The sequence below is a fragment of the Amphiura filiformis genome, chromosome 4, assembly GCF_039555335.1.
Source record: "Amphiura filiformis chromosome 4, Afil_fr2py, whole genome shotgun sequence".
In the NCBI taxonomy this organism is placed as follows: domain Eukaryota; kingdom Metazoa; phylum Echinodermata; class Ophiuroidea; order Amphilepidida; family Amphiuridae; genus Amphiura; species Amphiura filiformis.
Window position 1 is genome coordinate 53,712,845 of NC_092631.1, and position 66,264 is coordinate 53,779,108.

General features: G+C 37.5%; 1 protein-coding gene across 3 annotated transcripts; it reads right to left on the reverse strand.

Moving 5' to 3' along the window:
• Nucleotides 1–5,422: 5,422 nt before the first annotated feature.
• On the reverse strand, nt 5,423–59,067 carry LOC140151067 (uncharacterized). Of its 3 annotated transcripts, XR_011858893.1 has the most exons (16): nt 58,896–59,067; nt 44,049–44,154; nt 41,593–41,762; nt 39,218–39,317; nt 37,302–37,765; nt 32,764–32,841; nt 28,171–28,264; nt 27,416–27,588; nt 25,639–25,769; nt 24,466–24,636; nt 19,900–20,245; nt 18,728–18,874; nt 14,440–14,538; nt 8,211–8,323; nt 6,628–7,509; nt 5,423–6,588 (listed from the first exon to the last, which is right to left on the reverse strand). XR_011858893.1 is itself a non-coding variant. In XM_072173265.1 (15 exons), the coding sequence occupies exons 3-15, from the start codon at nt 41,722–41,724 to the stop codon at nt 7,431–7,433; spliced, it is 2,127 nt and encodes a 708-aa protein (XP_072029366.1). In that variant the 5' UTR covers nt 41,725–41,762; nt 44,049–44,154; nt 58,896–59,067; the 3' UTR covers nt 5,423–7,430. The 3 variants fall into 3 exon arrangements, 2 of the variants coding, with proteins under 2 accessions (XP_072029366.1, XP_072029367.1); XM_072173265.1 differs by having other exon boundaries at nt 5,423–7,509; XM_072173266.1 differs by lacking the exon at nt 32,764–32,841 and having other exon boundaries at nt 5,423–7,509.
• Nucleotides 59,068–66,264: the final 7,197 nt, after the last annotated feature.

The window sequence follows — 66,264 nt, forward strand, 5'->3', positions numbered from 1 at the left end:
GACAAGAAGTTTCTGCAATTTATAGGGAAGTATCTTTACCTCATAGACAAGAGGTTTCTTCACCTCATAGGCAAGAAGTTTCTTCACCTCATATGCAAGAAGTTTCTTCACCTCATAGGCAAGAGGTTTCTTTACATCATAGGGAGATATATTCACCTCATAGGTAAGAGGTTTCTTCACATCAAAGTATATTCACCTAATAGACAAGAGGTTTCTTCATATCATAGGCAAGAAGCTTCTTAACCTCATGTGGAAGTATCTTCCCCTCACAGCCAAGAGGTTTCTTCACCTCATAGGCAAGAAGTTTCTTCACCTCATATGCAAGAAGTTTCTTTACATCATAGAGAAGTATATTCACCTCATAGGCAAGAAGTTTCTTCATATCACAAGACAAGAGGTTTCTTCACCTCATAGGCAAGAGGTTTCTTTACATCATAGGGAGTATATTCACCTCATAGGCAAGAGGTTTCTTCACATCGAAATGTATTCACCTAATAGACAAGAGGTTTCTTCATATCATAGGCAAGAAGCTTCTTCACCTCATGTGGAAGCATCTTCCCCTCACAGACAAGAGGTTTCTTCACCTCATAGGCAAGAGGTTTCTTTACATCATAGGCAATAAGCTTCATCTCATGGGGAAGTTTCTTCACCTCATGGGGAAGTGTCTTTCCCTCACAGGCAAGAGGTTTCTTCACATCATAGGCAAGAATCTGCCCCTCATATGCAAGAGATTTCTTCACCTCATTATAGTTCAGACATTTCTTCACCACACAGGCAAGAAATTTCTTCAAACTCGTAGGCATGACGGCAGGCTCTGATGAATATTCCACAGTTGTTGGCGCATCAATACATTTTCATCTTCACTTTGACTAGGGTATACATCATCTTTGCACAACATTTTATGCTCAATAAACCTTTCATATTGATAAATGGATGTGGGTATTTTGGAAGGACACTGGATGGCCTGTATAAAATCATACATAATTTTTAAATTATAAGTAACTAAATATATATTGTATATTACACCTGATGTTAATCATATAATTGTTTACCACCATTTATATATCATTTAGGTAAGACAAAATAAGATATTTTATGTGAAATGATAATATAATGAGTCATGTGATGCTACTCCATTCCGAGATGCAGCTGACAGAAATATTGAACTTCTTTTGAAACATGACAATATCTATTGACTCTTTACACCGCCATCTCAAAAACAAGGTCTACCCCTCAAAGTGTGTGTTGTGTGTACGTATTTTCATATGCATGCTTTTACAACATATGGTTTGCAAAGACTTTCTGCCACATTGCTAGGACAGTGCAAAAAATAAAAATGCATGTTTTGCCCATGTGTTTGCAGGGGGAACCTCGTTATAGGGAGCAAAATGGTGGATGTGTCAAGGTTCAATAGGTCACATGTTACAGAATTTTACAAATCCTTCCCTTTACACAATTACTTTTTTTTACGATGACCATGAATTTCCTGAACACAGGAAGCGGGTTGAACCATGCTTTACCTTTACAGAAAACTTGAAGAAATATCATATTTCACATTGGTATATATAGGAAGCATATGTGAATGATCAATATATTCCAGTCTGGTTTTATCCTATAATAAAAACATCACGGAGGAGGGAGTGCATTACATTTAGTAAGGTGCATTACATAGTGATGGATGTCAAACCTGGGGTGTTTTACATAGGGACGGATGTTGATTGCAATTTTATCAATGGAGATCCGGAAAACGTTGAGTAGGTGAATTGTATTAGGCATAGATTATATAAACTTGCCATTAATGTTCAGCAATTCATGTGTCTACTAAAAAGCAGACATTTGAAAGTTATTTTCAAAATGTTAAAATGTTTCAAAATCATACATCTCACACATGTAAGATTGCCAAAGTTATCCACCACTGTGGAAATCACAATTTTTGTGAAAAATTTCAACATCAGTCACTATGGATTTTACCGTATTGTGCAGACCAGTCAGTACGTAATACACCTGACGATTTCTGATGCATCTTTTTGTTTGGCTAATTCTTTACTTGCTTAGGTAAAGGATACACCCTATTCAAGAATATGTCACTTTTATTATGAACTGATTGTTAGTGAAGTTGGAAGTGCTCAATCTCACATAATATTGTTCTGCTGACTTGTACATCTATTGTGCTATTCCAGTTGACATCCATACACCCCCTATGGAAGACATGACCTTAAATCTCTCACACAGGGGGTGTATATTTTAAATGGAGTTACCTACATGTATTTAGGTGGCCCAATTTGAAATTCACACTCCCTGTGTGGGAGATTAAGGCCATATCTTCCACCGGGGGTGTAAGGATTTCAACTGGAGTAGCCCATTAATGTAACTGATTTTTACATCACAAAACATAAACTTTAGTCTGCAACAATAAAGCATTCCAAAAAAGAATCAAAACATGCCCTTACTTGAATAAAACAACCTATGTTACATAGCATACTGCACACAAAAAAGTATCGACACAATGAAACAAACGCAATATCTTAAAATCACTAAATCTAAACTGCAAAATAAAGTAGTCAATAGATGTAGAATTTTGTTCTGCATACTTTGATATCTTATTCAGCATAATACGATTTTATACCGCTAATCTCTATTCATATACAAATTCTATACAAATAGTCAAGTTTCAAAAGTGACAAATTTAGATGTTTCCTCCTTCAAGGCAATTTCTGCTAGCTTTTATTATGGGTTCCAAAAAGCCTAACGGATGAACGCTTACTCTGCTGTGATCAATATCTACATGCTTTGACGGAAAGGTCAATGCAAATTTTTATCACTTTGAAAAGCTCTCAAAATTCTCTATCTATCGACTACTTTATTTTGCAATTTAGTTTTTATGTCTTCAAGAAATGGCTTTTGTTTAAAGTGTTCAGATACTTTTGGGGCGCAGTATATTTGCCAATATTACATCTGTTTCTCTGAAAAACTGAAGACACACGCATTGGATATAATCAAATAATTTGCAGGAATCATTCCTACAATATAAATCAAGTAATCACAATTGGCTATGATAAATCAAACAATGCAAAACTACATTCACATCTTGGTAATAAAAACCCAAACTTCAAACTATTCATATCGTGGCTTGAATTTGTTACTTGTCCATATGCAATTGAAGAGTGGTTTTCCCAATCTACTCAGTCCATCCACTTTTACCCATTATGAGAAAATCACCTTTTTGATTGAGCGAGTTTTGCAATACTAATATAATGCACTACCAGGGCATGGTGAGGACTGAGTGAGTTTTGCAATACTAGTGTAATGCACTACCAGGGCATGGTGAGGACTGAGTGAGTTTTCCAATACTAGTGTAATGCACTACCAGGGCATGGTGAGGACTGAGTGAGTTTTCCAATACTAGTGTAATGCACTACCAGGGCATGGTGAGGACTGAGTGAGTTTTCCAATACTAGTGTAATGCACTACCAGGGCATGGTGAGGACTGAGTGAGTTTTCCAATACTAGTGTAATGCACTACCAGGGCATGGTGAGGACTGAGTGAGTTTTGCAATACTAGTGTAATGCACTACCAGGGCATGGTGAGGACTGAGTGAGTTTTCCAATACTAGTGTAATGCACTACCAGGGCATGGTGAGGACTGAGTGAGTTTTCCAATACTAGTGTAATGCACTACCAGGGCATGGTGAGGACTGGTCTGAGTGAGTTTTGAGAAACCCCACTCTTCACTTGGAAAATTGCAACTTCTTACTTGCCTAAATCTGATTATTATACCTTTTGACATACCACTTGGACTGGGCAAGTTTTGAGTAAACCACTCTTCAATGTTGGGCAAATTGCAACTTTTTACTTGCCCAAGTGTAAAATTCTAAATCTGAGCCTAACTGAACTGAACTCACCTAACAGCCATTATCCATGATTATGCACTTGGCAATTTATTAGGTAGGTTGAATGGCCAGTTGAACACCAAAGCAGGGGGCTCTATCTGGGCTAACAGGTTGAAGATTTAAGCATGAGCTGTGTGGAGAGTGCGTGCAAGTTAGCTTAACTATAGGATGAAAATTAAATACCCCTTACATACATTTACTGTTGGTATACTGTGCACCATTTCAGTTGTTATTTTACAATTAAGTTATTTACTTAATATTCTGTTGCTGTATACTTAAGTCATATAAACAATATTTTTGTAAGTGCTCTTAGCCATACGGGAGTGGCGCATAAATACTTAATGTAATGTAATACAAATCATTAATGTTGAGGGGGATACACACAAAGTAATTGAAGTAGCGGTTTGACACAAGGATATGAGGAAGCCAAACGAACCATTTACTTCTAAAATCAATACTACTAGGATGGATGTCCCCTGTTAAATCATTTTTGTTGAGGAGAAAGTCATCTTACTGTATACACACAAAGTATGGTTTGACACATTGATTTCAGGAATCCAAATGAACTATTTACTTCTTAAACCAATACTATTAGGAAGGATGTCCTTGTTAAATCATTGTTGTTGAGGACAAAATCATCTTACTGTATACACACAAAGTATGGTTTGACGCATTGATTTCAGGAATCCAAATGAACTATTTACCAAAGATATTGTACTCAAAGATTACTGACTCAAAATTGCTCCATGCATAACGCTATGGTAAATCCGCCATCTTGGTTTGACGCTCATGGAGACCACTTAATGTACCTGCAGCATTCATCCGCAAGGGTCACGATCCAAGCAATAACTTGCATCTTTAGCTGAGCGTTTACAAAGGTTTGCGCATGTAGTGCTTTGCGAGCATTTTGGCGCAACATGCTACATGCAGAACGCAAACCATCACACCATTTTGAATGATAGTTTGTCGAATGCATAGCGGAATGATCCAGAGGTACATTAACATGCAAACATGGCGGGTCGGTACTCTTAACTCCTTGGTTGGAACTCAAATGTCCCCTGTTAAATCATTTTTGTTGAGGAGAAAAATATCTTACTGTATACACACAAAGTACGGTTTGACTAATTGATTTGAGGAAGCCAAAATTAACCATAATAAGTCTTTACAATGTCAGATAAGGATGAAGCCACACATGTGTGATCTTCCAGTATATATTCTAAGTCTGAACCAACAGTTGATATCATGCCACAATAAAGTGTACAGATGGTTTGACACATTTGTGACTCCTCGCCACAACTGAGCCCGGATGTCGCCAGTGCCACTATTGAGATATGCTCCATCAAACTTAACAATAAACAATAGGAAAGAAAGGATTTATTGACTGTTTTATTGATTTTCACTACTTAAATGTCAAGTACTATAGACATGATATACATCATTTTAAAGCTAATTTCAAGCAGAATATTTTGGTTGAATATCTCAAAAATGATGATTGGCGACATCCGGGCTCAGTTGTGGCGAGGAGTCACATTTGATATGAGGAAGCCAACAACTTGGAAGTCATATGTGTGATGATCCACTCAAGTAAATTTCCTAATTGTTCAGAGTGGGTTGTGGCGGTAATCGTGTGCGTTGAAGATGCAATCTCCCCTTTTACACTTTTCATGACCAATGAGTCAATACTGTCAGGATTGTTAATCAGCCAATCAGCGTGATTGTTTATCACTTCTGAGTGTATGCTTGTATAAGTTCGATGCACGGTACATAATTTGATCTGAACTATTAGATATTTACTTCAGTATACGCCACATCTTGAGACAAGAGTTTATACTCTCCCTCAGTTCATAATAAGCTACCAATAAATGCCTGTATATTGTACATATGGCTTAACACATTGATCTCAGGAAGTAACTGCAACACCACAAAACTGAAAATATATCACAGTACAGGTAGCAAAAGCTACCACTGCTTGCATGTAGTGTAGGGATGCTTGGACACACTTGATTTGTGGAAGCCAAAATGAGCTCAATTCCAGTATGTCTACAATACTGTAAAAGTGGAATTTTAAGCTCTTCATATATTTTGCGCTTTTATGTTCCCTACTGCTGCCGTGAAATTTACAACGTGTGAATATATTCCTTTTGTGTATATGGAAACTTAGAAACGCAAATTTCATAACAAGGGAAATCAAAATTGGCAAAGCGCAAAAAAAAACCCAATTGTGCGAAAATTTTCAATTTTTCAGTACCATGCAGACACTTATGATGTGTGATTAACAGTATTACAGCCATCAATTTATATCAAAACACAGGTAGTACTTTAAGCTACCACTTAGCGTAGGGATGAAGTGACACACTGATTCGAGGAAGCATAATGAGTGAGTAAGTGATTTACAACACCGGACATGTTGGATGTTTCACCAATATCTGCCCAGAATGAGGTAATTGATTCTCCACCTCAGGTAGTAGATACTAACATTTACCTGTATTGTAATGTATAGGGCTGATTTGACACGTTGATTTAACAAAGCCAAATGATCAACCAAATCTTTGCAATACTAGCAAACTTAGTTATAGTAGTTGATATGCAAATTACTGCCAATATTGAGCCTATGGTCTATACTCCATCACGGGCTACTAAATCTTACTTGAATGATTGAGGGTTGGTTTGATACAGCTATATGAGGAAATCAAATCAACTTTAAAATCACTGTTACATGAGTGAACGCATAAGTCACACCTAACATGACCTAATTACATCGGCCAAATTCAGAACAAGAGGTTATTACTAATCGGGTACCACTGCTCACTTGAATTTTTGGGATGAAAATTAACCATATAATAGTCAATGCACGACCCCACAACCTAGAGGTAGTACCAGTGTGATCTGTCAATGCCTGTTATTAGAATAACAGGTGTTTTTAGGCAGGGCAGCTTATGAATAACAGGTGTTTGTTTTTTTAGGCAGGGCAGCGTATGTGATCTATCAATAAAAATGCAGAGCTTTCGTTTGTTTTAATTGTTCTTCACTTGTACTCCCACTCCTTTGTGCAGCTTATGTGTCCAATTACCCCATGTGATCTATCAATAAATATGCAGAGCTTTGTCTTGTTTAATGTGTTCCTTATTTTGTATTCCACTCCTTGGTGCAGCTTATGTATCCAATTACTCCATGTGAACTATCAATACAAATGCAGAGCTATAAAATAAGCTTGAACTTCAAAACCATTCCTCCACTTGTATTCCACTTACGTTTGCACTCATACGGTCTATAAAGCAGGCCGTCTATTCCTCCTTACTGCCTCTGATCTCAGACACTGTTAGTCATCTTTTACGCTGTTTAGTCCACTAGTTATCTTGGGAGTCGACTTTATAAAGTTCAACAAATCCAAGGTAACAGTATAACGTTACACTCCTGCTGTATAAACCATTCCATGATCCCTAAATGTTGGGATTAAGGACTACACTGGCAACTTGCTAACCAGTCTAACTCTGCAGTACAGTCATACACATGTGATAACATACATGTGTTCCTTTGCTACTATACTAGCAGACACAAGTCATTTATTGTGGCAACTGCATCTTCATCGTACATAATGATCTCTACTTGGGCATCCTCTCTGAAAGTACACAAGATTAAAAATGTAATGGTGTTAATATTCTACCATCTACATTAATGGCATTAATGATCAGGTTAACATGATAGCCAAGGCTTTAAAACCAGAATCGGCTATGTCCGAAAGTATTCCTTTCAATATTTGATTCTTTGATTCTCAAATTCTTCATGATATGTGATTTGATCAAGCAAAATCTGTCTAAAGTAAGCATCCCCTCAGAGGGCGCGAGATGGAACAGCCAAATCCCGGCAAAACAACCAATGTGATACAGCGATCTATCGCAAGTGATGTTATAAGGCTTTTTGAAGTATGTCGGGCACAAAAGGAGAGGGCATACATTGATTTGGGCAATCTTTCGTATGTATACTTTCTTACTTGTCAAAAGATTACCCAAATCACACCCTCTCCTTTTCTGCCCACCATACTTCAAAAAGGCTTACGCCGACTGACAGGTTTTGCAGTCAATTGGTTACCCCCTGAGAACTACTGCATCTCTTACAGTGTTTCTGTTTGGTTAATTATGTAATATCATCTGAGAGACCAATTAAAATACAGCTTTCAAATATTTAAGCTCAATCCTCTTCAGCTGTGCAATTGATTCTTACCAAGTTGCTGATTGGCTTATTAAATCACATTTAGGCTTCTTGTAGCCAATCAGCACATAGTATTCATTAAGGAACTAATCCATTACAGATTCAACTTACTTTGATACAGATTCTGCATATAGCACTTGACCTAGGGCTACTTCACAGAATTTCTGCACTGCTTCTGCATTTTCTGGGTCATCTTCTGTGCCTTCTAACTTACAAGGAATGGCCTGCAACAGAGAGTACAGAACATTTTAATGAAACACTTCTATCAAATTAAGTTTTCAATACATAATAACATTACAAATTGGTGTCATGATTTGGTCCATCATGTCCATCAGACATCAGCAATGAGATGAATAATTACCACATACTTTTAACTACACTTCAAGACTCCTATTGGGGCCGACTGCACTGATTACCTACAGTACCAATGCTGCTACTGCACAGGACCCACCAGCAGTGGTACTGCACTGGTACTACACTGGTACTCTCCTGCACTGCTCAGTACCAGCCAAGTACCTTGGCGATGGTGTACCTGTGCAGGGGGCCCCAATAGGAATCTGGCAGTGTACTTAACACACTCTGCTGTGCTGAAGAAATAATCAATGAAGAATTCTGTCCAAAAATGTGCAGCAACTTGATTTCCCCCTTAGTTTTACCATCACATTAACAAATCATAGCAATGCCATTGCAAAATCATAATTTACAATTACTTGTATTATATTTTTATTCTCAACACGGAACAGCCAACGATAATAATCAGTCCATAACAATGATATTCATCATATTGTGCATTGCTCTTGCATGCTTAGTCAGAAAAGTTAATTGAGTGAATTATAACCATTGATTTTCAAATTCAAAGTGGTGGTTCATTTGATTTCACAGGACATTACTCCAGGAACTGGGATATCTGAAGAAAACAGGTTTTTCTCAATGGCCGACATAACAATGTGGGTGGTATATTACAATAGGGGAACCTTTTTGTTCAAACATACCTCCACTCATGAGAAACAATATAATTTTGAAGGAGTAAAGTTGGGGATGATGCTGTTAAATGGGTCACCCAGCTTAAAATCTTGTGTGACCAGGCCCGTACACAGGATTATTATGAGGAACGGGGCTTCCAAAAATGTGACCTTTTTCAAACAAAAAGTCCACCTTCGCAGATTTTTTTTGTGAAAGTATACCTAAACTAAGTTACCCCCATTTGTAAAACTATTTGAACCCCTTACAGAACATTTTAATGAAACACTTCTATCGAATTAAGTGTTCAATACATAATAACATTACAAATTGGTGTCATGATTTGGTCCATCATATCCATCAGACATCAGCAATGAGATGAATAATTACCACATACTTTCAACTACACTTCAGACCTCTATTTGGGCTGACTGCACAGGTACACCATTGCCAAGGTACCTGACTGGTACACACTGATTACCAACAGTACCAATGCTGCTACTGCACAGGACCCACCAGCAGTGGTACTGCACTGGTACTCCCCTGCACTGCACAGTACCAGCCAAGTACCTTGGCGATGGTGTACCTGTGCAGGGGGCCCCAATAGGAATCTGGCAGTGTACTTAACACACTCTGCTGTGCTGAAGAAATAATCAACTAGACATAGCTGTGGTCTAAGACCACAAACACAGCCGAAGGGTGACCCCTTAATGACCTTTGACCCCAAAATTTATTAACCCTCCATAGACATTGGCTAATGTCAATGCGTGTGTGCATGTAGCATCACTCTGCTATGTTATTTGTGGCAGAAGAGGTATTTTGAAGGTTTCTCGTCTCGGACCGGCAGTTACCCCTTAATGACCTTTGACCCCAAATAAAAATACCACTTATATAAAAAAAAAAGGGTTCATAGCACTAAATCCGCCTGTGAAGCGGTTTCCGGTAAAAGTTTATCACGACTATAGTCCCAACTTTGCATAAAAAATGTGCAAAATCGGTACAATATTAACAATTTTAGTGTTGCAAATCGTGTTTTGCTAGCACTTGTGAATGTGATCTCTACTAATTTGAACAGAAAACGCGAACATTTGAGTGATGTTTACGATGATGAGTGCATGAACACACGAGGTCAAAACGCGGTTAGCAGTCGGACGTAAACACGGGAAAATCGGGTCTTTTTTATATAGCGCTATTTTTCTCAAAAAGTAGACCTAAAATTTGGTGTCATTTTCAGATATGTTATGCAGAATTTTGTTCTGATTAAGATGATATCAAATATATATTTCAAAGTAAGACGTAACTCGACTTAAAGCCTACAACGTGACCCCTATTTTGCACGTAAAGTCTATGGAAAGCTATTTTGTGGTATGTACCCTTTACGATGAAGAGCCCAGTGAAGAGGCGGCGATAAAGGAGTCCCGGGGAAGTAGTTAATCACCATAACCTTCCGAGTCCAAAATGTGTAACCCGTAACATAGTTCTTTTTAAAAGAAGACACTGAGCTAAATTGTTACAATTTATACGGATCTTTGAAAGTATTCGGTCAGACATCGAAAGTGACCCCTTAATGATCTTTGAAAAAAAAAAAAAAAATAGCACGTGTACACTAGGTGACATCAATTCATGTGTGAATATACCGTCAGTGTGCTATGTTTTTCTTGGCCGATAAAATTTTTTGAAGATATTTTGTTTTATACAGGAAGTGACCCCTTAATAACCTTTGACCCCAAATAAAAAAATACCACATATACATTGGGTAAACACAATTCATGTGTGAACATACCATCACTCTCCTATGTTTTTCTTAGCTAATAAAATTTTTTGAAGATATTTCGATTTATACCGAAGTGACCCCTTAATGACCTTTGACCCCAAATCTGTGTACACCCCATAGACACTGGGTAATAACAATGCATGTGTGCAAGTGGCGTCACTGTACTACGTAATTTGTGGGAGAAGATGCATTTTAGCTGAAATCACTTTTTGACCCCTATGACCCCTGCGTGACCTTTGACCCCACAATTTTCATGTGACATGTAGGGGCATGGTCAATGATGGTTGTGACCAAGTTAGGTCAAATCGGTACAAGCATGTCAGTGCTAGAGCAAATGTAAAGGTTGACAGAAGAAAGGTAGACGATCTCGTAAGAAACAAAACACAGTTCTCGGCTGTGTAATAAAAGCCCTCGACCATTGCGCAATACCACGTGTAGGCTTGTCGGCTGCTATGCCGTGCATACATGTCGAATTTGAAGGATATAAGTCTTTTAATTAAAATGACCTCTAAATGACCTTTGATCCCAATTATTTTTACACCACATAGACACTGGCTATAGCCAATGTATATGCACCAGGCACATATCCCTGCGCCGTGTAATTTGAGAAAAGAAGCATTTTGAAAGTATTCGGTCAGACATCGAAAGTGACCCCTTAATGACCTTTGACCCACTTGAAAAAAAATAGCACGTGTACACTAGGTGACATCAATTCATGTGTGAATATACCGTCAGTGTGCTATGTTTTTCTTGGCCGATAAAATTTTTGAAGATATTTTGTTTTATACAGGAAGTGACCCTTAATAACCTTTGACCCCAAATAAAAAATACCACATATACATTGGGTAAACACAATTCATGTGTGAACATACCATCACTCTCCTATGTTTTTCTTAGCTAATAAATTTTTTTGAAGATATTTCGATTTATACGGAAGTGACCCCTTAATGACCTTTGACCCCAAATCTGTGTACACCCCATAGACACTGGGTAATAACAATGCATGTGTGCAAGTGGCGTCACTGTCCTCACGTAATTTGTGGGAGAAGATGCATTTTAGCTGAAATCACTTTTTGACCCCTATGACCCCTCGTGACCTTTGACCCCACAATTTTCATGTGACATGTAGGGGCATGGTCAATGATGGTTGTGACCAAGTTAGGTCAAAATCGGTACAAGCATGTCAGTGCTAGAGCAAATGTAAAGGTTGACAGAAGAAAGGTAGACGATCTCGTAAGAAACAAAACACAGCTCTCGGCTGTGTAATAAAAACCCTCGACCATTGCGCAATACCACGTGTAGGCTTGTCGGCTGCTATGCCGTGCATACATGTCGAAGTTGAAGGATATAAGTCTTTTAATTAAAATGACCTCTAAATGACCTTTGATCCCAATTATTTTTACACCACATAGACACTGGCTATAGCCAATGTATATGCACCAGGCACATATCCCTGCGCCGTGTAATTTGAGAAAAGAAGCATTTTGAAAGTATTCGGTCAGACATCGAAAGTGACCCCTTAATGACCTTTGAACACAAAAAAAAAAATAGCACGTGTACACTAGGTGACATCAATTCATGTGTGAATATACCGTCAGTGTGCTATGTTTTTCTTGGCCAATAAAAATTTTTGAAGATATTTTGTTTTATACAGGAAGTGACCCCTTAATAACCTTTGACCCCAAATAAAAAAATACCACATATACATTGGGTAAACACAATTCATGTGTGAACATACCATCACTCTCCTATGTTTTTCTTAGCTAATAAAATTTTTTGAAGATATTTGATTTATACCGGAAGTGACCCCTTAATGACCTTTGACCCCAAATCTGTGTACACCCCATAGACACTGGGTAATAACAATGCATGTGTGCAAGTGGCGTCACTGTCCCTCGTAATTTGTGGGAGAAGATGCATTTTTAGCTGAAATCACTTTTTGACCCCTATGACCCCTCGTGACCTTTGACCCCACAATTTTCATGTGACATGTAGGGGCATGGTCAATGATGGTTGTGACCAAGTTAGGTCAAAATCGGTACAAGCATGTCAGTGCTAGAGCAAATGTAAAGGTTGACAGAAGAAAGGTAGACGATCTCGTAAGAAACAAAACACAGCTCTCGGCTGTGTAATAAAAGCCCTCGACCATTGCGCAATACCACGTGTAGGCTTGTCGGCTGCTATGCCGTGCATACATGTCAATTTGAAGGATATAAGTCTTTTAATTAAAATGACCTCTAAATGACCTTTGATCCCAATTATTTTTACACCACATAGACACTGGCTATAGCCAATGTATATGCACCAGGCACATATCCCTGCGCCGTGTAATTTGAGAAAAGAAGCATTTTGAAAGTATTCGGTCAGACATCGAAAGTGACCCCTTAATGACCTTTGACCCGCCGAAAAAAATAGCACGTGTACACTAGGTGACATCAATTCATGTGTGAATATACCGTCAGTGTGCTATGTTTTTCTTAACCGATAAAATTTTTGAAGATATTTTGTTTTATACAGGAAGTGACCCTTAATAACCTTTGACCCCAAATAAAAAAATACCACATATACATTGGGTAAACACAATTCATGTGTGAACATACCATCACTCTCCTATGTTTTTCTTAGCTAATAAAATTTTTTGAAGATATTTGATTTATACCGGAAGTGACCCCTTAATGACCTTTGACCCCAAATCTGTGTACACCCCATAGACACTGGGTAATAACAATGCATGTGTGCAAGTGGCGTCACTGTACTACGTAATTTGTGGGAGAAGATGCATTTTTAGCTGAAATCACTTTTTGACCCCTATGACCCCTGCGTGACCTTTGACCCCACAATTTTCATGTGACATGTAGGGGCATGGTCAATGATGGTTGTGACCAAGTTAGGTCAAAATCGGTACAAGCATGTCAGTGCTAGAGCAAATGTAAAGGTTGACAGAAGAAAGGTAGACGATCTCGTAAGAAACAAAACACAGCTCTCGGCTGTGTAATGAAGAATTCTGTCCAAAAATGTGCAACAACTTGGTTTCACCATCACATTCACAGATATTAGCTGCTTATTTTATTGTTGACACATTTTTCTTTATTTATAAGACACAGGGGTGAACATAACTGGTACCTTAATTTTTTTGGCTTACTGTATTACAATAGAGGATGATGCTATCACCTTTTTGTTCAAACATACCTCCGCTCATGAGAATCAATATACTTTTGAAGGAGTAAAGTTGGGGATGATGCTGTTAAATGGGTCACCCAGCTTTAAATCTTGTGTGACCAGGCCCGTACACAGGATTATTATGAGGAACAGGGCTTCCAAAAATGTGACCTTTTTCAAACAAAAAGTGCACCTTCGCAGATTTTTTTTGTGAAAGTATACCTAAACTAAGTTACCCCCATTTGTAAAACTATTTGAACCCCTTATCATCAAAACATGGACCTTTTGTCAATTTTCTCCCACTTTTAGACACTTTTATTGCAAAAAAAAAATAAAAAGTAGTAAAAATAGTAAAAAAGTTGTGCAACGTACCTCTGTGTACAGGCCTGTATGTGACTATTTTATTTTAAAGATTTTTAAATACCTGTAAATTGGACAAATGCTTACCTGGAATGGTGTGTGTAAGAACTGAGGTGCTAGTGGCTGTAATTTACCGATTTCTACTCTTTCTGTATCACCATGGTCAACCAAGAAACAATCTACATGCTGGAAAGTCAAACAAAATTCATATCATTATACAGGGTGTCCCTAAAAGATCTGTAGTGTTGGATACTTTCATTTTGGGATTTTTTCAATACCTGAGCCAAACAGAACTAAATAGTTGTTGTTGTTGGATGTTAATGACTGCCCATCAGATTTTTAAATCTAAACATTCTGCTTTTGGAAACAGGGCATTCTTAAACACTTGAGAACGTTCCTGCAATCTTATTGGTTCTTACCCGTATCACAAAGGTCAGCATGTGTGCGTTGACGCGATACACATACTCGCTATTTGAACCAATCGGAGGCGCACTGCAACAACGGGACTGATCGATTTTAAGACCTAGGTAATTCCTTGTAAAATGTAGAATTTAATTTGATTAAAATTTGTAATACTTATGATATTTGAATTTGAATTGAAGTGTTTAAGAATGAGAATAAAGGTATTTTTTATAGCCATCGTCGTGCATCTATCATCTCATATAACACGGGCGACATCATTATTTTTGGCGTAAAACAACGAGGCGGATAATGATGTCGCCCGTGTTATATGAGACGATAGATGCACTCCAGCGGCTAAAAAAACAATACCTTTATTCTCTAAATATCATGTGGAGCTTGTTGGAACCAAACGCATAACACTTACACATCATACAACACAAATCAATGTAATGCATACTTATATACTACATCACAAGACACAAGTCATTATACTCTCTCAGTAACCCGCAATATGACTTATTAAATCATATCACGTCTATTCATAAGATATAATGAATGAGAAATAACACAGCTGTAAAAGAATTGACTGCTCAGTTCTTGAATTATAATAACAATTTTTAGAAATTACCCCCACCTCCTCCTCATTTTCAATCCATTCCAGTGAGTTAACAGAATCTATATTGAACAATACATGCTTCAAACATAGTCCAGATACAGATCACTGATAGATTTTTGAATCCGAGGAGTGGATTGAAAATGAGGTATTTTTGTTCAATTGTTAGAGACAGTTCACAAACACTTGTTGGGGGGGCTGATGCAAAAAGGGGGGGGGGGCCCTGACAATTTATGACCCTCCTAAGGGGGGCCCTGAAAAAATTACCACAAATTTTACTGGGAAAATTGAGTTTATATGCTTTTCTATGGGGTTGACCAATAATTTTCATGTCAAAAAGGGGGCCCTGAAATTTTTGAGTACTCTAAAGGGGGGCTGAAACATTTTCGTGCTGAATTTTTTTGCATCAGGCCCCCCCCCTTACAAGTGTTTGTGAACGGTCCCTTACATTTCAAGAATGAACGTGTCAATTTACAAAATTCAAAGAGAATACTAAAGCTGTTTTGTTGTGCATATGGTTAGGGCATTAAAACATCCAAAAATAAAAGTGTTAAACAATAAAAGACATGATTTGACCCTAATGAAGATACAGATATCAATTAGAAAACAGGAAAATGACAAAATGGAATTGAACATTACAAAACGAATAACTATAGTACAGTGGTTCCTAACCAATTGCTCTAAGCATGGGGTTACAATAGTCTATTCAGGAATAAGGTTTCTAATGTGACACAATTTCAAACTGGGGTCCAGAGTGATCTGACATGGGGTCATAAACGGTTTGGAACCCCTATCATAGCAGCTGTTATATTTAAAAAGTAATATTGTAACATTGCTTAGGAGGATGCCCTCAATGTTTGTCAAAATTCTGATTTTCACACAATTGTAATGTACTAATATACACTCCAAATATCAAGGTAGATGTGACAAAATCTAAGGTTTTTAATAAAACGTCTTAAAGGGGGGTAACCCTATTGGTTTTGGATATGGATTGTCTTTAAAATTACATAATAATATCAAATATCTCCCCTTTATGCTGCTTTGTGAAAAAAAAGCGAGAGCATTTTCAGCGTAAATGTGAATAAATAGCCAAATTTGCAATCCAATACCTTGTATCGTGAATTGCATTCTGGGTAGGCATGCAACAACAACAATTCCCGTTCAGTATGATTTAATGCTGACATGCTGCAATGCCGGCCCGTATTGAGCGGAAAATATTTGGGTTTTTTTGGTTTTTTCGTACCGTTTCAGAAAAAAAGGAAACAAAATATATTTCCCCTTGCAATATGTACATTTCAAATGAATATAAAAAGTTTGGGTTAAAAATGGAGAGGAAAAAAACCTTCCGATACGGGTTTTGAACCGGGTACCTCTAGGGTAAAAGAACGGTAGCGCTAGCCAATTGAGCTATTTCACCAACTGAAAAATCAAGGAATTGTTTTAATTATATCTGACGGACCGTCTCCTCAGCACTTAAGCGTAGTCTCGAGCCAGACTGTATGTGGCTATCGGCGAGGATCGGCGAGTGTCAGACCGACGCAAACTGGCTGTGTAGGAGACTACACTTAGCGTGGTTCGCTTTTTCTCTTCCCATGATCCGAGTAATTTTTATTGTTTACAAACTGGTATACCTGTAAAACCGCTGTGATTCATGATTTCTCGAAATACATCGACTTGGAGCGTCAAATTTCAGGATAGTAATGAGAAAAATAGTATCTATTATGTGATACCAAAACCTCATCAACAATGAAAAAAAATCGGGGATGATGCTGTCGATCGGGTTACGGACCTTTAATAAGGCGTTTAATTATTATGATCGAAATACTAGTCTAACGTTATGCCGGTGTTCATAACACTCTATGTACATTGCGTATGGAATGGTCAAAAGGACCGACTACAGTCACGACCGTCAGAGTGATACGCATTGGTGACATAGGTGTTAAAATTAAATGGCATTTTTTTCATTTTTTTTTTGCCTTATTTGTTCAGGTCAAAATTAAAATGAGGCATATCTGACGGTGAAAATTAACATTTTGGGGAAAAGAAATACAAATTGATTTCTTATGGAAATGTTACAATATTGCCTTAATGGTCACCCATAAGTAAAAAGACAAATGTATGTGAATAAGAAACAACCCAGCAAACAAAGAATGCTTCATAACATTTCCAAAATGTCACATAAAATGTTAACACAGAATATTTGTAACATAATGTAATTTGAATGCTGACAACACATAACACAAAAGTTTGTGGTATACATAATGCCCAATGTTTTTCTCATAATCAAGCATGATACAAAGGGTACAGAAAAAGAGTAAGGTGATGTGGGGAAACAAGAAAAATACCCAATTTGCAGAGGGTTACAAAAGCAACAAATGTAGGCACACAAGTAGGTAAAGTTTGGTAGCCAAAAATTACTTACAAGGCACACAAATGTGTTAAATATCGTTGTTGTGTTCGTGACCCCTGAACATGTTTAAAACAAAACTGCCAACCGGTTACATAGGAGGTTTTGCTTTAAACAGGGGGAAATGACACATAGGAGGTTTTTCCTGCCCAACGACAACATGCAAAAACAACAGGGATCAACATAAATACAAAAGTGCACTGGACTAAGTGATGAAAATCACTGTTCACACATTACGTTGTAGCAGACAAACTAAACCAAACAAGAAACAACAAATGTAGGCACGAAATTTAGGTAAAAACCAATTCCAGAGCACACAAAAGTGTCAGGTAAACACCCCCTCTTGTAGATGCTGCCAAGTGTGGAGGTGGAGGTGTGTGTGTTTTCCAACTGGGGAGATTCACACACCCACATTCAAACTGGGGAGATTTTTTTACACAAATCTCACAGCAACCGCCATACTGTGGAGGTTGCTCTAATCAGAAAATGACAGGTGGTATACCCCCTCTATGGCTCAAAAACCCCATTTTTGAGGTTATCTCCAACTGTGGAGCTCCATGGTTGTTAGCAGACTCCACAGTGTGAATGTGACAAAACACACACACCTCCACAGTTAGAACCATTTACAAACGCAATACAAACATACACTGGAACAAATGATGAAAATTACTGCACGTAAGACGTAAGCTGACAAATTCAACCAAACAAACAGATTCTGTCACAAACAACAGACTTAAAGTATCATGGACTTTATCCACCATAACTCTTAACCATTCTTTATTAAGCTCTGCTGCGTAAATACAATCCTCTGCAGGGGGTCCTAACAACCGCCTTCTGCTATACTTATAGTAATGCCCCATTTCCTCTTCAAGGGTAAATAATCTATCCTGGATATCAAAAAAAAACCAAATGATTTGGTTGTTAATATTTGGTACTTCTCTAACATGACTTACGGTATCATGAACTTTAACCACCATTACTCGACACCAATTCTTGAGTTCTGCTGCATAGATACAGTTTTCTGCCGGTTGACCTAGGAGATGTCTTCTGCTGTACTTATAATAATGACCCATTTCGTCTTCCAGGTTAGACAATTTAGCCTGGATACGAACAAATTATGTACATGATTTGGTTGTTAACTTATATGTTAAGATATATCCAAGGATAAGAGTTAAGGGTAGATGAGGTATTGTTGGTGAAGCAACCTAAAAATCGATTTCCATTATCTAGATCAATATATTATTGAAAATTAACACCTTGATGTTTTGCAAAAGTTCATTCTACAAATCGTATACTTTGCAAACTTGCTTAAATTATTGTTGTTAATGAGTTATGTACGTTTTACAAAAGTGTTGTTGTTTCAGCCCTCTTTACAGCGGAACTCAAGAACCACAGCACCTATAAAAGTACATCTGTGATGCAGTTTTTGCCAAAGCTCACTACCATTCGTAAGATGCTGTGAACTATCAAATCACAACAGTTTAAAATAATTAATAACCTTAAAGTTCCATGAATGCTACTTATCAAGCATGTAGATTTCAAACCAAAATGTGCGAAATATTAGGATTATGTCACCTGTACCAAAAATTAACAAAACATCATTACCAGGAAACATAAGTGTTCAGGTCGAAATATATCAATAATTGTGGGTTACAATTCTGTAATTAAAAACATTCCAAAGAAGTTTGGTTAAAAATCAACAACCTCTGGCAAAACCATCTTGTCACTGGTCAATGACTAATTGCTGCCAGATCAACAGACAGCCTAAAGATGCACCTACCTAGGATATGGTGCAATACCGTAGCCTCTCAAAAACCCGAGTCCAGTTGAATGGTTTTAAAAGCTCAATTTTACATTCTGTGGTTTACATGCAGAGTTAGCGCTACAAATCCAGGGGTCCATGACACTTTCTTTACAGCAGGGACCCCGAAAGTGTGTCCTTTGTGTAGCTTTTTGCACGTCCGAAATGCACTCTATTTATTGCTTTATGGAGCAAAATGGCCGTTCCGGCACCTGAGATTTTAGACTCACCACTATCCCTGCTGTGTAAATGTGTTAACATCACAGGCGGTATTTATGTGGGAAAAGGTCCATCAAACTATATACATAACTCAAAATCACTTACAGTATACTCTTCGTCAACTATCAGCACATAAAAATCTTGTAGATGCTTGATATACGACACATAAACCTCCCAAACCTCTTCCTCTGGTAATGGTACAGCCAGATGGCTGTAATCTGGAGCTGAATCATCCCTTCTGGGTTTCACCATCATCGTTGGAGAGGAACTACTCGGCAAGGGACTACTCGGTGTTGGTGATGGCAGTGGCGATTGCCTTGATTGTGTTAATGTTGGAGTTGTGCGATTTGTTGATGACGATGTGTCCGATGAGACGGAACTGGACCTATGGAGTGCCGTGGAGTTTGTGATTGTTTGGTCTGGTGATGCAGAACCACTGTCACTATGATGTCTGCGAATAACAATACAATAATTGGAAAATGAGTTGATTTTATATTTGGCATTTATTTGCATGCTAACAATAGAATTGATGGGGATCATCTAAAAGAACTGATGGCAAAATCTAGAATTTACGTTTATCTATCAATTAATTATAATTATATTCTTTTGAATAAAATTGTTCCAGAATGAGAAAGAAGTATTGATTTTTCATACTTTTTCAGTACAGGCTTCATCATTTGAGAAGTATGCTGTCACACACACCATGTTAATAAACGATTGAAAACAAGTTACAGTAGAATGATTTTGATTTAAGGGTACAGACTATAGGAATAAAGACCAATCGAACATATTCTTATTTATGCCATAATATTATAGTCTTTCAACCCTTTCATAACTTCAGCTGTGTAACTTACGAAAATTCCCGCTAAAAAGTGGTTCTTTTAATTTTTGAAAATCTGGATTTTTCGTACTGATCATACTATAATGATCACCAGACAATAATGTTCTAATCACACTATAGACTGTGTTGACATGAGGCGTCAATTGCCAGGCAATTTCGGTCATATGCCCACGGATATGTTATGTTCAGTCACGGTTGTACCATGAGGAACATGCTAACTTAAAATAATTTTTGCAAACTTTGATAATTTTTACAAACTCAAATGATTTTTACAAACTCAAATAATTATTACAAACTATTTTTTTGCAAACTTTAATATAATGTATTGTGCATGTAGAGGCCCATTTATTGTCGGATTTCTGTATTTAGATCACGCAGGGGGCGCACCATTAGATTCTCAGGGGTGCATGGGAGTTTGGGTCAGGCAGAATTTTTTTGTTTTTGGCGGCAAATTTTGTATTTTTTATCGCCTCCAAAGGGAGGATTTATTTTCCATCTCACTAGTGGGCGAAGTTGTTTTTTCGTCTCACTAGTGGGCGAAGTTTTTTTTTTCAAAAAACTCCCATGCCCCCTGGAAATCAAATGGTGCGCCTCTTAACAACAATTGAGCGCTATTAATACACATTAATGTTTTTAAGCAAATAAAATTCCAAAATATGGTACGTTTTCTGTCTTTGCTTGTCACGTGGTAAGCCTATGTTGAGGTTGCGACTATATGTACAAAAAAATTCAAGATGGATACCAACAAGTCATGTGGCCGAGTGGTCTAAGACCCTTCTTTTAAATAAAAAAATCATATTATCGCATCGCGCATAGACTCAATCTCGATAGCCTGAGTCTCGCTGGGAGTCTTGCTCTCTCGTGAAAGTCGAAAGTTTGCAAAAATATTTCAAGTTTGTAAAAATTATTTGAGTTTGTAAAAAACTATTTGAGTTGTAGAAAATCATTTCAGTTTGTAAAAAATATTTGAGTTTGTGAAAAATTATTTTAAGTTTGCATGTCCCTCATGGTACAATCGTAGTTCAGGGACCGTGCTTTTAAAAACCCGCCAGATCGCAATCAGGCCATTGACCTGTGTAGTGGTCATCGTTGCTCGCTCAACCATAACAGCATGACTGTCCCTAATAGCTACTCATTAATAATGCGTTGCATCAGGTCATGGACTCTATTCAATAATTTTAATCCTTTCTTTGAGGTCAGAAAGATGAAAGGGAGACCTTGAAAAACAGATGTGTGGTTCTAGATAATATTTTATCATCCAAGCTGGTTATCTAGGATATTTCTAGGAGGCGACACTTATTAATTCATAACGCTCACATCTTTCTTCATCCAATGGACTTTGGAGAACTGCAGAGATAATAAGTGGATGTTACAATCTAATCGGCTACAATCGGCATAGTTGATGATATCTGATTCTGATAATTCACTAGTAGCAGCAAAATTACAGCGCTTTGTATCCTCTGCTGCGCTATATAAATCTTATATGGATTAATGTTATTTATTTATTTTATAAATATTTCTTTTAAACACAATCTAATGTGATGCTCACTACATGTAGAAGGCCTGGTCTGCAAACGTTCATTTCATAAATCTAGTAAAGATAAAGCTTCATGTTTAGTGTAATCAAATGAAATACCAAAGCTGGATATTATACAATCGTGATGCATTCCTTCTTGTTATGGACGACAAGTATTAACTTTGATATTATTATGGCAATATCCATTCCCTTCTCAATTGATTATGCTTTCTTTTCGAAAAATAAACCATGAGGCCTAGAGGCCATGATATAAACCTATATTCGGTATGCGGAAACCTTCCACGGTTAGGGCGGCGCTTGCACTCGCATATTCACTAAACTGCCGCCTCCTTCATTTGCCAACCTTTATCGAGGGGCGAGTTTGAGGTTTTATAGTCATACATGTAGGCCTACCATTTTTCACCCTTATGGCAGTCAACGTCAGCGCGTTGAAGCAGCTGTTTCGCTCACAGCGCATCTATGTGGCGTCGTAAGCGTGTGCATGTGTACACCAGCGCTGCAGCGCTTTGACCGAAAGCTAGTAATTATTTGGCTGTGCCCAATTAAATGCTCACTGTACTGACATCACTACCACATCAGGATGAAAAATCGCATATCGCAAACCAGCCAAATTTGTCATAGGTTTGAATGCTAGTAGGAAAACCGTGAATATAGGGTCTCAAACTCTGAAACATCTGAGCAGAAACGTGTCCTTTTTACTAGTTTAAAGTGAGTCTGTAGCTGTCGCCATCTTTGGAATATAATAATACAACATTCTCTGGCCAAACATCGGGTTAAATGTAAGTAAATAGTTAAAATCGTCTAAATTCAATAATATCAAACAGCCACGGACATGAGAAGTTTGGTGTAGGTCACGCATTTCCTTGGTATAAAAAACAGCCAAAAGGATTCCAAAAATTCCCTCTTTTTCATCACAACGCGATTTATTACTGAAACAGCATTTTCATAGGGCCTACGCTGGTTCTGTCAATTCTAGTTTAAAATCTGTTCGTCACATGCAGTCTGATTTGGTATCTATGTTATCATCAAAGTCTTGGGAACTAATGTGGACAGTTGTTTTGTTTAAAAAACGGATACTGTTTTAAATATCAGTATTTACGCGAGCGACATTTTGAGTGTGTAAAATGCATTGAAAATTGTCGGCTAAAGAGTGCATAAATTAAAATCGCGAACAGTAATAGCAACAATAACTATCTACATTCCAAGCGGAAACGCTTTTCATAAGCATACCCAACTTTTTTCAGCAATCGCTGAAACCTAAATATGCAATTCCAGGTGATTTGTAAAAAATAGCGTCAGCATATTTTACTATGAATTTGGGACACCAAAACAAATGCTTGCATTGGTGCCAGACCTATTATAATGATACGATAATTAGGCCCCCAATAATGGCTTTCATTTTAACCGTTATTTATTAAACTGAGATTTTTACTTTTTGAGAAATTAATGAATTTATCGAAAAACTTTTCGGAGAACGCTACTTTAATGAACCCATGCCTTAACTGGTTTACATGTTGGCTAAAGAAATTGGAATCTCTTGATTGACTAAAGGTCCGGTCATATACTATGCCGCAACTGCTTTGCGGTGCATTGCGTTGCCGCACTGCATCGTACCGCAAAATACTGCATTGCAGTATCTAAATAAAGTTAAATACATTTTAACTTGGAAATGCGACGAGTTGCGGCAAAAAGAAGTTGATATATCGGCAATGCACCTGACGCAAAGCAATAGCGGCGTAGTATGAACGGACCTTAAAACCCTGTTTCAACAGAGCCTGAAGTCGACTTCATTTGTGTGTAAACAGGGTCGCCACATTTTGAACTCGACTTCAGAAGTCAAATTGAAATGATGACATGGAGCAACATTTGTCGAATTCACAGTCAACTTCAAACTTGACTTTTGCAGTCCAAACAAACACGTAATTAGAAGTCGACATCATAATGGTAATTTGAAGCATGAGCAAGTGATGGCATAAAATTTGAATTCACAATTTGTTTTGAAGTCGACTACCGTGTCAAGAAATTATTTATGCTAACCCTTAGCCCCAAACCGACTTCTCTTTATGTAAACAGGGTCTAAAAAACGTAGAGTTGACTTATTACCTATAACCGACCAACCATAATCAACAATCAATGCCCACAACAATTTTTCCACAAAGTACTACTTGCTTTCTTGAAGTCAAAACCTTTTAGTCTGTGCGAATTAACAGGATCAGAAGCTTTAAGATTTTGAATAAACTAATCAAAAGCTTTAAAAGAGATTTGAACCAGCTAAATGTTGTCAACATCTTACCTTTGGTTGCTAGATATACTGCCATTTAATACCACTTGTCTTGAAGTACTTGACGTAGCTTCAACTTTAAGGCTGCCAGTAGTACTGCCATTTACTACTACTGTTCTTGATGAAGTACTTGACTTAGTTTCAACTTTAAGATTTGGATAGACTATTTCCTGATTAAACACTCTGGATGAGAGAGAGAAGATAGAAATATATAATATGATTTCTCTACGATACTGAAAAACAGAAAAATACACAGAATTTGGGGTTTGCTCACAGAAATTTGAAAATGCCACAAAATAGTGAACTAGAATTACACGGTTCATAATTAAGGTGGCCCCCACACAAAGGTGTGTAAATAAAGTAATATGCAATATACAAATAAGCTCATTAATTTCATAAATATGCAAATAACATGCCACAAAACTATACAGCACATTAGGCCACTATATACTATCACAATACCAAGTTAGAGGTTGATTGGTAAATGTGTTTAGGCTGCAGAGTGGATTAATGAAAATGTAGGCAAAATATGCAAATAAGCTCATTAATATTCTGTGCCTATTACCATATATTTTTTTTCAAATCACATGCTTGACATCTTTCGTGTAAGCATACATAGGCACCATAGAGCTTATAATAAACCTGAATACAGCTCCATGATGACACAGCCCTCATGGGAATGTGAGAATTTTCAGCACAGGGACTTTGCATGTTGGTGATGAATCAGAGGATGATTTAAGCACTACCCAACACCCCACTTGGTTAACTGTGCAGTGAGCAGAACTGCATGAGTAACATGACAACACTGATCTGCTATACTGCATGGTAGAATTTGAATTTGCACTGCTCTGTTTACAATAAAAACACTGTTAATTTACTGGTCGATTTCACATTTTATGTTATCTACAGAAGGTGTGAATTATCCTTTATACACACATCACTTTTGTTCTGAAATCGACCAAGTAATAATGACACACACACAATTCTAAAACATCATCTTTTGCACAGAGTTCAATGGAATTTGAATAGTAAAGTGGCAGTTGAAACTCTAGTGATAACACTTTTGCAGTGCATGATGGGGCTTCCTTAAATCATCCTCTGGTGATGAATGGTCTGTATATTTTTTCGTCTATGCTCACATCTTTCTCCATAAACCCAGTTAATGAAAGCTCAAACTGTACTTACTTCTCAACGGTTACTATTTTCAAGTTGGCCATCTTTTCAACAATATCATCAGTCAGAGATACGCCAAATTCTTTCTTAAAGTCTGCATTTAAACTACTTCTCCACAATCCAGATGCTTTGGTGTCTATTTCCTGGCAACAGAAATGTATTAACAATGTTAGGCCTTGATGCTCTTGACAAACAGAACAAATCTATGCACACACTACTGTTTACTGTTCTTGATGAACCTGTATAGAATTTCTATGAATCGGGGAATTTTCGCAGGAGGTTAAGAATATTATGAATATTTATGAGTAGTCATCCAATCATGTACCGTGATAACAAAGCTCATACATGTGTTTGTCATAGTTTGTTGTACGTGCCTGGTGTAGGTGTTTACTGTTTACCCAATCCATGTATTACCTCATTTACAAATGAATGAACTATGACAAGACACTACGACAACTTGCACAAGACTCTCTTGTAAGGTGGTTCAAACTTCTTGTGCTATCAGATTCAGTAGAGAGCATGTGACTAAATAAACATGATAAACAGCAGGCATATAAGGCCTCGTATCCATAGGCTGTTCCCTTGTGGCGTGTGCCCTTGTTCCGTGTTTACTTTTTCCCATGTGACCTGCCACACAGACAACCTATGGATACGGCCACTAAGCAAAACAAAGGTTCGTTGTCTGTGTGGCAGGTCACATGGGAAAAAGTAAACGCGGAAAAAGGGCACACGCCACAAGGGAACAGCCTATGGATACGAGGCCTAAAGCACCACAGTGATTCACAGCGGTCCATACGCAGTAAGCATGCAATGCCGGCCTAGGTGATTGGCTGGCTGTAGTATTGAACAAGAGTCTTGAACAAGGGGGGGGGGCAACATTTATTTCCAAATTGTCTTGCTGACAGGACCAAAATATGTTGACTTGTTGACAGGGGCAGATTTAAGGGGGGTGCACCTAGCGCCCCCCTATTTTGTGCAGAGCGGCTCGTGACTTTGTGTGCCCGCTCGGTGCCCCCCCCTTGAAAATTCTTGGATACCGACCCTGGTTGACCTTAACTTTTTTTCAACAGGGTCCTCGAGAATATAAAAGGGGGACCAAACAATCTCAAATTTATCTTATATAACAGATATTGCAACACAAATCTGTACAATAAATTGGGGCGTTACTAACAAATTTTAACAGACAAGTTTCATAAATTCTTTGCAAGAATGGATTTGCAATTTACACACATGAACATGTTGAAATAATGAAAAAAGGTAAAATAATTAGATTGTCTCAGTTAAACCGATTGTTTTTTTTTTTTAATATGAAAATCGATTGTACTTAACAATCGCCTGTGGCCGTTGATGCATTGTATTTACTCAAGCACAATACATAAATCTGTATAAGTCAATTTAGCTCAATCGATAAGGCGTTTGACTATAGTGCGAGAGGTTGCAGGTTCGAACCCTGGCGGTGCCTATAGTACGCTCTCGTGAAAAAAAAATTGAGTTAGCTTGAAATTCCCCTGGACAAGGAACTAACTGCTAATTGTCTTGTTGCAACCCGTACGAAACTCGGGGAGCCGATCCTGGTTGTGATGGTTATTTGTGGAATGTCTAGGGTGTGCGCTCTTGAAGCAGAAAAGTCCCTGATTTGTTGTGAAATGGTTTGTGGAATGATGTGGGCCGTAGTGGTCAGCGATAACCTGTAAAGTGTGCTGAGCCTTGTGGATCAATGTCTAGGCGTTGTGCCTGTGCGTAGCGCACTATAAATCACTGCGCTTTTTTTGTACAAGGTGAAGCTTACCTTTTTAAACCAATTACAATATGGTGCATCCTCTGGTGCAGGTGATGGTGGAGGCGTTGCCCTAGCTGCATACTCATAACCAGCTGGTGACTGGGACCTCACATCATCTGGTTTAGATATATTGCTCACAGGTGTTATGGTCCTTTCTTGTTTCGATGGTGATCTCCAGTCACCTGTGATTGAACAAAAAACAAGTTTAATTTCCGATAAAATCCCACGACCTGACTCAATTCTGACATGCTACAAACTGTGTAAACTGGGGCTATCATTCTTTGTTTCAACTATAAATCTTCACATAGTACTTGGATATATGGGGTACATATTTACCGACACAGAAACATTCAACCAGAGACCTGATAACATACATGCATGATGCCAAAGCCACACCTTAGGCGCACAATTGGACTACTTGGCGATCATTTGCCGCTGCTCAAAACTTGGGCTACTTTTGTGAATGTCAGGCCGTGGCAGTAATTTCACATGTTTCCTTTCAATCTAGCCAAATTATACAAGTTGTAATTCCACTGATGCTCCAAATTGAAACAACAATAATATTGATTATTAATCGATTGGTCAGAAACTTCCCATTTAGTACCAGAATGTTTTAGTCAAGTGCTTTTCCACCCAATTCGGAGATTTAACGTTCCAAATTCTGTCATCTTAAAAATTGGGCTACTTGAGAGTCATTCACTGTGGTATGGTGAGCAAATTTGCTTGGCACTGCAAAGTGTTGGCAACACTGCATGAATACCAACCTGCCTCCTTGACGATTTGTCTGCGTGCTGGCCATTCTTCTCTTACAGGAGATGTTTCAAAGACGTTTTCATCATGATCATTATTATTATCCTCCTGCCGATAGAAATTGTAATCTGGTTAAGCATGTCAATCATAATTCTACTTCTTTGTACAAATAAAATATTCACCTCCATAAAGATACAGCAATGGGCTATTCCAGTTGAAATCCATACACCCTCTAATGTAAAAACATTACCTTAATAATCTCCCACACAGGGGGGTGTATATTTCAAATCGAATCACCAATTCAGGTAACCCCATTTGAAATTCACACTCCCCTTTTGTGGGAGATTAAGGTCATGACTTCCACATGTGTATGGATTTTTTCAACTGAAATACCCCACTTTTGCACATCTACACATACCAAGCTACACTTCACAGTTCCTGATAAGTGCATAGTAGCAGTAAAAGCCTAACAAACAAGTACAATACTGCTAAATCTGAATGTAAATAATGATGTTGTCACTTACAATGTTAATTTTAGGCAAGGTCTGAAACAACACAACATTTGCCATACTCTACCTTACCCACATTAATAGAACCTTGGAATAACCCCATGAGTGCTACCGGCCGAATTATTAGCCTTTATTATAAGAACTCTTTCGATTGGTTAGAAAGTGGGCTGTATCATGTATTGAGTCAATCAGAGATATGGTAAAATAAGATGAATATATTATATAAAACACTGTAAGAAAGGCTGGGGGTTAATGCTCAAACACACATTTGTTAATTCAGAGTATAATTTGCATTCCACACCAACACTTCAAAATTTCATTTTCAACTATCTGGTAAGCATAGGTTAGTAAAACATGGCAAATCAATATTTTGATATACTCTTTACCATTTTCCACCCTCATATGTGGAAGTGACGTCAGTCAGCATATCTTTGGGCGCAGCTTCAAATCGCTAGTGTTCACTCAAAGCACTGGCAGACACATGCACACGCTTAATGACACCGAGCAGGGGAGCATGTATGGCCGAGTGGATAAGGCGCCCGACTCATAATCCATAGGTTGCCAGTTCGAGCCCCGCTCGTGCCAACGTGTTATGTCCTTGGGCAAGGCACTTTATCCTCATTGCCTACTGGGGAATGGGGTGGGGTTGGATTGGATGTTTGTATAGTTGTAGCGATGACACACAGCACACATAAATCGGTGCTGCTATTCTGTAACATGTAAAAACTTGCTCTTGGAGAATTGCTCTAGTTCCATTAATACTTGAAATATGTTGCTAGAATTTAATGCTAGTGTAAATTCAAATTTTGAATAAAAGCTTGGAAAAGTTCCATAAATAAATTGTGAATTTAGTGGTTTGAAAATCGCGATTGTTGAAATTACCACAAATGGCGACCTGTGCACATTACCGGGTCTCGCATTGCATTGTGGGGGTAAAGCATCGGAAATAATCTAGAAACGTTATCGTAAGCAATATATTCCCCAAAATGACAAAAAAATGGTAAAAAAGCTTTAAAATTAGCCAAATGGCTTGGAATTGTGCCATTTTTAGTGTAATTTTTACTTATTTTTGACTTTGTGAGCCATTTTTTAAGCTGAACCCCCCTGGTGATCTTTCATGATTGTGATTTTTAGACATATTGGAAGGTCCTCTTTGCAATGATATCAAACACATGGGGCTAGGGCATTACGCATTTTGCATAAGTAGGGATAATGTGGGCAGGTTGAGAGCATTTTGAAGGCTTTTTACAGATTTTACACAGTGCTCTATGGGAAAAGTATAGTGTAGACATAGCCTATGAACTTAAACACACCTTGTATGCTAATTATAAGATAAAGATAGCATTAATTAAATATTTCAATTTTAAATCATTTATTAATTTTATAATTACATTAAATAAATAGTTTTCTTCTTCTAGAAGACTAGATAATTATTTTTAAAATCATAAAATAACGAACAAATAAAGGAATTTCCCAGTACAAAAATTGCATATATAGTGAATTCGCTTAATTAGCAATTAATTAGCATATTTAATCAAGATTAATACCTTAAACATCTTTATTTAGGGTTATTTCATGTAAACATTAAACAAACTTAGCTAAAAAATACAATTTGACTTTAATTTTTATAAAATTAGTAATTTACTTCATTCGACAGACAAATTCGTTAACTTTGAATATTTAATTAGCGCTAATTAGCATACGCAGCATTAATTTTAAAATCCCGTTACTTCATTATGTCCGCTTCAAAATGAGGGGTAACTTGATATGTCTAGCACTAATATTTAATTTCTGTGTGACATCACTAATAGTTGTTTGTTTCAATGTTGCAATATTGGTGCTGATTAAGCTGCTGCCTGCAAATTGCATTGTGTCTGTTTAGGTGTGTTTAATGTACAATTCTAGCAATTTGACCTGCGGGTCACCATTAGAGTTTGAAATAAAACCTTCCTTTTTTTCTTCTTTTTTTCCTTTTAGATACATGTGCGAAATAGCTGCGTTGATGTCACTGCCACATCAGGGTGGAAAAGGGTACAGTAACCTCTTCCCATAAATGCATCCTCATGTATAGCTATCAATTATAAACTTTTTGTATGTCATGTGGAACTCAGTTGAAAACTAGAATTACGCAGTTCTTAATTAAGGTGGCCCCCACACAAAGGTGTGTAAATAATAAAGATTTGTTAATAAAAATAATATAAAAGAAGAAAATGGGATATTGGCAAACTTTTAACACGCTAAAAGTTAAACAGATTTTAGCAACAAATACAGAATGTAAAAAAATGGTCATTTCATCATAATATGACTTGTACATGTATAATACTTTTCTCAAAAAAACTATTATACTGTCCAGTTTTCATCCATTGCATGGTTCTACCATATGGAAGGAGAGCCTCAAACTGGCAATAGACATGAAAGGAAGAATTGTGTAACTTCACACAATCTTATACTGGTTCAATCCCCATTCATGTATGCTGCCAGATCTAGGCTCTCCTCACATATGGTGGAACCATGCAATGGATGAATCCATTGGAACATGACTCCATCCATTACCCAAACCTATCCACAGTCATGTTCCATCTTTCTCTATATGATCTCTATAATGAAAGACAAAGATAAAAAGACTAGTTTGCGACTGACGCCATCTGTCAATCAAAGTCGAAACACGGTTTGTTTACAAGTGTCGTGATGATATGAGTTGCTGAACACAGAGGTAAAACCGGGCGCCTTATTGTTAATTTTGCACCTTCTCAAAAGTTAGGTCATTAAACTAGGAAACTTTCTTTCGCGAAGGAACCATGTCAACAATGCCTAGAAAAGTTGCTTTTTGCCTTGTAAAAGTACTGAATTTTTCGCCATTTACTGCTATTCCTTTTCTTCGATCGGCACCAGATAAATCGCCCTTCCTTATACGCGCTATTAGCCAATCAAGGATCGTAGAGAGTTTGATTGACAGTGACGTCAGACGCAAACTAGTCTTTATCTTTGTCTTTCATTATACCAATAAAAACATTTGGCAAAATGACCTTTCCCATATATTTGTGTAAGATCCATGCATTTCACTGTAGGTCATTATCCAACTTTAAACTGAAAGTAATTGTCTCAAAGGGTCAAGTTGCTCGTCACTTGCGAGCAGCTTGCATCTGTTCTTCATTGATGTAATGTGACATTATCCTCTACACATGTGACACCAATGGGCACACACCATGATGACTGGGTTGGTACTTAACCTGTGCATTTGTGAGCACTTGGACCCCACCAATAAAACTTGCAATGTATGAAAGAGAATGCAGATCCTTCCTGGACACTAATAAGCTAATATTGACAGAATCAAGCCGTAGCCCAGCCTGATGGGCAGGCATTCCAGGGGTGATTTGATACATCTCACTGTATAGTTGCAAGTATTTGTAGCCATCATTACTATCAATTTGTGAAATGATGACTTATTTGAAATACAATACCACTGTGATAGATCCTATGTTAGTGAAATTCACATGTGATATGCTACAACCAGAGATACAAAGCCTCTACAATGCATTCTACATGTATGTAAAATTCACCCAAGAAATTATAGTTACCAATTATAATTACCCAACATTTTGATCTTTAATGAAAGGGAGATGTGAGAGACCCAAGTTGTTACATGAAAATACACCGTGATTCAAAGTATCTGGCTTCCTACAGACTTTCAATTGATATAAATTAATGATTTTTCCAAGACCAAAATGCAAAATTCCAGACTAAAAGACACGACACCATACCATAACAACAATTAAGCTCCAACCAACAACCCAAAAAATTGGCTCCTTTTCACCATCAAGTGCCATGAAATGCCAATTGTATAATTTGGCAACCTTGAAATAAAACCCATCTATGTCTGTCAAGCTGACCTTGCTGTCCAAACATATCATCCTTCTCTTTTACACTTAATATTTTTACATATTTTGCATATAACTTTCTCTTTTTAACAAATTCCTTGACTTTTGACCTTTATCCAAAATTTCCACAAACAAAATCAAAATTCCATGACTTTTCTAAATCCCACTAGTTTCCAAGAGTCTGTAGGAACCCAGAGTACAGATCAATTTGTCCCATTACCTGCTCGTTAAGGTCATTGGCTACTGTTATTCGTAAGTCTTCTGAGATGCTGACACGTTGCATATTATTATTGTGTTCCTACGTGAAGAGAATGTTAAGATGCAGTGATAGAAAACACACAACAAATGGTGATGATGCAAGAATGATTCAATGCAAGCAATATAGTGAGCAAATGCTAAGGCCAAAAAAAATAATGGTTTGTCTCAAAGCTCACGAGGTGTTTGAAAACAAATGCGAAATGCGATTTTTTTTTTTTTTTTTTATTCCCAACTTTTTTTTTGGTATTTTGAGAAAAAAATCTGAATTTCGCCAAATTTTTCTGGAAAAAAAAAAAAAAAAAAATTTTAAATAAAAAAATTCCGCATTTCTTTTTTTTTTACAAATCAGCACGCAAGCTTTGAGAAAAACCTTTTTTTTTTTTGCCTAACCAGTTATATATTCACATGTGGAGTGATACCATTGTCTAGCTATGTGTTAGCCAACAAGGTAGAACCAAAGAGTACCTACTCTGCCATGTTTGTGTGTCGCTCACAGAGGGTAAAATAGTGTACCTCTGCATTATCTTGTTGTGCACGCTGCAAATTTTGATTCAAAGCGTGTGGTTGTTTGTGTTGTGTGTGTAATGTGGTTTGCCAAAAACTTGCGCCAAACGCTGAATATATACAAACCTTTGAACGCTCAAGTTTAATCGTTCTACTTGTGACTGGCTTTAGCTGATGAATAAAATGCTGGTGGTACACCCTTTGCTCTCCATGACCAACAAAAAATGGCGGATTCACCATTGCATTAAACATGGCAATTTGAGTTGGTACTCTTTGGGTCTATTCTCTTTGGTGTTAAATCTGCCTGTCAAACATCTTTAGATACATCCAAATACTGAACCAAACCTTCAACAAGGCTATGAAATTGAAAACCGGTCAAATACACAGTACACAATGCACATTGCATGCATTATGTGCCCACCCCCGTCCAATCTTTTTTCTTCAACATGTTTCAAACAGGGTACACTTGGGAAATTGATACAGAATTTAGACAGACATGTTATTGTTAATTTTCAACGTTAAAATATGGTGCTGTAATATATAGGTGGGTGGCCATTTTTGCAACCTAACCTTACGAGTTAGAAATAGAAAATTAAAATCACACAATAGCTTACATGCCTATTAATCACTCCACATATTATTAAAAACCATGTATGAAATATCTTTAACTCATTCAACAATTGAAGAGCTTGGTTTCAAATCCCCTTACATCAAACTCTCGGTCAAAATGAAATATCCATCTTCTAATTTAATTAACTGATAATAAAAAAAATACTTCAAATAATTGTGATTAGCTTCATTACAAGAAACCTTGGCTAAAATGTGAATTTTAGTCCTGATCATAAAATTTGTTCTGCTGCTTGCTATTCCAATCCAAATTGTTGGAAGTTCTTCAAGATGTTTCAGACATGATTCTTTGGTAGCCGATTATACAACAGTCAAGCATACAGCAGCGCCACATAATTGCTTCACTGACTTGTGGTGGCCACTAGGCTTCCCTACTGCATTGTAGTGGTCTCCAATTTAAAAGGTATAGGTCACAAAAATGCACAATAGCACACATCAAATGTCCAAGTACTAAGTACATGACAGTATTGAGCTTCTAGTGTCCAAGCATGGAATTTGGTTCAGCCACAAGCTAGTGGCCAAGAATTTGTTGTGACCACAAAAGTCAGTGGTGAAATTATGCAGTGTTGCCTTAAAGATGTTAGTAAATGTGATGTAAACCGCAACAATGTATCAGCTATGCTGTAGCCCAAGGTTGTGTATCATGATAGGGATATGAAATGAAATTGTCCCATAAGGCAAGTAGATAACAGTACCTTATGCCAAATTCATCACTTTATGGCAAGAATCATGTACATAACATTCTGGTAAACATATAAGTTGAATTAGATGTGTGTATTAAGAATTTAATGGATAGAAAAAACAAGCAATATCTACAAAAGGTAACTACTTTTTTATGGGAATTCTACTAGAATATTGCAGGACCCAAGTTAAGACCAGTGGTTAGCTAATTGGCCTTCCCTGAATAAAGATTATAAGTAATAATAATATTGGAAATGAAATCCAACAAATTGTGGGATAGGCTTTTACAACGCACATTCGTAACAATTGGCAAGTTTTGTAAGGGGCTCACCGTCGGACAAATCCAACAAGTTTGATACATGGCATTATACAATTTATGAAATTGTATTCAGCCCTCGAATTAACCCACGGCACCCATGGCATTTTGCCGTGGGTGCCCATCCCCACTGCTGTAATGCCCTTAAAATATGTCCTTTACCCAAGGCAGTCACTTGCCGTGCCCTCTAATGAAGTTGCCGTCGGTGCCCCAGCCCTGCCCCTTCATTATAAAATCATCTATGTTTATGTGTTTTCTTCACTTTTGAGAAATTGCCTTGGTGTCCTTCTCAAATTTTCAACAGCTGCCATGATGCCCTCTTGAAATATTACAAACTGCCGTGCTGCCTTGCCTTTTCAGTGAAAATCCAAGGCAATTTTCAACTTGCCCTAAAAAAGTTGCCGTGCCCCTTCAGATCCTTAATTCGAGGGCTGATCACTGTTTAAGTATCATTATTTATATCCTTATCCTATATCCTTATCATTTCTAGGTCAAAGTCATGTCAACATCATATGAGTACATAAAAATTCATCTTTGTGAGCACTTACTTGTGGCAATTACATACACTAAATAAATGATACATACATTTCCTAATTCTTCAGTTCCTAGTACGTGCAGGTGATCATCAAGAGGCAAAGGCTCCGCTCTTTCTATGTGCTTGATGACCAATGGTTTAGCCATCTTGTTGATCGTTGATCAGCCAATCAGCATCATTGTTTTTGATTTCTGACTTCATGCTATAGGGTCCACAACTTATAAGTTCCCCCTAATACTTTTTAAAATAAGTCAAACAATATTTTACGAAATGATAAAATGTAAAAGGTATGTATATAGCCCTATTTGTTTTACACATGTGGACCAATTTGTAGCATCACAGATCATTGCGTTCAATTACAATGGTTAATTGTGAACAAAAGAGGCCGTTTTAAATGATGCACCTGAGTGCATAGCAGTCAGGTTTTCTTTAACAAACACATGAATAGACCTGGCAGACTGTATTGTTTGAGAGTTGAATCCTATGGACTCAGATGCAACTTTTAGCACTGTTTAAAACGGTTTATTTTTTTACACAATGAACCATTGTGACTGAACGCAATGACATGTGACGCTATAATTTGGTCCGTATGTGTAAAACTAATAAGGCTACCCATACCTGTTTGCATTTCTTCAAATATTTTTCGATTTATTCTAAAAAGTATTTAGGGGGGAACTTGTGGACCCTATAGTATATATGCTTGATGTACAACACATAACACTCAAGAAAATTAGTTTGGTTCATAATTGCAACAAGGAAATGCTCACAAGGGAATTTGTATGATCTCAACTACAGTAAGCCAAAAAATTAAGGTACCAGTTACGTTCACCCCTGTATATCCTAAACAAAGGCAGATATGTAATAATTGGAACCAACAGCCAATAGCTACATCTTTTAGCTCGAATTTAAGACCTCATTCGTTGACATTGTTTAAAAAATAAAGACACGACGATCCAAAAACCCAAGGAAGATGCTAGTTTAAAAGTTGCAGTTTGCCACATTGCATGCCCTATTGATTTGTACACACAGCGTAGCGAACAAGATAACTAGCGCTGTGCTTTCATTGATTAGCACAAAAACTAGCGCCATGCTTTCATTGATTAGAACACAAAAGTGCAACTTTTTATTTCGTATCTTCATCAGGTTTTGGACTGCCGTTTCTTTAATTCTCAACCAATTTCAACAAATAAGGTCTTGAATCAAAGCTAAAGAAAGAGTACAGGCATCGGCTACTTGTTTAATTTTGACACATTTGTCTTTATTTAGGATATACAGGGGTGAACACAACTGGTACCTTAATTGTTTGGCTTACTGTATACCACAATCATAAAAACTTGCCATCATTCACAAAAGACTCATCATTACAATGCTGATGACATCCAAGCACACACACACAATGGGCTATTCCAGTTGAAATCCACACTACGATTTTGGAAATATCTTCCACAGGGGAGTATATTCTTCAAATGTAATTGGTCAGGGTTTATCATTTTGAAACCCATACTCCCCCTGTATTATGGCTTTATTACCTATATCTTCTACAGCTGGAGTGAGTATTTCAAATGGAAGTTACCCAATTTGAAACCCATACTCCCCCTGTATTATGGCTTTATTACCTATATCTTCTACAGCTGGAGTGAGTATTTCAAATGGAAGTTACCCAACTATCTATTCTATTCAAAACTCATACTCCCTCTGTGGAAGCCTTGAGCTAAATCTTCCACAGGGGTAGTGTGGATTTCACCTGGAATAGCCCAATACTGATGTATTGATAATTACACTGTTGCAATCAACAGCTATAGGAAATCTTAAACTAACTACATAAACTGTTTAATACCGTAGCCAGATGGTGTGCCTGTTGTCTTCTCTGATTTTCCTTCTCTTGATCCTTCTGCCTCTGTTCCTCCAGCTCTCTCTGCATTTGTTTCAAGAACCTTGGTGCTAGCACTCTCTGGGGCTGCTGGTTCTTACTTAGGTTTGACGAGACTTGCTGTTGCTGCTGCTGGTGTTGTTTCTGCTGGCGGGCATCTGACACCACAGACACTAACGCAGACTTGCTTCCAGGGGGTGGCGTGCGAGATTCCGAGGATGCAGTGCGATTTGCCGAGGCCAATGGAGGAGGCACAATCACTTTGGAAGAGTTCTTCGGCTTTATTGATTCACCCCATTCAGATGATGGCCTAGTGTTTGAAAACCCTTGATTGCCAAATGAAGGTTTATGTGATGTTTTATTTGGAGGTGGTGGCTCTACCTTTCTGGGTGCATTTTGGTATGTAGATGTCAATGGACGGATTGATGGTGCTGGAAATTATAGAACAACAAACCCAAATGATTAGTATTTAGACAATAAACACTGAATTTTTATTTTCACTATCCTCTACCGTGTGATAGACGACAGGAACATGTTCTAATATTTTGAGTAGTGGACGCACTCGTTCTTAGTCAGTTAAATATTATTTAAATGACTAAAACTAGTTTTATTTAGGGGGAAAAAATCAGTTCCCATCATGAAAATTCCCCTTATCCTAAAATGAACAAAACTTGTCTACAAATTCTGTTGAACGAATTGCATATATAATGATGTAATAGGCCTCCGCATACAACACGCTGCATATGCGCATCTAGTGCACACCTCGACCAGTGACGATGCGGACACTGCAGTCTACCTTGTGGTATGTAACATGGAACCGTTAAAAAAACATTGAAATTCAGCGCTTATAAACATACACTAAACCACTGCCACTGACTAAGAATAGGAATTCTGCGAGCTTCAAAATAACCAGGCACCCTGGAGTCATTCACCCAATGGTCATAACATTTTGGCTCCTGGTCCACACCACAATCATATGGACCAGGCTCTACAATTTGTTTTAAATAGAGCCTGGTAGTTAAAGCAGGTTTTGTATTTAATGTGTACAATTGAAATTTAAATGACTCTTAGCTCTTTAAAAATGACTCCCGGTAAATCTCAGGACCAGGAGCTGCTTTTTCCAAATGTGTGGCTCCTAGTCCAGATCTGCTTATTTTGAGGCTTGCTCAAATGCAATCTTAAAACATGTGTATCAACAAAATGTTCATTGTGACTGTAAGTTACATAGCCAGATCAGAGATGCTCAGAAGTCAAATATTGTATCTGATGAAAGACAAAAGTATATATCTGCAGTTCTGCCCAATTACCAGGGTTCGAAATTTTGGTTGTCCGGTTGCCCGGGACAACTAAAAATGTCACCGGACAACCAAAGATACTGATTCGGTTGTCCGCCGGACAACCATAAATCTGTAGCCAAAACTCACCTTGTATGTGTATCTCTAAGCCGATATGGTAATATTCCAAGAACGGACAACCAAAAACTTATACGGACAACCAGAAATTGTAAACTGGTTGTCCGTGGGACAACCATTTATTTTCCCTTAATTCGATCACTGCCAATTACTACCAAATTCGACCAAGTCAGTCTTTTAAAGTATGGAGTAGAGTGTAAGATTTCAAAATATTCTGATCCGTCCATGTATTGACCTTTTGCACAATAATCTCAAAACAAGGTTCTAGATTATTGGTATAAATTTGCTCAATTCTATTTGCTCAATTTTGTGTGGGGCGGAAGGAAGTCATTTTGATAGACTGCCAGTTGGCGAATGCTGATGGCCGTTAAAGTTGACTGTCGTAGCTACAATTCTAAGCACAACTTGTCTTTGGTTTGCATTAAGCAGATCATAATAAAGACATGGGTTCACTTATTACAGAAGCCTTACCTAATGGTTTGTTTGGTTGCCTTTGTGGTGGTGGTGGTCTCCGTGTGGTTGGGCGAGGGAAGGCTGCTGGCCTCGAAGGGGCCGATCTGTAGACAGGGCCCTGAAATGAAACAAATAGGAACGTTTTCAAACAGATTTATACTTCAGCTCCAAGTGGCCACTTTCTTTGAAAATAAACTTTATGTTCAAAATATACAACTTCATAAAATATTTTAATTCACTTATATAATGGCATAAACCCACAGCAGCTGAAGGAAGTATCCCATCATGCATTGCAGTCTATCTGCTTGCTCCATAGCAAATGTGTACAAAATATAAACAAGAGCCGCTTGGATATTGAGAGCTATTTCACAATACTTTAGAGATCATATTTTTTCAAACAAAAGTCTAAGCTCCCCTGATATAAGCGAGTAATTGAATGATGAAGTGAGGGATTTTGTGTACACTTTATATGGCACAAACAGTTTCATTATGGTACTGCAGAGCATAATGGGATACACCTATCAGCTGCTGTGGCATAAACCTAAAGGGTAGTGATACATGACTCACAATGGAACACAACTGCATTTTAGAAGGACATTCAGAGATCCATCAATCACAAACTACACTGCTCCCCACACATCTTGCTTTGATTGGGCTATTCTATTCAAAATCCACACTACCCCTGTGGAAGATTTTGGAAATATCTTCCACACAAGGAGTATGAATTTCAAATGGAATTAACACATTAGCAGCTCCATTTGAAACTCACTCTCCCTCAGGTGAAGATTCAGGTTGAATCTTTCTCAGAGGGCGTATGAAATTCAAATGGAGCTGTCTAATGTGCTTGGCATGGATGAACATGGAGTAGTAGAACTAGTCCCGTTCACAAACCGTGATGCCTCTCAAATAGCGAGCGAAGCTAGCACCGAGTGTAGTATTATTGGTGGAATATCTTGGATCACCATATATAGGTATCAAAGAACAGCACAGAGCCTGTGCTAATGGAATAGCCGTTATTTTTACAACTGGGATCAAGAACAAAAGCTATACAGTACAATATTGCCAATACTGAAGTTAAGGGGGTACTACACCCCTGCCCAATTTTGTGCCTATTTTTGCATTTTTCTCAAAAATTATAGAGCATTGGTGATAAGTAAGATATGTATATTATAGGGGCAAGGACTACAACTGCTACACTGGAAATTTTATTTCAGCACAGACAACAGTTGGGGAGTTATAGTCAAAAATGAGGAAAACCAATATTTGATCAATAAATCAATAACTACTTGCCTTGAGTTGCTGAATTTTCAGTGCAGTAGTTGTAGTCCTTGCCCCTATAATATACATATCTTACTTGTCACCAATGCGCTATAATTTTTGAGAAAAACACAAAAATAAGCAAAAAATTGGCTAGGGGTGTAGTACCCCCTTAAGACAACAAATTGTGCTAGTTCAGTTTAAAACATAAGGTCATTTACCATGGCTTCACCAAAATAAAATAAAAAATTAGCTCTTTTTTGAACATAAAAATAACAAAAGGTCCACTTTTTAGCTCCCCGCACAGACCAAGTACTGTAAAAGTGGAAATTTTTGTGCGATTAATTTTTTGCATTTTGCCCATTTTGAATTGTTTCCCTTGTTTTCAAATCCGCAATTCTAAGTTTTCTTACATTGGCCTATAGACGAATCCGAACAGCCAAGTGATTGTCAGGATTAAGTCGGCCATAGCTAGGGGCCATCCGCGCCAAACTTGCTTAGTTTGTTTGGATTGCGATCCAAGATGCACTATCACGAGCGCATTGGAGCGTGTAGCACTTGCGCAACGTCAAGGGAGCAGTAAATGCTGCACGCCTATGATATAGGCGTCGCGTAAAATGGATGGATGGCCCCCAGCTATGGCCGCCAGTGAGGTGTAGGAATGTGGCTCCTCGGATTCGTCTATACGCTGGCGAAGTTACGTAATAATCGGATTAATTACCATAGCAATAGGTACAAACAATTTTTGATGATATCGCGCTGCACTACTACGTTCATGCGGTACCTCTGCATTGAACCATAGATGTCAAAGAAATGCTAATCACTTGCACCTGTAAGATTAGTCTCTTTGAAAAGAGCGGTATTGTATTCAATCTATTATATGATTGAAGACAGGTGATGAGTGCAACCTGCTTGTAGTGCAGCGCGGTATATTCAAAATTGTTTGTACCTATTGCTATGGTAGTTAATCCGATTAATTACGTAACTTCGCCAGCGTATACACAATAGGAATATATGCACGCGTTGTTATTTTCGCAGTAGCAGCTTGGAATGCCAAAAGCGGGAAAATAAATGTAGCATGGAAATTTCCACTTTAACAGTAAATCCTGGCTACGGGCCTGCCTGAGAGAACTTACCGGTCTACTGCCACGTGATGGTCTGGGTCGAGATCTAAACATAGGTGGTTTAGGTCTTGGGCGTCTACTAGATTTTTTTCTTGGAACTCTTCTGCCTGTTAACCAGACTTTTGATGTGCATGGTTGTCTCATCTGCTACACCAAAACATTGTAGTGAGCCATCTGGATTCCTGATAAGACAAAAGAGGAAAAATAAAAAGTGATAGATATATATTCAGATTGTGATAATTCAGACTGATTTGTAAAGTAAAAAATCTAATGCCATGTACATTACAGAACAATTATGGGGCCTATGATTAATTTGATTACAACTATCTCCAATAACCAGTGATTGGAATAAATGAAATGTCCAGATACAAAACCTGATAAACACCATTTTCATTGGTTTGCATCTGAACTCAGCAAGTTCCAATTTCTGCAGTCTGCAAATCTAATTCTTGTATAAAGACTTGCAAATTATGTTTTCAGTAAACTCCTAATTAATTAACATATTTTTAAAACCTTTAAAACATTTACCAAACTTTTACAGCCCATTGGGGGTTCAAATAGTTCAAATGTGTGTTGCTATGACCTTGTTTTACCAGGGATATGAAACTTTCCCTGGTTTTACAAATCTGGTCTACTAGAAAGGTCAATAGCCTATCTCAACACCTACAATGTATAATCATAATGTAGCATCTGTTAAAGACATTAATTTTGCCCGTCCCAGGAGCAAACTCAACCCCCCCTCTAAAAGGATGGGCAGACAGGTGGCTCGCTAAGACACTGCTTCTCCCTGAAATGTAAGTGTGAAATGTTGCATATTCCAACCATGTATCAATCAATTGGGGTAAAATACACCTGTGTTTCACTATCAAGTAAGTCACTAACACTGTGAGCTTGTAAGCCTAAAAGTTGGCATAATTGGGCTATTCCAGTTGAAATCCATACACCCCCATGGAAGACTTCTAGCCTTAATTTCCCCCACAGCGGGTGTATAGACAGTTGTGCTTTCATTAGAAGGCTGATCCCCCTCCCTCCCTCTCTCAAATGCAAGTGTAAAATGTTGAATATTCCAACTTGAAGTTCATGAACTTTGACAAGATTTTTAACTTGTTTTTTACAAATGCAATCAGACTTTTGACCCCCCCAGACTTTTGTTTAAATGGACATCAAATTTTAAGTTTGTCCCTAATGATCTAGCAGTACTATAATGTGCATATATCAGCACTGAAGTAGAGTCCATTCAGTATAAGATGGCACATGACCTTTGGAAAGTACACAGGTCCCCAGGGGAGACAAAGGCCAAATGGTATACAAAACTTTTGGAAATGTGTAGTAGCTCAGTAGCTTTAGTAAATGTTGCCACAACCTAATATAGTAATTTAAGTGGAGAAAGAACATGGTCATGTGCCATACTTCCATGATATCAGCAATCTGTGTTATCACTCAGCCAAAGTCAATGTCACATTATATGTCCACCTGTTCTCTTATCGGAACTCTTAATTGAATATTTGAGTTCAGGGTCATGGCTATTTCATTGTTGACCAGCAGCTACATGTACCACTAGTCATATCAGACCATAGATAGTGAAATGTATCTATGATCAGACCAACCAGCACATTCAAGGGATTTGTGGAAGCCCTAAAGCTAGCCTCAACTAGGCTTACATGCAAAATTCATGTCGACATACATGTAAATGAACACATTTTTAGGAACCCCAATTTGCAAGTCAGTAATTGCCTAGATACTACGTAATGTGAGAATATATAAAAGGTGATCATTTTTATGTCAACAATGAATGATCCTAGCATTTAGCTCCAGGTCAGGGACACTCCAAAACCGAAAAAACAACAACTTTTTTTAAGTGTGGGCGTCCAACGGTAACCTGACAGTGATTTTCTGGTCATCCAATGGCAGTTTTGGGGGTCAGGACACCCGGATTACCACTTAAGCTGAACACTGGTTGTGGGTAAAATGCTTACAATAGTTGTTAAGGGGGGTACTACACTTGTGGTAAATTTAGACTATTTTTATTTTCTCAAAAAATAATAACACTGGTAACAAAAGTTATGTATATTATTGGGGCAAGGAATCCAATTACTACACTGAAATTTCAGTGACTCAAGACAAGCGGTTCAGTATTATAATAGGAAATAAGGTACATCCTAGCGGTACCTTTTTTTCTTATTATAAATGACGAACCGCTTGTCTTGTGTCACTGAAATTCCACTGTAGTGATTGGATTCCTGCCCCTATAATAAAAACATAACTTTTGTTACCACTGTGTTATTAGTTTTGAGAAAAATCCAAAAATAGACACAAATTTATCGAGGGGTGTAGTACCCCCTTAACAGTTTTTTAAAACCATAATTTAGGCCTATATTAATGTGTTGTTGTTTTTTAATTTGATATGATAACTGCAGAAAGATACAACAAAGTGAAAGAAAACTAGAATTTCAACTTGCAAGACTTACTTTCTCATGGAGACCACATCAGGTATAGACCTCAAATAGGCCTCCAGGCTTCTGAATCCAAATTCTTCATACCCCAACCTCTTCCCTATCATCTCAGCATAAACTCCTGCAATAGCAAAAATATGGGAACATGTTATGAGCATTGGCATAGCTACGGGTGAGCAGGGTGGGCGAATCACCCACCATGGACAAAATCTAGGGAGAAATTTTGCAAGGACAGGGGTAAAAAGAGAAAGGAAAGAGGGAAATAAGAAAGAAAAAGAAAAGGGTAAATGAAAGGGGGAAAAGGGTAGAGGAAATGAAAGGGGAAAAGAAAGAAGGGAACAGAAAAGACGAAAAAGTAAGAGAGAAAGGGAAAAGAAAGCGTCAAGAGAGAAGGCAAGGCAAGAGAAAGGAAATAAGAAAAAAAAATGTTGCTAATTTAATATTAATATGCACGATGGAGATGTGAAATTTTATTTTTTAAAAAGATCCATAAAAAAGTGCAGAGTTTACAAATCTGGATTTTCTTTCCTTGTATTTTATTTTAATAAAAAAAAGGCAAAAAAAAAGAAGGTTCTATTGCCCTTTCAGCTTAAATTTATTTTTGGGTCGGTAGGTCGGATTTTTTTTTTATGATTTTTTAGTTGCAACATTGAACTGGATATGTCTGTATCCCAACTCACGCAGAAGCCATGAGCTATCAGTAGCTGCCACTTGTTGCCACGGACCATATCTGCTCCACGAGTAGACTATGCCATAGTCGATTTTTGATAAATAAAAATACGTTATTAATCATGATGAACGCATTCAGTTGAACTCGAAATTATACTGATATTTATTACATCAAAATACTAGTATAAAATGGTTATGAAAAAGTTTATATAATTATATTTGTGACAGTAAAAGTAAAGTATATGTAGGCTTATATTATTGAATGCAACATATCATAATGGCATAACTATAATGGCACTTCAATACTGAACAATTCTACATTGTACTTTTAGAATCTGCCAGTTTATTACAAGTTAAAAATCGACTATGGACTTTCACTTTAAAAGCAGAACTTTACCCAGGGACTTCGTTCTCTAAAACACACTGTCAATCATACTTGTTTATCAATCAAATCTAACCACAAGACTAAGCATGGTGGTGGTGTCAGGACGTTTCGCCCCACACCAGTACATACCACTACCAGTTCGCCCCAATACACGTACATACCACGACCAGTTCGCCCCAATACACGCACATACCACGACAAGTTCGCCCCAATACACGTACATACCACGACAAGTTCGCCCCAATTGACTCACTGTGTAAACTGTAAAGTGCCGTGAATGCAGGGCATGCGGCCAATCAATACAACTTCCAATTGTTTGCATTTAGGGCATATATTCATGTATTATGGTATAATCAATACGACCTCCCATCGCTATTCAGCGTGTCACCTCTCGAGTGCATGGATGTATTTTTAGTGTGTTTTTGCGTAAATATTAGGCCCTATAGGCTCTAATAATAGAATCTTTAAAAATAATATACAACAATATAATAATAAATATAATAATAATTATTATTATTATTGCAGTAAGAATAATTTATAGTAGGGGGCCTACTATTAGGCCCCCTATTATTATTTTCATGTGATAAAAATAAAAAAATTACTATATACATTATGATTTACAAAATACAATATTTTAACTCTTGCCGACACCTACAAGCTTGAGTTGGGGGTATTTATGTACAAGTACAGTAATAATGAATTACCGGGTGTATTTGATGATTTCTTTGTACTACGCTCCTGTAGATTCAACTTAATGAAGAACAATTAAACATTTACTGACCATGCCATTCGTACTGTTGGTCCAATATTATGGAATTCATTGCCAAACTCTATAAAAACAGCCAATTCAGTGAAACATTTCCGAAATATATATAAACGTGACTTTGATCTTAAAATTCTTGAGCATTGTGTTTCTCATTTGTTTGTTGTTGTTTTTTTCTTTGATGGTAACATTTCTTTGTTAAAGGGGTTGACTCCCTCTGGCCTTACTGGCCTTCTGGTAATGTAGACCTACGATCGTTTTACAAAATACTTTTCAACCATTTTTTTATTTATTCAATTAATTTGTTTTTAAACAAGACAAAAGACAAAAAACTAGAGAAGACAGAAAAGATAGAAAGAATAAGAGCAACATATGCAACACAAATACAAAAGCATCTCTTAATAGGCCTGATACAATATATTGTGCATATTTTTAAATTTGTTTACAACTTTGTTTGTCCGTGGGTACACGAGAAAGACAATAATATTATATTTTTATATATTATATACTTTGTTTTTACGTTTCTTATACATAACCTTCCTATTTCACACGAAAGATATTCAATTATTTTCTGAAAACAAGCTTTTTCTTCAATTTTTTTATTTAAAAATGTGAAAAAGTGGCGATATGTAAATGTTTAAACATGTCCAAGCTTACATTGGAGTCGGTCAAATTCATTATGTTTGTAAGGTATTGGAGCTACCCTGGGTAAAAATTTTTCAATGAATGGAACAGTTTTGCCACTTTTGTGTACCTTGGTAGTTTGGGGCGACATCCAGTCAGCATGTGGGTCTTTTAAGGGGCAAAAATTACACGAATAGAAATCTTTCAGGGAAAATGTTAACAAAATGAGAGACTTTTGCGGGCAGATGCTAAAACATTTGGTTCCTTTGAAGCAATATCCTAAAAATTGGTTATTTCAGTGGCATGCATATGCTTAAAAATGGGACCCGTTTCGAGGGTTAACAAGAAATGTCTTTAAAAAAGACAGCGCAGTGATTGAATAAAAATGTTGGATTTCACATTCACTGGGAGGACCTTTAGCTTAAAAATGAGCTATTAGAAACGACACTGTAAAAAGGAGAATGCAAGCAGATAAAGTTTGTATTAATATGTTTGTTTTCTTTATTTTGTCTTAATTAAAACCCACAAGGAGGGCACAAATTTATATGCTGAGTACTTAGTTCATTTCTTGGTATACTTAATAAAAATGTTTTGATGACATGATTTACTTAAAATGAAGAACATGTTCTCAAGTTTGTACTTAACATAAGTTAAAAAGTTTTATGCATTTGAGCCTTTAATAAGGAATGATTACAAACATAATAGGCCTACTGTGGTCAGTCATAAATAATCATTCCAAACCAGACAGAATACAATATCTCTTTGTTTGTCACTTTTAGACTACACTTGCAATTCTGAAAATTGACTGTTTTACATAGACGCCTATGAGGCAAGACATGGACGAGCCTGTATGCAGTGGCGGCGCTTACGGGGGGGGCAAGGGATATTTGCCCACCCCCCCAATATTTTTCTTGCCCCCAGTTTGCCCCCCACTTTTGATGCAAAACCCCAAAATCACGCCAATTTCCACTTTTTATGCAATTTTGCCCCCCCCTGAAATTCACTTTGCCTCCCCATGCCCCCGAAAAAGAATTTCTGGCGCCGCCACTGCCTGTATGTAAACGTGCTCAATCGTCTGAAATGAGATTACACAAAGTAGGCTGCATAATTATTTAGTTGCTACAATTATTGATATCAAATTGGTACTATAACCACGGATTTTAGTTTTCAAGTCAACATAAAAGGAACAAAAGTATATCATCAAACTTTTTTCCATATACTTTCTATGGTACCGTGTCCGCTAATCCGCCACCCTGCAAGTTCGTAGGTAATCAGCATCAATGGAAAATCCTGGTTTTGGTGTCAAATTAAAATCCCGAGGTAGTATGGTCAAAATGAGTTCTTTTGAGGGCAGAATCTACAACTTATAGGTCTTTTGGTTGCATATAGAAACTTTACGACTTGTAGTTTTGCATGTATTGTGTGTTGTACTGCGCAGGTGCTCATTTGCTAGAAGGAAAATCCCTGATTGGGGAACTTCTGAAAAAATATCATTTGCACGAATGTGACAAAATATTTATATCAGTTAATAATATAAAGTATATATCTGTGTACGACAATCATGAATAAAGAACTGGAGTAGGCCCTACACATGTCTTCCAAATCTATACGCTACTTAGCGGTTCACCATTATAGACTATATGGGGAGAGCCTCGAACTGGCAGCATACATGAAAGGAAGAATTATGTAACCTTACACAGAACGTTATGACTAGTGCAATTCCCATTCATGTATGCTGCCAGTTCGAGGCTCTCCCCGCACATAGTGCATAATGGCGGAACTGCAAGTAGCTTAATAGGTATATTAAACACCCAGATTTGGAAGTTATATAGGTAAGGCCTAATAAGATGTGGTCATTTTGTTACAAAAATGTATGTGACAAGACAGATTCTTTATAAATTTATTTTAGTTTTTATTACACATTTGCTGAATAGGGAACACTTGTTTTAGCCTGACCCTTTTAAGATTTATCTCATAGGATTAGGATATATCTATTACTATCAATCATAATATACTACAAAGTTTATATACGTTGCTGCTATATTAAAAATCATACATACGTCCGATGATGTAGTTTTTGAGCCAATCTTCATTATCGATCGAATTTTCACCAAAAGACTCATTATGAACTTAACCATGTACATGAACATCCATAACATTTCCCTTTATTTATTTCTTGTATGCTTTACCATGCCCCCCGGGAGTTGGAAAGTGATATTCACGTTCTAACAATCGAAGTCAATAATTCCATCCTCAGTTGTTTCTATTATTATTACGTTTCTTTCATTTATCATGCTTTGCCATGCTTTTCTGCCCATTATAGGCCTACATCCCGGCATGCACATTGCACATCATATTTCTTTACTGATTTCTAGCACACACCACACCTAGTTATATTACTTATTAGCTTATATTAATGTATTAATCATACATACCGTAATGAAAAAAGGGTGCAATCTGACTATTCTGTTTGTAAATGATTGACATTTATTTGATCACGCTGATGAGTATGCTACATGCTGCAGTGCATTGTACTGCGCTGGTGCTCCTTTGTTGAAAGGGAAATCCTACATCGGAGACAGTCAACATGGTCAAAAAGCTTACTTTTTTTTGGTGAATAATAGCATTTTCATGAATGAAACAGAGCACTATAGCCTATACATAATAACTTTAGAATGTAATGACTATTATCATTACCAGTAAAATGAGTATATAAGGGGCCTTAAAATGTGACATGCATATGCACGTCTTCCCAATCTAGGTATATCAAACACCCAGATTTGGAAGTTTTACGAAGTGGTCTTTTACTGTTTGTTTGTTTGTTTGTTTTTTTGTTTGTTTGTTTATTTATTCTTTCTTTATCCAGGGTAACCTCTTCAGTATCTTGTACTGATTTCCAAGAAGGCCCTGCACTTAATTACAAAATATACAATACTTAATAAATAACATATGATAATCAAAACAAAGCTTATAATAGATAGGCCTACATTGAATTAAATAGAACATTGAGTAAATACATTTATAAACATATGAAGGTTCATTGAATCATAATTACTTCGTACATCAGATGCAAGTTTGTTCCATGCCTTGGCACCTCTATAATGAAAAGTACGCTTACCCTGATTATTGCTCCAAAGTGGGACAATAAGGGTTTTAGAACTTTGACTACGCGTACATTTACCATGCATAGACTCTGTAAAAGAAAATTAGGAACTCAGATAATTTGGAGCAAGACCTTTCAGACATTTAAAAACTACAATGAGGAGATGGTTTTCCCATCTTTTATCAAGTTTAAACCAATTCAGAGAATGCATTAAATCAACTATAGGAGTTCTAATGTCAGCATTGAGCAGAATTCTAGCAAGTCTATTGTGAAGTATCCAAGTCTATTGTTACCAAAAATAGGTATGTGTTGTTTGAATTGGCGAAATTAAAAATACCACTGTCCTTGTCATCATGTCAGTTATTATTTTAACAACTTTGGATGAAACTGAGTTTGTCTTATTTTTCAGAAAATTAATTTAGAGGATGTCGTTTGCATGATCAGGCTGCCACATATACACTTGTCTAAATTAATAATTCTATTATTGTTATTGTTATTATTATTATTATTATGAAAAATATCAATTTTTTAGAATTTGTCATAAAATTTGTATTATATTGTGATTTTCAAAAAATGAAAATTATTGGAGTTCAGAAAGACATGCTTCAGATTCAGAATGCAATTCGATAGGTCTGAGGTGCTCTCATGTCCCACAAAAAATACTGTCGAAACGCAATAAACGCTCATTTTAGATCCCTTAATCAAATAAATTGAGAGCATACTAGGCCTACTTGTCAAGCAATCGATCGTACATCAGTGTGTAAGGCACGCGGCCGCGGGCCCAGGGACTTGTCAAGCAAGCTTCGCCTTCGGTCTGTTCTGGCACTTTTGCGTGCTTTGGTACCATTGATTGAACACATTCACACCCGGCGTTTTCGTGGAAGTGGCAGCAACCTATCCGCCGCTAACACCGCTGCTGTGCAAAAAAGGGGCGAAAGTCAGTGCACAGCAAAACAAAACATTTCAAAGCTGCTGCTGGCGTTTTTTTCTTTTCCGTTTTAATATGTTTATAGGACTGCAAGTTTTGAAAGTTTTGAACATCTCAAACTTATTTTAACTGAGTTTGAGTCGGTAAAATAAAAATACACAAAACTCGCAAGAGTTTTTTGTTGTTTTTCTTTTCTTTTATATGTTCTGTTTTGCCATGTATTTATAAATTATTATATTTAGCTATTTGAGGAAATTGAGCCTACAATGATTTCCTTGACGGAACTGTTATGTTTGATCGTATTGATTCAGTGGCATTGGTCGCATGCACACAACGTTACACAGTGAGTCAATTGGGGCGAACTGGTCGTGGTATGTACGTGTATTGGGGCGAACTGGTCGTGGTATGTATTGTGTATTGGGTGAACCTTTTTGGGGCGAATGTGTTTCGGGGTGAGCGTCTCGCATTCATGGTGGTATACCTGGTCTCATTGTACCCATACCTAGTGTATGGGTACATGGTATAACCAGGCATTCAAACAGGCACGGAGAGAGCTGTCAAAGAGTGTATATTTCAAAACATGATAACTGCACCAGTTATAAAAATTCACACAAACCCATCATTTTCAAAATACACTGAAACCCTGTAATCCATTTTTGAAAAATATGATCCCTAATGTTTACTTACTTTTGTTCAGCAAAAACCCATTTCCAGTAAGTCAAATTCTGTAATTGTACATGTCTCCATGTTTACATTTTGTGGACTAAAAAAAAAATACCTGTTTCCAAATATTCCAGCCAAAGTGTTAAGTGCCAGACACATGTATTGGGGCAAATAATATTAGAAGTCATGAAGTATACTCTTTTGACCACACACAGCTGTACATAATAGATTAAGCTATTCTTTAATCCACCATAATGTGGTGGATTTTAAGCATGAGTGGCAACTCTTTCTCATGCCAAGGTTAAATTGATGACATGTCCAGTGTTGCCAAAACTTTTCAGCGTCAAGGCGCGCGCGCATTGACTCGCCAGGTCATGCGTAAAGGATTCTCAAGTAGCCCAATTTTTAAGCTTCCAAAAAGCGCCCAATACCGGATATTTGGGCGGATTTACCCGAATTTAGAACGCAAAACACCCAATTGGGCGGAAAAGAACTTGACTTTGAAACTTCCGGTACTTACTGGGAAGTTACTGACCGATCAATAAATGGTCACAAAACCCATTGTAGTTTCAATTTGGAGCTTCAAAGACTCAAAACCTTTATAAATCGGCTAAATTGAAAGGAAAATACATCAATTTAGTGCCGCAGCCTGAGACTGGCAAAAGTAGCCCAATTTTAGACAAGTAGCGGCAAGCTTTTTTGAGTAGCGGCAAGTGATCGCCAAGTAGCCCAATTGTGCGCCTAAGGCGCGGCGTTGGCATCATTGGACATGTCTTGACCTAATTGGCCAATTTACCAAACATATCTTAACAAGATAGACATTAACCAAGCCTGAATGTGCTCCTATCTGTAACCATGCTGTATACACATGCCTGTATAAACAGCTTCTATAAGCAGAGATGAGGTTACATGCTATGTGTAAAGGGCTACATGCTGGAGATAGCACATTCTAATGGTGGGAATTTTGATCACAAGAATTTATGTGGTGGAATAAACACATTTAAACACAGTTTTTGGCAACAAATTTCAACCAAATTGATATTTTAAGTGGACTATAATGCAGTAGGACTTTAAATAATCAAGTTTGGCCACAGAAGACATTGGTGATTAAGTCATTTGTTGTGAAAAAAACCAGCTGTACATTGAAAGTATGCTTTCCTAGTTTGTATGTGGATTGTAAGTATGTACCATTTTCTGAGTATAGCATGGTGGTACAATACACGCTAGATGCGTACGTTCATCCACCTCATCCACCAACTTTCAAGCGCCAGCACAAAAGCGCCGCATTCAAAGATAGATGTGTACCATGTATAGTTAATGGTAATGGTACGTGTCGGGAGGATTTAAACAATAACGAGATCTGGGCGACCAAAAACAAGCCAGATTCATTTAAGGGCAGAGTAATGGGAGAGAACATGGACCTTTTCGAGCTTCATTATTTCTGAATTGTATATCCAAAGTATATAAAACTATACATTTTTGGAAATTGAATGAATCTATGAATCCCATCGTTACGTAAGATTTGTTTAATTATCTGGAGTTTTTGAAAAATCACAAAAATTCACTTTTTTACCACAATTTTTTTGTGACAACTTAGAAAAAAATCCATTCGAGTAAAAAAAATTCAGTTAGCTTTTCATGAAGAAGAGACATGAACTTAGGGAAGGTTTTTTATTTTTTGAAATTGGTCCCTTTTTCGAAATATTGAAAAAACATGTGAAAAAAGCCATTTTGTCACTCTATTAAGCTAAAAATTGCACATGGTGTATATTTTTTGTTTAAAACAAATATTTTGAAAAAATGAAAAACCTTCCCTAAACTTTGATGTACTCTAAACGATAGTGCAAAAAATATACCCGGTCGCATGTCATAAGTTGGGTATGCTAAAAGGGTGGAGGGATTACACTTTTCTGAAAATTGTGATGCAAATTTGATTGGCTTTCCATAACCCCATATCCTACAGCATTGGTTGATACCTCATTTTAAGCCTAATATTATACTCTTTCAGTCTACTGAAGCATGTAATCATACATTATTCAGTAAAAAAATCACATCAGTTGAAATGAAAAATGCCAGGGGTGGAGGAGCAGGCGGATGTGGAGCAGGCGGATGCGTAGTGTGCAATAGGGCCTATGTGAAAATTCACATGTCAGCATGTCAAAACTACTGGTTACTTTTTTTTTTTTTTTGAGGGTATGATGTATTGACAGCTTTGAATGTTGAATTTGTACAATTTAAACAATTACTGACTACTTAAGGTGGTACTACACCACCTGATCAATTTTGTGACTAATTTTGCATTTTTCTCAAAAAGTAACTACACACTGGTAACAAAAGTTATATGTATATTATAGGGGTAAGGAATCTAATTACTTCACTGAAATTTCAATGATTAAAGACAAGGGGTTCATTATATATGTTAAGAAATGAGGTACATTCTAGCGGTACCACTTTTCTTATCATAAATAACGTACTGCTTGTCTGGTCACTGAAATTCCAGTGTAGTAACTGGATTCCTTACCCCTATAATATACATAACTTTTGTTACCAGTGTGTTATTATTTTTTGAGAAAAATGCAAAAATAGTCACAAATTTATCAAGGTGTGTAGTACCACCTTAAAGGGTTATATGTTCCATTTTTTTTTTCATTTTTAATGAAATCTTAGTTGAATTTCAGTATTTTTAGCAATATGATAATGTACATTTCTCTTCTTGATATTCATTTCCTCAATAATAGAATAACCATCTCGCTAATTACTCGTAAAAAGGTCATTGACCTTCACAATGTAATTAACATACGCATACAATTATTTTAAATAGTTCATTTGAAGCGTTAATGTATTGAGAACATATCCTCCAAATCTAATGACATTCTTGCATAAAATAAAAAATTTACAGTCATTTTTGTAATTGAGGTCCGATTTGAGAAAAACGCATTTGAAAATTGAGATTTACATAGACGCCAGTGTATTAATTAATTAGTAATAAAGCATTATCTCAAAAATTAAGCATGTGTTAAGGTTTAAAATGGTGTTAATTATTAGAGGTTGTCAATATATACAACATATTAAATAATAAATTTTTTGTCATTTTTGACCATGTAATGGAAATTGTTCCCAACTTATGACATGCGACCACCCTTTGCTTGCATATTTTTCGAGTTATCTTGTCACAAAAATCGCGCAATTTGTCAAAAGTGAACTCTGAGAAATCGACGTTTTAGTAAAAAAATTATGCACAAAACGTCCTTAAATTTTAAAACGGTAAGACTTTCACACTTGTAAAAGCTGTATCTGGTGCATGGTCTAAATATGCATCTTTTTGCACAAATGAATCTATAATCTCTGCTTTCAGTGCGCCAAAATTCAAAATAATTAAAAAATCTAAGTGGCATTTTGACTGCAAATTTTTGTTTTGTTTACACCACATTTTCTGGCGTTAACAACATACCGAATGCGCCTTTGATCATGCGTTGGACATACGCGCAGAGTTATACCAAGATCACGCTGACGCGAATCGCGCCAGCAGTAATCACAATATTTCGCATTCGCGCATTTCTGACTCATTATTTCCCGCCAATTTACTAAGTTGTCTTGAGCCATGTGACTTTTTAGAGTTGAAAAGAATGAAATAAATCAAGCAAAAATACGAATAAATATTAGCAAGTTGTATTTTATCAGTTTCAAGTGAAAGAATACATCTTAGTGTTGATAAATATCAAAAAATCTCAAATTCGGTCGTGGACGAATGTGTCTTCCATTACTCTGGCCTTAAAGATGCATTACATCATGACCAATTTTGATATCAAATTGGATCGGTTGAGCCCATATTTATTGGTCGAGCTATGAGTTTAAAAATATTGGACGAGACGTAGTCGAGTCCAATATTTTAAAACTCATAGCGAGACCAATAAATATTGGGCGTAAAGCATCCAATTTTATCATTACAATATTATGTTTTGGATCCAATATTATCACAACTTGGATCCATCAAAACATAATAATGCCAGAAATTGGCCTAACTCTCCATAGAGTCCCATATTAAAAATGTTAACCGCAATCCAAAGTCAGTAGTCCACTTGGGAAGCTAACATACACTCATACAGGAGTACAGTGACTGAAAAGATGATCAGTTGTGAAAATCTTATCAATTGTGCACAAATTAATTAAATCGGAGTTTTAAGCTTAAATGCAATATCCAGAGTATGCACAATCATGACAATGGGCAAGTGGACTACGGAGTAGTCTACTCCACGAGCGACATTAGTCCGAATAATCAGACCCAGAACAAAATATTAATTTCCGACATGATCCTGTTCTGGGTCTGAACTGTTTCCATATGAAATCTTGATGGCAAATTGGACAATAGAAGCACATGGTTCTACGTTCACCCATCGAATGTGTGTCATCGGCCCTCAGACACACACACACAGGCATAGAGTTCTGCAATCTGCAGAAGCATGTTTTGTTGACATTAAACTGTTTACTTCATTTGACAGTTAACTAATCCATAAATAAATTTGACAATTCAAATACAAAGAATATCAGTTGGCAATCTTAATGTTATGCAATCAAGTTTACAACACTGTCATTAGTGTCAGTCTTACAATGAGTAGAAAATTACTGAGTACTTAACGCAATTCAAGTAGTCATATTGATTATCTCAAGTGGCCTGCTGCAATTGACCAGAGATGAACTGAATGATTTTCCTGTTATTTTGTAATAACAAACCCATGTTTTCCTTGATTTTGGTATGAAAATGAGCAAATAGAATTTAATATCTTGTCAATTTGGAGTTATTAAGGGATCTAAAATGAGCGCTTATTATGCTTTCGACAGTATTTTTTTGTGGGACATGAGAGCACCTCAGACCTATCGAATTGCATTCTGAATACTGAAGCATGTCTTTCTGATATCAAATAATTTTCATTTTTGAAAATCACAATATAATACAAATTTTATGACAAATTATAAAAATTTGATATTTTTCAAATTTTCGATATATAACATTAACAGTCCTCAAGTAAATTATATAAATCTAATGATATATTCTTAAAGTGTATGTAGCAGGAGGAAAAGTCGACGGTCAATTGAAAATTTTGACCTTTCATATTGAAGATATGGATTTTTTCCCAAAAAGACCTAATTTTTTTTGGTGTTTTGGGAAAAAAATCCATATCTTCAATACTGAAAGGTCAAAATTTTCAATTGATCGTCGGTAGGGGTAGAAATAAGGACCATTTCCTGATAGCCATCCGGGCTATCTCTAGAGCCATTTTTTCTGATAGCCCTGAAGGAAATTCAATAGCCCTGAAAAAAGACATTGTTTTTGCACAATTCAAACCAATCGCTTGTTCAAATATTCAGTTATTAGTGAGTAACCCTTACCCCCATAATCAGGGGTAGCACTAGGTTTTTCTCAGAACCCCTGAACCCCCTGAATTTTAAAAATATGCGCTCAAATCCTAAAATGAAGGGTTCTTAATCTCGAATCTGTCAAGCAGGCCTCGAAAAAATGTTAATTTCCCGGAAGCAAGCTAACTTTCCCACAATTTATAGCATGTTTTTATATACAATAAAGACACAATTTCCCTCCAAATACCAGAATTTCCCTCCAAACACCAACATTTCCTGGGAATGAGCTTCCCAAATTCCCCACTTTTTCGAGCCATGCTGTCAAGTATTGAATGTACCGTTTGAATTAATTGGTATCAGATTTTGTGATTTTGGTTACAATGATGTGTTACCAGTATAGATTCATGGTACCGGTATAATAAATAGTTAAAGCCCGGCAAAAAATGTGATCTCGCTTCTCACGCCACGATTCTCGCCTGTAACCAACTATCTCGCTTTTTAAGAAAGTTCCCAAGCAGTTTACTTACTATAAAAGTGTTCTTTATGCCATAAAAGTTCGCGAATTCCACAAAATGCAGTAAACTTCGCAAAGTGCAGAATTCAACACCATTGGCACCACATGGAACCCATGCATTTCTCAATAAAAAATGACATTTCATTGCAAATGAGTTCAAGTTTAGGCCAAATATTACGATATTTATTGAATTACTGGAGTATGATGACTATAAAACATAATTCAAGGGCAACTTTTTGTCATTTTTTTTCTTCTACGGCCGATCATTGTGTCGTATTTCACCGATGTCATATCTCTACACACCACCCACAAAGCATTTCTTTCCGATCCCTAGAATTAGAAAATTTTCCAACTCATGTACGTGTCATCATTCAGCACTGCAATAACTTAGCAGCAGTGGTTCTAGACAATATCGCAATCTGTGTAATTATGCCGGCGGAGTGTATTTTATTTCTATTTTTAAATTATGTTACACTGCTACGGTGACTTCACTTCAACAAATGTCGTTACATTGCATTTTATGTTACATAATTTCTGGACAGGCCGTAAATATTGGAGATCAAGCTTTTATTTTTCTTTCACATGTTTTCATTTTTCTGCGCAAGATGAAAACCCCTGTAGCCCGACGGGCTACATGGAGATAAAACCCAATAGCCCGACAGAAAACCTAATAGCCATGGCTATCGGGCTATCGCTATTTCGACCCCTCAAGGCCGGCTTTTCATCCCACCTACATACACTTTAAGTATAAATCATCAGATTTATAAAGTTTACTTCAAGTACTGTTAAATATCAAAAATATCAATTTTTAATGATTTGCCATAAAATGTGTATTAAATTGCGAATTTCAAAAAATCAAAATTATTTGATATCAGAATGACATTCTTCGTATTCAGAATGCAATTCGATATGTCTGATGTGCTCTAATGTCCCACAATAAATACTGTCCAAACGTTCATACCCCACCCCTTAAGGGCAACTAAAACTGATATTAGGTAAGTTTTATCTGTTTGGAATCTGTATTTCCTGTTCTGATGGAATTAATGCAATGTAAACAAACCCAACCATGGCTGATATGGACATTGTGTAGTGCTTTTCAGTACCCTGTTTTCCATGGGTGACTGTAGGAACCCATGGATTCAATCCATGTAGGTTCTACGTGACAGCTTTTTAATTGTATATCACGCTATTGTGGACCATCCTTCTGATACTTGAGTGTTTGGACAAGCGGAACGGTCTTTTGTCTACCTCTCTGTTTGGAGCAACAGCCCTGTACTTGAGTATTTGGACAAGCGGAACAGTTTTGACATCTGGACCCTTTGTCTACCTCTCTGTTTGTAAACAAACTCGTCCTCCTCGCCGAATAGGAAAGTCAGCGTAATAGTACGGCACTGATTTCCCAATTCCCCCATAGTATTAAAATGCACTCTGCTGGCATCGCGTATACAAGTACATTACAATTGTGTAAAAACCTGAATTGACATTTTTTTTGAGGGCATACTTCTCAGCAAATGTTATAATATGGCTTTAATTTGTAAAAGGAAATCTGGAAAACATTGTCATTATTAAGTTTATATTAACGTGTGAGTTTTTGCCATTTTTTCTTTCTTTGCCTCAAAAACGGGCAGTCTTTGGCTTGCCGGCAAAAAACAAACCCTGCATCAGCCATATGACTGCCTTGGGCTGTTTCAAAAAGGAGCTTTCATCCCGCATTTTGTGTTACTCTTTTGGATCTAGCATTTTCTTTATTTTATAAATTTGATAAGGGTTCCAAATTCGCATCCACTGTGTGTGCAATATTATACAGACACGAGAAAGAGCACATGCACTAAATTTTAATCACCAGACACTAACTCACCTGGAACATGCTTCATAAGCAGTCCCTGTTTCTCTGGCAAGAGAATGGACCGCAGCATTTTGCTGGTACTCTCTTTGGCCTGAGCAGACGCCATTTCGGAAGATAGTGAAAATCAAACCAAAATTTGATGACCGTCTTTTCGTCTCGTTTTGTTATTATCGCAGGCTCATGTAATGACCTATGACGTACTTATTTGAGATACTGTCAACCAAGATCGATCCTGGAGCACATATAACACGCCGGGGCCGGGGGGACTAAAGGGGGTCATTCAGTGAGACTGGGAAAATTTTTGGGTCAAAAAGTTCGGAAAAATTTCAAAGAAAAATAATGAAAAAACGGGTTCATTCAGTGAGAAATTAATTATATTTTATACAAAATTATACAGAGGCATGCAATAATAAGTGTGAAATAAAATAAATAGGCCTACATTTTAAGTAGGCTTACATACACACGGCAAAAAATATTTTACTCAACATTGAGTAAAAAAAGGTCACAACTCAACAGTTCACAGTTGAGTAAAAAATTACTCAACATTGAGCTCATGTTGAGTAATTTTTTACTCAATTGTTGATTTGTGACCTATGAGCTCAATGTTGAGTACCGGTAATGTTTTACTCAAATTTTTTACTCAACTGTTGAGTTGTGACCTTTTTACTCAATATTTTTTTCGGCAGTGTAAACAATCTAAATATAGGCCTACGCAGGGGCTATTTTAACGTGCCTCACTGTCACGTACGTGCCGAGATAAAATATTCGTACAGTGACAATTAACAATCTGTACTGTAGATATGTCAATAGTAGACAATGGTAGAGCCTTTCTTACGGTCACATTCAGGTAAAAATGTCATTTTTTTAATTTTTGAAACGCACTCTACTTCATCAACACTTTTATCTCATCTCATTGCACGAACGTGACAGTGAGGCACGTTAAAATAGCCCCTGGGCCTACGTGATGATTTATACAAAAGTCGGCAAAGATTATACCCGTAGATAGAAAGCTATAGGCCTAGAAAAGTAGAAGTAACCTATAGGGGGCCTATACCAAGGGTGAAATTAAGTGGGAGACGGGAGCCGTTTGGCCCCCAGAAACTAATGGCCCCTGGCTCCATCTCAATTTTAGTTGACCAGGGACACTTTTCTCACAAAACCCAGCATAGTGAACCAAAAATGTAAAATTCAAAGCAATTTATAGTGCTCATCCAGCACATCTTTATTTTTATTCAGTGGCCCGGGCTTGGTAATTGGAAATGGCCCCTGGTTCCTCCAAATCTTGGTGAAAAGCTGTGAAATAGGGGCCACTGTCTTTTGCCAAAGTGGCTCCTGGTTCAAGATCTCCTATTTTCACCCTTGGGGCCTACTTCACTTGACATTATATTATTCAAGTTTAGACCCGTTCTGGAATAGAAGTCGTTTCACTTTTTGATATGCTTCTGTCGCTCGCCAAGTGCTGGCCCGGCCACTGGACATGATGGAGTGCGGCCCGGGACTGTGGCCTTAGTCTTAAAAGCCAGCATGCAATCAACTTAAGCTTTTCAGTTTGTCTTAACTTTGCTCGAGCCTGGTCCCATCCGAACCTTAGCGTGGACTGGTCCGGGGCCTTTGGTCCGAATTAAAAAGCTTTAAAACACAAAAGAGTCAGGCATGCCGGCAAAAAAGCCGCGCAGCGCTGCACGGGCAAGCAAATTAGTTGTGCTCCAGGAACGCTATTTGTTGGCTATCTCTCAAACAAGTGAGCTACTGTATAGTCTATTTTGAAGTCTTTTATACGAGGCCGCATTTCGCATTATATCGACAGTGCCGTGTCTGGGACTGAGTCTATATATTTACTACGTTCAAAATAATCTATCGTGTATTTGGTTCACGACAAAGCGTTCAAACCTCTGATTTCAACGCCTTTTGATATTAAAGCACATTAATAAAATCGTCCGCTTTTTGCACGTTATTCCAGCTGGATTAAGTAAATTTCATTTTTCTACTGTTTATTTTTTATTTTCTCCAAAATCCACCACAAACTTGCTTCTGAGGGACCGTTCACAAACACTTGTTAGAGGGGGCCTAATGCAAAAAAGGGGGGGGGGGGCTTTTAAAATTTTTGACCCTCCTAAAGGGGGGGCTGAAAATTTTTCGCGATAATTTTTTTTTGCATCAGCCCCCCTCCCCCAACTAGACTTCTCCGTAGTCCACTTGCCCATTTTGCATACTCTGGCTATTACATTTAAGCATAAAACGCTGAATTGTGATCTGTGTGCAATTGACAGAGTTTCACATTTGATATTTTCAGTCGCCATACTCCCTCTGTTTGTTAGCTTCCCAAGTCGGACTACTTACTTTGGGTTGCGGTCACAGAATTAAAATTCTGTGGTTGCGGTTAAGATTCTTAACACGGGACTCTATGGAGAGTTAGGCCAATTTCTGGCCTAACTAAAATTGGCCATGATGTAATGCATCTCTAAATGGATCTGGCTTGTGATTGGTCGTCCAGATCTCGCTATTGTTGAAATCCTCCGGGCACGTGACATTACCATTAACTACATACACAACAATCTATGGAATTTGCGGCACGTTTGTGGTGGCGCGAAAGATAAACTCTCAGTGGTGCATTACTTCTCCGTAGTCCACTTGCCCATTTTGCATACTCTGGCTATTAGTATTACATTTAAGCATAAAACTCTGATTTATATTGATTTGTGTGCAACTACTAGTTTTGAAAGTGGGAGGACTGAGGAGCTTTAAAAAATATGGCTCTTAAAAAGTGGTACGCATGCAGAACTTGAGTTTGAATGGTTGCTGACGAAGTTTAAGAAACATCACCTCAAACCCCTATAAATTTCACTGATGTTTATTAAAATTAAAGTATTCAATAGTAAAATGGTCATAAAGAATTAAGAATATATCAGATCATTAGTGACAATAAAAGTAATTGAATGCAACATTATCTTGCATATAATAGCTCACTTTAATACTGAACCATTCTGATTTTGGACTCTACATGCAGTTTATTGATAGCGACATACTGCAGTTACTGTCCGTTTTCCTATACACAATACACAGTGCTCTTTCCCATTGACGCGTGACCTCTACAAATAGCCCTACGTTAAAAGTATGGGGATATGACTAGTTAACGTCGCTGTGTGAAAAATAACCGGCCAATATTAAAAGTACTCTTCTAAAGTTCTAGAAAATATAGTTTTTAACATGTCCTAAATTTTAGCTAATTTAGATGTTTGGAAATATTCGTACTTTGGTGTTTTAGTTAATGTTATAGGTAATAGTACATTGCCTAGTTAACGTCGCTGTGTGAAAAATAACCGGCCAATATTAAAAGTACTCTTCTAAAATTCTAGACAATATAGTTTTGTAACATGTCCTAAATTTTTAGCTAATTTAGGTGTTTGGAGAGGGTCGTACTTTTGTGTTTTAGGAAGGATATGTAAACGACAGATAACACCAAAATATGAAGAAATTATTTCCAAACCGTGTTAAGTCAACAATCATTATGTTGCTCATTTTCAAGAATGCTGGTTTACAAAAAGCACGCCATTGTCTCATTTCGTGAACAAAAGTACACATACCATAATTGTTTCCTTTCGTTTCCTTTATAATCGGTTACCCAACTGAAGCTATAATACAAACTTTATTGCGATATCGCAAATGAAAACAGTCACATGTGCACAGCCAGAGAAGATCCGATTTAATCAGTTGAGCTGTTTCAATGAGTGTTATCTTGGTTTAATAGCTTTTAATGGGGTTAAGTCCTGCAAAGGTCGAGATGAATTCTACTGTAGACATGACTGCATCATGAACCACGAAAACCCGACTATGGACTTTGAATTTTAAGCAGAACTTTGCCCCGGGACTTTGCTCTCTAAAAACACACTGTCAAACATACTTGTTTATCAGTCCATTAACCACAAGTACTAAGCATATAGTACAAGACGCGCTAGATGTTTGATGAGAGATTAACTTTCGCGTCAACACAAAAGCGCCGCAAATACTACAGATAGTTAATTGTGTATACGGTGTAGTTAATGGTAATGGCGCGGGCCCGGAAGATTTAAACCATAGCGAGATATGGGCGACCAATCACAAGGCAGATCCATTTAAAGATGCATTACATCATGGCCAATTTTAGTTAGTCCAGAAATTGGCAAGCTACAAAAAAACTGGGAAGAAGAGCTAAAAAGTGGGAAGGGGGAAAAGGGGAGAAGGAGAGAAAAAGAGGGAAGAGAAAGGGGAAAGAAGAGAAAAAAAGAGGGAAGAAAGAGGGAAGAAGAAAGAAGAAAAGAAAAAGAGGGAAGAAAAAAGGGAAGGGAGAAGAGAAAAGGGAAGGGGGAGAGAAAAGGGAAAGAAAGAGGGAAGAAGATCTATACTACTTTCATTGTGAAATTTGTACTCTGAAACACTGATTTTTTAGCTTCTAATATGCCAAAAACCAGGAGCTTCAGGGGGCTCTGCCCCCTTGACCCCCGCCGGGGCTTTGCCCCTGGACCCCACCAGGGGCCCTAAGGCGGGCCCCTGGACCCCGCCCGTTTAACGCTTCGCGGCAAGCCGCTCGCTATGCTACAACTTTTGATCAGAAATTGGGAAATTTTTCAATCTTGCCCCCCGGAAGATCAGGTCTGGTTACGCCCTGATCCTGCCAGGTTACCAAATTAATCAGTGACAAGGTTATCTCTGAATTTGACATTGGTGTTTTAATGTTATTTGTATCAATTACAATTAGCACCTGTCAAATTCAGAGATAACCTTGTCACTGATTGATTTGAGAACCAGGCATGTTTGGTCTAAAGTCAGTGTGTGGGTTCTCTTTAAGTTGTGAAAGTCTCAATAAAAATTCCAGGTAAATTCTTCATCTTGAACACGGTGAAACTATGATACGTGCGTATTCCACGGCGAATTCTTGTCATAAAAGCTTCATAAAGCCCGTCCCACATTTTGATAAAAAAAAATTAAGCAACAAAAACTCTCTAACTAGAGATAATTTGCGCTCACAGAGCGCAGACAATCGCAAGGCATGTATTAAACCATTTAATGACCTTTTGACCTGACCTTTAATGACCTTTTGGCCTTTTGACCTGACCTTTGACCTTAATGTTTCCCGAGGTTTGTTGTCACCGAAATTGAGCCCCATACAGAAATTGAAATTACAGTATAAGATTTGACCCCAGATAACATTTGACCTGACCCCTGCAAAGTGTTCCAACATATTCCCCCTGATCATTAAGTTTGTTGTCACCGAGTTTGGGCCTCGTACCCCTTACAGATGTCCAGGAAAATTTGACCTCTGCATGACCTTTGACCTGACCCCTGCAAATGTTCCCCTGGTCATGAGATTTGTTGTCACTGAGTTTGAGCCCCATACCCCTTACAGATGTCCAGAAAAGGAAATTATAAAATTTGACCTTAGATAACCTTTGACCTGACCCCTGCAAAGTGTTCCAAAATATTCCCCTGGTCATTAAGTTTGTTGTCACAGAGTTTGAGTCCCGCACCCCTTACAGATGTACAGAAAATGCATTTCTAAAATTTGACCTCTGCATGACCTTTGACCTGGCCCCTGTAAAATGTTCCTCTGGTCATGAGATTTGTTGTCACCGAGTTTGAGACCCATACCCCTCACGGATGTTGAGATATTGCAATTGTAAGATTTTACCCCCTTAATGACCTTTGACCCCAATTCTTTGTACAACTTTTAGACACTGGCTAAAGGCAATACAGGTATGCAAGTGACGACATTGTGTTATGTAATTTATGGATTGTGTTCCCGGAGTTAGGCCTACAGGCTGATCGGAGTAACTTTCAATTTGACCTGACCTTTAACCTTGGATGACCTTTGCGGTTTTATACTTCTGAAATGTCGGGGATCATTTGTCCTGAGTTGCAGCTTATCCTGAGTCCCTCGGCCCCGATCTCGAAACAATCAACATGGCGGAATAAAATGGCCGTTTCTCGATTCGGGGCCTGAGAACCTGCAAGCACAACCCGATGACCGTGCGTAAGCAGTTGAAGGACTGGTGGATCAAGTCTAAGTTGCAGCTCAATCGGAGCAACTTTAAATTTGACCTAACCTTTGACCTCAGATGACCTTTATGGATTTATACTCCTTAAAGTGGAAGCCCCACTTTTGGTTCAAGTTCCTTAGGGAATTAGTCAAGGATAAATTTTATCCGTGTAAATTCTGTTCTGTATGTCGTCAAAGTAACAGGTGTAGGCTAAGTCAGTTCTTCTGTGGCGAACTGACCAAGCGGAGCTTCCTGTTTAAGTGTCAGGGATTGTTTTCCCTGAGTTACAGGCCAATTGGAGCAACTTGTGCGATCCACTGTCAGCTAAAAAACCACACCACTGCCCCTACACTAGACAATCTCTGACATGTTCAGTTTGGTCTAGACTGTGGTTAAGATTTAATAGGCCTATGTTGAGACTTTCAAAATATTTACTATGGTATCTCTCGTTATCAAAACAGCAGACAAGCTGTCTCCCTGCCTAAGTTATCTGCCAAATTGCTGCCTCTAATGATAGCTGCTTCATTACATTTCACACAAATATTTTCACAAAATGACCCCTATCAAGCCTTACATGAACTTTGACCCCAATCTGTGGTACAACTCAAGTTATTTGAAGCTTGGGCCAGCGGTTCTTGCTGACCATGTTTGGTGGTCATAGCATGTCATTTAAAGGAGCAGTAGGCTACTTTTTTTAAGATTTTCACAAAATGACCCCTAATAACCCTTATGTGACCTTTGACCCCTATCCGTGTAGAAGTTATATTAAGCTTGGGTCAGTGCTTCTTGTGGCCAAGTTTGGTCAAACTTGGTGCAAGCGTCTGGCACTAGGCCTATAGCAATTTTTGGTTCTACTAAAGAAGAAAGAAAGAAGAAGATTTGAGAGCTTCACAGTATATCAGGCGGATAAATCCGCCTGACATACCGTACTGACCAAAAACAGAACACTCGCAAATTTTGCGATTGTAAAAACATTCCGTGGTTTCAGGCCGGCTTTGAGACAAGTAGGCCTACCGGTAACCCGTTGAGTCCCGTGCGCAGAGGGATGCGGGGGTGCATCGTAGAATCACCCCCCCATCCCCACCCAAAAAAAAGAGATCAAAGAAAAAAAAAAGATCAACAAAGGTCCACTTTATGCTATTTTTGAATAAAAAAAAGGGGCCCATTTTCTTCATCATCGAAGTTTGCTTCCCGTCAAAAAGCCACCGTTTTTCATGTTGTTGTTGATAATATTTTTTTTTGGGGTGGGGGCGGGGTATGCTCATGTGGGGCGAAAGTATTTCCTTTACGGTGCTACCCCCTGGAAATCAAGCTGATGAGAAATCTCATACACTAATACTATTTCTGGACGAAGTAATTGCAACCAA

Bases quoted from the DNA above. Each gene is read 5' to 3' on its own strand.
- LOC140151067 (XM_072173265.1), bottom strand. From the start codon at position 41,724: ATGAGACAACCATGCACATCAAAAGTCTGGTTAACAGGCAGAAGAGTT. The intron at 25,770-27,415 runs GTAAGCTTCACC...TTCTGTTGCCAG, and splicing joins ATTGTAATTGGTTTAAAAAG to GAAATAGACACCAAAGCATC. The intron at 7,510-8,210 runs GTAAGTTGAATC...GTGTACTTTCAG, and splicing joins TATGCAGAATCTGTATCAAA to AGAGGATGCCCAAGTAGAGA.